Source organism: Nicotiana tabacum, chromosome 5, assembly GCF_000715075.1.
Source record: "Nicotiana tabacum cultivar K326 chromosome 5, ASM71507v2, whole genome shotgun sequence".
NCBI classification, from domain to species: Eukaryota; Viridiplantae; Streptophyta; class Magnoliopsida; order Solanales; family Solanaceae; genus Nicotiana; species Nicotiana tabacum.
The window spans coordinates 96,134,807-96,206,895 of record NC_134084.1 but is presented as its reverse complement, the minus strand read 5'-3'; the positions used below and the strand labels follow the sequence as shown (position 1 = coordinate 96,206,895).

General features: G+C 39.0%; 2 protein-coding genes and 1 long non-coding RNA gene across 4 annotated transcripts; 2 read left to right on the top strand and 1 right to left on the bottom strand.

Annotated features, from left to right (window-relative positions):
• The first annotated feature begins 15,522 nt into the window (after positions 1 to 15,522).
• On the top strand, positions 15,523 to 15,909 carry LOC142180867 (uncharacterized). The gene has a single exon (XM_075252967.1). The coding sequence runs from the start codon at positions 15,523 to 15,525 to the stop codon at positions 15,907 to 15,909; it is 387 nt and encodes a 128-aa protein (XP_075109068.1).
• Positions 15,910 to 29,224: 13,315 nt separating this feature from the next.
• LOC107830799 (uncharacterized) lies at positions 29,225 to 33,828 on the top strand. The gene is made up of 4 exons (XR_012709652.1): positions 29,225 to 29,504; positions 29,741 to 29,834; positions 32,426 to 32,529; positions 33,360 to 33,828. It is a non-coding gene; the product is annotated as an uncharacterized LOC107830799 (long non-coding RNA).
• A 364-nt stretch (positions 33,829 to 34,192) lies between these two features.
• Positions 34,193 to 37,414, bottom strand: LOC107830798 (UDP-URONIC ACID TRANSPORTER 1-like). Of its 2 annotated transcripts, XM_016658450.2 has the most exons (5): positions 36,958 to 37,369; positions 36,564 to 36,774; positions 35,281 to 35,384; positions 34,959 to 35,187; positions 34,193 to 34,450 (listed from the first exon to the last, which is right to left on the bottom strand). In XM_016658450.2, the coding sequence occupies exons 1-5, from the start codon at positions 37,014 to 37,016 to the stop codon at positions 34,304 to 34,306; spliced, it is 750 nt and encodes a 249-aa protein (XP_016513936.1). In that variant the 5' UTR covers positions 37,017 to 37,369; the 3' UTR covers positions 34,193 to 34,303. The 2 variants fall into 2 exon arrangements, with proteins under 2 accessions (XP_016513936.1, XP_016513935.1); XM_016658449.2 differs by having other exon boundaries at positions 36,564 to 37,414.
• Positions 37,415 to 72,089: the final 34,675 nt, after the last annotated feature.

The following is a 72,089-nucleotide window of genomic DNA, read 5'->3' as shown; positions in this document are numbered from 1 at the left end:
TGGTCGATCTTGTTCTTGGTCTGGGCTTCACGTTGAGCCAGCTGCCTCATGTGACTGTCATAAGAAGTTTTGCACATGACATTTGGGCCTGTTGCCAATTTAGGCCCCTTCAAACAACCAAGTATCTAACCCCTTTTCAACACTAGTCCGCTAGTTATTAAGTTCGATTTAAACATTTGCCTAGAATAAATTAGGATTGCTTTAATATTTCAATCAATTATTTAGACTCCTTTATTAGATTTGAGGCGTGCCATATTAAGCGAGCTGTAATCTATGGCCCTCAAAAGATTAGTTCAAACATCCTTTAAAAAATAGACTTGAGGTGTGCCATTTTCATTAAATAACCCATGACCCTCATTTAATTAATAATAACTCTTTTAGAATCGAGGTGTGCCATTATTAAATTTTCCATGATCCTCGCATACTTTGGTATTAATCTGAAATTTCGTAGAGGCTTTAGGTGCACGATTTAATTTGATTTCTTTATTTATTAAACTCGGGTGTATATTTCATGTGACCCAATTTTAATTTTCAACAACGTTAAATAAAATTTGTTGTGGATCGTGGGTGCATTTCATGTGGCATGGTTCAAAGCGTGTTTTAAATAACATTGAAGCTTCCTAAAATAATTAAAAGCGATTAAATAAGTTAAAATATACCGTAGGCTAAAACATGTATTAAAATAAGATAATAAGCCAATTATATTAGTTTAAGTGACCGTGCTAGAACCACGGAACCTGGGAATGCCTAATACCTTCTCCCGGGTTAACAAAATTCCTTACTTAGAATTTCTGGTTTGCAGACTTCAACAGGAAAATCGATTTTCCTCGATTTCGGATTTTAAAATAAACCGGTGACTTAGGACACCAATTCAAATATTCCAAGTGGTTACTCTAAAAATTAAATAAATAATCCCCTTTCGAATAATATCACTTTAATTGGAAAAACTCCCTTATATACCTTCGGGTGCGTAAAAAGGAGGTGTGACAAAACCAAACCAACCTTTAACTACTCGGCTGATCGTTTTGAGTACTATAGCCCCATTCACATATTTATTTATTATTCTATGCTCATTTGTTGATATGTGACTTGGTAGGGTGGTTGGTTTAGTTCCGGGAATGTTTTCAGAATGAATTGGGATACTTAGTCCCAAGGTTGGAAGCCTAAGTTGAAAGAGTTAACAAGATATTGACTTGTGTGTAAATGACTCCAGAATGGAGTTTTAACGGTTCTGATAGCTCTGTATGGTCCATTGGAATAGGTCAGTTGTGTCATTTATGATTTGTGTACAAAATTTGAGGTCCATCGGAGTTGGTTTGATAGGTTTCGGCATCGATTGTAAAAGTTGGAAATCCATTAGTTTCATTAGGCTTGAATTGGGGCATGATTTGTGTTTTTGATGTTGTTTGATGTGATTTGAGGCCTTGACTAAGTTCGTATGATGTTTTGAGATGTGTTGGTATTTTTGGATGGGGTCCCGAGGGGCTCGAGAGTATTCAGGTTGAAATCGAAATGAGTTTGGACTTGAGGAAATGTTAGAGTGCTTCAGGTCTGATGTGATTGCACCTCCGAAGAATTTGGTCTTAGGTGCACGACTGCAGAAGCGAGTTTGGCATCACAGATGCAATTTTAGCTGGGGATGAGGGGATGCGCAAGTGTGAGGTTTCGTCCGCATCTGCGGGATCGCAAATGGGGGAAGTGGAGCAGAGGTGCGGTTTAGGCGAGGGGCAGGAGTTTCCGCAAAAGCGGAGAGGAGGTTGCTGGTGCAACTCCGCAGAATTGAAGTCGGGGGGCCTTCATAGAAATCGTATAAGTGGAATTTTGGTCTCGCTTGCGGTACCACAGATGCGGTTAAGTGAACCCCAGGTGCGAAAGCACTAGTAGTGTATTAATTCGAAAGGTTCAGACATTTCTTCATTTTTGAACTTTGCAAGCTCGGGTAATGGCGATTTTTGAGGGGTGTTTCACTAGATTTCAAGAGGTAAGCCACTTTTGATCATTTTTATTCACTAATATTTATTACCCATATGAATTTCCCACCTACATTATGTATTTTTAAGGTGAAATTTGGGAAATTTTGGATTAGGGATTGGAGAGTAAGATTTGAGGATTTGAGTGTCGATTTATGGTCGGAATTGGGTGATTTTGGTATGGTTGGACTCGTTGTTGAATGGGTATTCGGATTTTATAATTTTTTTTGGATTCTGAGATATGGGCCCGAGGTTGACTTTTGTGTTGACTTTTTTACTTTTGTTAAAGAACCTAGCTTTATCATATGTAATTGATTTCTATAGCTTGTGTTGATTGTATTAAGTTGTTTGTGGCTAGATTCGAGTTGTTCGGAGGTCGATTCGTGAGGCAAGGTCTTGTTGGAGTAGAGATTTACGCGGTTTGAGGGAAGTAACACTTCTAAACTTGGTTATGAGGGTACGAATCCCTGCAATACATAGTAATTATGGTTAAACCTATTTCATCTTATTTTCAATTTAAAAATGCATAGTTATTTGTGGTTGTCGGTGTGCCTAGTACTGTGATAGGCTCCATCATGACATGTTGAGGTTTAAGTCATGACACAACCATCCCAAGAGTCACATAACTACAATTGAATATAGATAAGACAATAAATAGGGGAACGGGGCTAAAATATTATAACGACCCGATCGGTCATTTTGAGCAATTGCACTTTGTTTGGTAGTTTAATGGCATGAGTAGCTCTATATGATGTATTATGACTTATGTGAATCGTCGGTTTTAGTTTTCAAGTTATTCGAAATTTATTTGGAAGAATGAATTTCATGGTTTAAGCTTTAAGTTGAAAGAGTTGACCAAGTTTGATTTTTCAGTATTTGGCCTTGGATTAGCGTTTTGATGGTTCTGTTAGCTCTGTTGGGTGATTTTGGACTTAGGAGCGTGTCCAAATTGTGATTTGGAGACCTGTAGTTGAATTTGACTTGAAATGGCGAAAGTTGAATTTTTGAAAAGTTTGACCGGGAGTGGACTTTTTGATTTCGGATTCGGATTGTGGTTCAAAGAATTGGAATAGCTTTCTTATGTTTTTTGGGACTTGTGTGCAAAATTTAGGTTCATTCCGGGTTGGTTTGCTATATTTCGGCACGAGTTATGGAAGTTGAAAAGTTCAAAGTTCATCAAGTTTAAATTGAGGTACGATTCATCATTTCGATGTTGTTATGTGTGATTTGACACTTCGAGTAGGTCTATGTTATGTTATTGGACTTGTTTGTATATTTGGCCAGGGTCCTAAGTGGTCCAGGTGAGTTTCAGACGAAGTTCGGATCATTTCCATTCCATGTTGAATTGTTGAGGAGCTGCTGGTTCTGGTATGATCGCACATGCGGCTGGTTTTGTGCGGGTGCGATGGTCGCAGAAGTGACAAAGCAGTCGTAGAAGCAAAGTGAGAGCTGGGTGAGGACGCCCGCAGAAGCGGAGAATTTGGCGCAGGTGCGGATGAGCAGGTGTGTCTAATGGAAACACATGTGTGAGGGTCTTCGCAGAAGCGGCGTTTAATACCGCAGGTGCGGGGGGTAGTTGGGTTAGGCAATTTTCGCGGAAGCGAAGTTCTTACCATAGAAGCGGTGGTCGAAGATGCGGCGAATTGTCTGCAAATGCAGAAAATGCAGGGCAGAAGCTATAAAATCGAGGTTTTGGTTCTTTTATCATATTTTGAGATGTGGGACTCTGATTGAGACATTTTTGGAAAAGGTTTCATCACAAGGATTAGGGTGCGTATTCTACACTTGGTTTTGATCTTATTTCATGAATCTCTCTTCATTTTTGGCAATTGGTTGATAAATTTTAAAGAGAAATTTGGGGTTTTAGCCTAAAGTTTTATAAAGCGAATTTTTGAGTTTTGAACACCGATTTGGAGTCGGATTTGAGTGAAACTAGTATGGATGGACTCATAATTGAATTAGTTGTCAGATTTTATAATTTTTTCGGACTTCGAGGCGTGGGCCTGGGTGTGACTTTTGGCCGGTTTTGGGTTTTGATTAAGGATTCGACATTTATCATTTGGTATTGTTTCCTTGGGAATTATATAATGTATTTGAGTTGCTTTTGGTTAGTTTCGAGCCATTCGGAGGTCGGTGCGCGCGGGATGGTATTTTTAGAGCATCGCTTGGTTTGCTTGGTATTGGTATTGGCTTGTTCGAGGTAAGTAACACTTCTAAACTTGGTGCTGAGGATATGAAACCCCGAATTACATGTTATGTAATTGATGTTGAGATGACTCACATGCTAGGTGACAGGCGTATGGGCGTGCACTGTGTGAATTGTGACTCCGTTATTTTTATGGTATTGTGTAGTTACATGATGTTACATATAACCATGAAACTCCTACGTACTTGAGCTATTGAGCTGTGATACATGTTAGAAACCATGCATTTACTACATGCTTATCCTATTGGGACCCATTGAGGTCATTTTTGCTATTGAGCTAACTGCTTTCATTGCTTTACATACTCAGTCATACGCATTCATATGCATATCATATCTCAGTCTCTGTTATCATTTATTGACACATCATATCATCATTTTGGGCTAGTTTCATAGTTGTGTGAGCCCGAGAGACTGGAAAGATTGATAAATGAGTAAGGCCGAGGTCGTGATTATAAGTGACATTTATGGGATCGGGCTACACGCCGCAGTGATAATACTGATTTATGATAGTGCTTGGGCTAAAGGAATACCTCCGGAGCCTGCACACACCCTCGGTGAGCGCAATTGATTAGATATATATGTAGATCGAATTGCACACTGCAACGAGCCTTATGGCTATATATATATATGGATCGGGTTGTACGCCGCAACGAGCCTTATGGCTATATATATGTAGATCGGGTTGCACGCCGCAACGAGTATTGTACATTACTGAGTGATTAAGTGTGTTGAGTATTGAGCATGGTAAGAGAGAATGTGAGACAGTGAGATTGAGTACTCTGAGAGTGTGAGTACATGAGTTCATCACTGAGAGGCATTGCATTTGACATGCATACTTGAGATACATGCATAGAGATGCATTTTCTTCTACTACCCTGTTTTGATGGCATTCATGATTTTACCTATATCTTGACATATAGGCATAGAGATGTACTTTCCTCATGCTATCTGAAAATGAAATGTTTACCTGTTGAAAGTTTTTTGGAAAAAATTACAGCTTTCAAACTTACTCATATTTTTGGCAAATTTCGGAAAAAAACTTGGGTTTTCACTGATATACTTGAAAATCGGAACTATTTTAGGGAACCATGATTAAGTTGAACATTTCATCTCTGAGATACTTCTTTATTACTTGTTTTATGTTGTTATGAACTGTTCTTGGCTATAGGGTGTTGGACCCGACCATTGTTCCAGCTCGTCACTACTTTCAACCTAAGGTTAAGTTTGTTACTTATTGAGTACATGGGGTCGGTTGTACTCATACTACACTTCTGCACCTTGCGTGCAGATGTTAGCTACTGATGTCGCTGTGTTTGATGGGAGCAGGATTTGAATATGTACCTACATTTCCGTTGTAGCTGCCTCTTGTTCATGGTAGCCTTAGATTCATAAAACTCTATTTATGTAATTTTTGAACTGATGATGTATTTACTTCATACCAGCTTTGTAAATTCTATTCCTAGAAGCTCATGATTTATACTATCAGTTCTTGGGAAATGTATAAGTTTCACAACTTAAATATCTTATCATTCTCATTTGAAATTGGATAGTTGTTAACTGGCTTACCTAGCGGGTTGGGTTAGGTGCCATCACGACTAATTAGATTTTGAAAAACATTTTCCTTATGAACTCATTTTCCTCCAATTGGAGGAAAATATTTTTTTTATCAAGAGAAGGGAAAATATTTTTCAAAACTCCTTCTCAACCTTCCACACCCTATTCCCCGCCCTCACCAACCCACCCCACATCTCCACACCCACCCACCCAACCCCACCCCATCCCCTCTCTCCAAAAAAAGTTTTTTTTTTCAAATTTCAACTTTTTTTCCCTCAACACCCACCCTGCTACCCCCTCCCCCCCAAAGAAAAATAATTTTTTTATCTTTTTTTTGTAATTTCAAATTTCTGTTTTTTCATTTTTTTTTTGCACTACCCACCCCCACCCCCACCCCAAACCCCACCCCCACTGCCCCACCCCAACCTCGCAAAAAAAAGATCTTTTTTTACTTTTTTTTTATAATTTTAAAATTTTTGTTTTTTTTGTTTTTCTGGTGCCATCATTTGTAGGCATTCACTTTTAAGAAGATTTCTAAAATTTAGCATCTAAAAATTCTTTTTGAAAGTCAATTTTCAATATCACAAAATTAGTACTTAGAGAGTACGGGCCTTTTTTTTTTAATAAAACCATAAGGTTATTAATTAATTTCTATTATAAATAGAATGTTATTTATGGTGAATGTCCACATTTAGAGAAATTCTAGGGTTTATTACTTGGTGGCTAAGTCATCCTCTCCCTATAAATAAAGGGTTCTATTCTATTGTAAATTATCCCAAAATTCAATAAGAATTTCCTCTCTCTCTTTCTCTGCAATATTGTTCTTATTCTTTTATTGTTTTATTACACATTATCAACACGAAACTCCAACTAATTGAGCAAAGGCTTTGGATAGTAACCTGACGCCGATATGAAACATAGAAGTCAATTGAATTAGCTCCACAAACAGTAACTTTTAATAGCTTATTTGGAGGAAAAAGTTGTTGCGTTCAAGAAGCAAAAAGGAAGTATATTAGCTACATTGGTGATAAGTCAGAGGCATCCGTTTTTGTCACCGAGCTTTGGGATACATGCATGGTGCTCAATTTGTATATAATTTTGAGCATAATGATTGCCAATTGATCCATGAACTTTCTTCAGGAATAAATTCTAGATTTAAGGTAAGTATTTTTACCTTATTTTTTTTCTCTTTTAAAATCTTGAAATTCTATAATTTGATTTTAAATATAAGAAAAGACAATAAATTTGATTATAACTCTAATGGAGTTATGAAGAAATTATAACCACTCGAAGTGGTAAAATTTCTATGTCTTGCCATGATCAAAGTCATGTATGATCGTGAGTACAAGAAATGGAAACTCGACCCATTGAATTTGTTTCATTCTCATTCCCTTAAGAGAATGTGATAGCAGTATGTAATAAGTCTGAAAGAAGACAAAATTATTACTATGAATGTATCAATGGATGTGGACGTGGCAATATACGAAAGTATAATCGTCATCATTGTGATAATGAGAATAATAAGGATTCTCAAAATAATCTTTCACTTTGTGAAAGTAATATTTGTCATTGATTTGACATGAGATTTTATAAAGCACATATAGATGATTATGGTCCATTCATGATGTGAATGTGACAGCATCTGATTTATGAATATATATTCATTCTTCAAAGAATATGAACGCGTTAGTGGTAGCGAATATATCACACTCACCTCTAGAAGGAGGTTTGAGATGATATAAGAAAATTATGTCATTATTATGCCATGAATGGTCATTGGTCATGTACCTATTGTACGCCAAAATATTTTGGCAATGTGATTATTAAAGGACAACAATAATGCAAGAAACATATCTTGCATATAATTTTGACCATGACCATAATGGTATAACTTTCTCCTTGAAAGAGATATATGACCATATGGATGTCGATGAATATGTGGTAGTACAAAATTAATTGAGAGATCTGGAAGAGCTAATTACCACTATTTTGGAGAAATAAAATTGATTATCAATAAGATATTGTGTTGTAGTAAGTCTAAAAGAAACTTATTTAGTTTCTAAAGTATTCGCAAAAGCGGTTGGTCATAATGAGACTTATAAATAAAGGAAATGTTTAATATCTTTTATTACTACAACTTGTAGCGGGGTAATATGTGTGCGAAAAGTTACCCGCTTTATTATCCATTTTGTACTATACAAACAAAAAAGAATGCCATAATAAAGTAAAAGTTTATTGATATAAAAACCCATATCATAATAAACTTGGAGTTTATTGATAATTGCACACGTCATAGTGTAAATTTGAAGTTTATCAATATTGATAATTTATTCAGTTGGCATTTGGATTAGCCATATCAATTTAAGTATGATGTGCAAAAATAATAGAGAATTCATATGGGTAAATATTAAAGAACTAATTCTCTTACATTGCTTGTTCTTATTAATTAATAGACCAACTAAAATTGGGATTGTATCCCATGAATGCTAGAAATATCAAAGGTGAATATGGGCTCATTCACTTGTCATGTATACCACATAAGATACATCTACGAGATGGTTACATGTACAATTATTATTAACTCGCAACATGGTGTTTTGCGAGGTAACTTGCTCAATAGTGTAATTTCGAGCATAATTTCCAGATTTTTTATTCAAGAAGTTCATCTTGATAAGTTGGTTTACATCACAGTTAGTTTAGAAAAATAATTTATTGAGTGTCTCCACTTAATAGCTACACTATTGCTTATGAGAACAAAGTTATCTATATCAGTTTGATATATGTTATATATGAAAGTATATTACATTCTCCCCTCACAAGTGGTTCAGAGTCAGGAACCAAATAATTTCATCCTATTATTAGTAATGTGTGGTGTATATTTTGATTAACACTATAATGCACAAAGATAGGTTCCCAAAATTGAGGAAGCAAGTTAGTTTTTCTAACATGAGGGGGAGACATGATAAACAGTTGAGAAAAAGTTACGTGGATGAATTATCATGTGTACATCTAGATCCTCGAATAAAATAATATGAACTTGAAGTTCATAAAAGGATAATTCATTTGCAATATATTGCAAAGCATGCCGAACGCATTTGTTGACCCAAAGAAAGTTACTATATTCTCACTGAAAATGCTCATATTAAGTCCTAGAAGGACAAAGTCTATGATACGCTTAAAGCGTATAGACAAATCGGTTTCAAATAGAACTTCTTGATAAAGAAGATGAGCAAATGATCAAAGTGATCATAATAAGGAGGCAAGTGATCTAGAAGATCACATGACATAACACTTCATAAAATCTCATGAGAGATTCAGGTACCTGAATATATGAATAAAGAGATCTCTATGTTATGTCTTTATAAAAAATGTTGGAACCGATATAAAATGTTCGTCGACGACATCTATGATAATACTAAATATATATGAGGATCTTAAGTCTGAAGAAACAATTCGAATAGAATTGATTTCATATGAAATACATGTAGTTCAAAAACTTGAAAGTATAAAGTCAATAGTGTGTGCAATCACCTTTATCTATCTTATATGTCTAAGCATGACATAAAAACTTGATATGCATCTAAAGTTTATTTATATGGCATATTTGACTATACTTATATGATAATCCCTGAAGGATTCAAATTTCTTAAAACATATACAATTCTTGATCTTGATGTAAAGGTATTTATCGGGCGGGCTGGGACGGGCTGAATGGGGAAAACCCCAGCCCATTCGGTTAGCGGGAGGGTTGGTTAACGGGCTGGAAAAACCCGTACGGGTTCGGGCTTAGCGGGTTCGGGCGGGCCGGGCTCCAGTTTTTTTTTTTTTTTTTTAAATTAATTTTTTGTTCTTATCCAATGTTATTGATAGTTAACTATTTGCAAACTTTTAAGGGTTAGAATTAAACTTTGAAGTTTAAAGTTTAAAGTTTTAAATTTGAAATTTATATTTTAAAATTATAAAATTGAAAATTTGAAATTAGAAACTAAAAAGTAAGTGGCTACAAAAAATTATTTAATAAGACCAATAGGCAATATGTAAGGAACAAACTCCGAAGGCTTTTATTTATATTTTTAATACTTCAAATTAATTTGCAAGTTCTTTTTTGATTTTTTTATTTTTGAACTTGCAAATTAAAAGTTTACAATAATTATAAAAAATAAGAAATAGTACATCACATGCTTTGCATCATTTTTGTAAGTTCTTCCATGTCAACATGAGGTTCTTGGTTTCCGGCATTGGTTGAATCGGAACCATAAACCATTATATCTCCAATTTCTTGGTCCTCCTCTTCGTCTACCTCGTCACGCCCTTGATTTCGTCGTTCTGATCTTATCCAATTTCTGAAGCACACTAAAATTTCCAAAGCGCTGCTGCCCAATGAATGACGGGTATCTCCTATAAAGTTTGTAAATGTGTGTGTAGCTCAGAAATACAAGTATCAATATCAGGAGTTTCAGTTGGTTCAATATCCATATAAGTATATAAAGCTCTAATTAATTGGCGACACTTTATCATTTTGACAGTAGGGTTTAAAATAGCACCAATTAGATAAATATAGGGAATTGGGTAGAAATACTTTTTAAACTTATCTAGCATAGATTCAACAACAGTAGCATATCCTTCTTTCTGCTTCAAATTATGTAGTAAAAGAGAAATTTCAGCAATATGAACTAAATCATTTGAAATGGTAGGATAATAAGCTCCAGAAAACTCAAGTGTAGCCACATAAAAATTTTGTAAAAATTGTACAACATCATGAATGACTTCCCAAGTTTTAGATATTAACAAACGGTTAGGATCGGTACAATGAGAATTAGCAACTTAAGTTATAGGCATTCTATATTTATAACAACATCTCAAGAACAAATAAGTATAATTCCACCTCGTAACTATTTCTTCGGGAATGAGTCTTGGTTTTAGTCCATAGTGTACACATCTTTCCTTAAATGCATTTAATCTAGCACTTCTATTATTTTCTTGAATTACACTAATACCTCTTCTAACTAAAGTAATTTCATCTCTAAATAATTCAAGGCCACTCTTCACAATCAAGTTATAAATATGACATGCACATCTAACATGAAATATTTCAGGAAGTGGTGGGTGTAGATGCAATTTTAATATTGTAATAGCAACATTGTTGTTAGAAGCATTATCAAATGACATACACAAAACTTTTTCTGCAAGATTATAAAATATAGCAACTTCATGTATAGTATTACTTATAAATGCACCAGTATGACTTTGATCTTCATCATATTTAAAAGCAATAATACGTTTTTACATGCAAAAATTATCATCTATCCAATAGCATGTAACAGGCAAATAATCATTTCCATTCATAGCATGACCAATATCAGAAGTAAGAGAAACTTTACAAGGAAGACTTGAGAACAAATAACGTATATATGTATGATATTGTCCAAAAAGCCTAAAGATATCAGCTCTACAAGTACTTCTAGGAATACCTTTAAACATAGGGTTATAAATTCTTTGAATATAAGTAACAAGATACGGTGAAGAAGCAAAACTAAAAGGTAAACAACCTAAAATAATCATTTTAGCTAATTCTTCTCGTTCTTTCTTAATATCGTATTTCCCAAATAACCCCCCAGTACTCGGGTTAAGTTTTGTTGCCCAGATGACTCATCTACTCTCCAATCAAGAGGGTGTTTCTCTTCCATATGCCTACGAAGTTGACCCGTTTTTTCTCCTTTACCGGGCTCATATTTATAATGTTCACTACAAATTTTACATTTTACATAATTTTTTTTGATCTTCTAGTCTTTCAAAAACATCCAACACTTACTTCTTAATCGTCGATTCTTCTTAATAGGGAGTGGAGGACTACTTGTTTCACCCCTAACATTTTGAGTTTGACTAGCATTACCAGGTGTAAGTGGTAGTGTTTCAAGATTATCGGGTGATTGAATATCATCTAACATATCATCTAAATCATCATCTACACCAAAATTTTCTTGCATTTGCTCAAAATCTACATTTAAATTTTCAGGTGAACTTTCAGAAATATGTGTAAAGCTACTAGAAGAACCGACACCACCTCTTGTCTTTTGGAAGTTTTCTTACTACCACCTCTACTAGTGCACGTTTTTTTTGGCCGCTCTAAGTAAATCCATTATGTAAATTAAAGCAAGATATAAAAGTAAGAAATTTAAGTAAGAAATTAAATTAAGAAACTAAATTAATAATTCTAAATAATAAAATAAGTGTACACCAAATAAGAGAGAGATGGAACGAGTGTACCGAGATTCTGGATGCCGCACGAATTTTGAATTTTTGATATCAAAAATCAAACTTCAATTGATAGACCGAAACTTGATAGTTGATACTTTATAGTTGAATACTTGATACCACACTTCACCTGAATATGTGATATTTGATAATAATAATTTTGTAATGGCTAAACTAAATAATTGATGAAACTTGAAATAATAAATAATTGAGAATTTAAGAACTATAATATCAAGAGAGAATTGAGACTTGAGAGAGAATTAGAGTAGTAAGAGAGTGAATTGTGAGAAAAAATGAAGAAGAAGGGAGACTATTTATAGATTTTAAAAGGTTAAAAATGTAATTTTTCAATTATTAGGGGTGGGAGGGCTATATTTTTAATGGGGGAGGCCGAAATGGCCATTTTTGCAAAATCTTGTCGTTCCCCAATGGTCATTTCTCAATTTGACCGTTAGGAACGGTCCAATTTATTTAAAAAAAAAATTTCCAACGGTAACCGGACTGCAGCCCGTGTACAACCTGTTAAGGGATGTCGGGTTAAGCGGGTTCGGTGCACCGTTAAGCTGAACATGTTCATCCAAAACCCGGTCCCCTACCAACCCATCCCATCCCGCCCTATATGCTACAGTATTGGGTTGAACCGGGTTGACCCGGGCTAAAGCGGGTTGAAAATGGGTTAGCCCGGCCCGATTAACAGGTATATCTTGAAGTACCACATCCTCAATGCAATTTATGCACAAATGTATCTTGCTATAACTATAAGCATGATAATGTAATAGCGAGAATACCTCTATGGAGATATTGAAGAGCCATTCCATGATATTTATAAAGACATTATATATCTATCACGAATGATGATTTCAAGGTGCAAAATATTCAATCAAGTTAATATGGCCGATTTATTTATCAAATCTCTACCAACGATCTCTTGAAGATGTGCACAAGATTGGAATGTGAAGGCTCAAGGATGTGAATTGATGCCCTCATCAGGGGGAGTTAATGCGTGTTGCACTCTTTTTCCCTTATAAGGTTTTGTCCCACTGGGTTTTCCTTGTAAGGTTTTTAATGAGGCAACCAAAAGGCGTATTGTTAGATATGTGTACTCTTTTTCCTTCTCTAGAATATTTTCTCCACTGAGTTTTATTTTAGTTAAGGTTTTAACAAGTCACATTATCTGTTGAATAGACATTCAAGGGTGAGTGTTATAAATAAAATTTTATTTATGGTGAATATCCATATTTAGAGAGATTCTAGGGTTTATTACTTGGTGGCTAAGTGACCCTCTCACTATAAATAAAGGGTTTTATTCCATTGTAATAGGGTGTTTGGCTAAGCTTATAAGCTGGTCAAACTGGCTTATGAGCACTTTTTGGCTTATCTATGCGTTTGGTAAAATTAAAAGTGCTTATAAGGGATGTACACATTAAAAACCCTGGCTGCTCTCGACATACTTTTAGCGTGCTTTGCTATTGTGCGCCTAGTCAGAAATGAGAAGAAGAAGACCGAGGAAGGAGCCTGGGAAGGCTCAGGCAGGCCATCAACAGACAAGTGAAGCCATTAAACGAAGTGGAGGAGCAAAGGAAGTAATAATTTCTATGGAACAAATGGGAGCTGCAATGGAAACTTGGCCACCTCTAATAATTAGGGGGGAGGAGATCCGAACTCCGACGAGCACTGGGGTGGAAGGCACAGGGAAAATGAACTCGAATTCTGGGAGAGGTATTCAACTGATAACCAATGGAACAGTGACGCAGCAGGTAGGTGCAGATACGAGCCATGCAATAGTAAGTGATACTGAACAAGGGCTAAATTCAAAGGTAGATATAGCAACTGGTGCTCAAAGGTGTTTGAATTTAATGAAAACAATTGAGGGGAAGCTTAATTCTAGGGGAATAAAAAAGGGGCCAAATTTGGAGGTAAATTTGAAAAAACCAGAGGAAGAAGCACCATTGGTGAAGGGGGGGAGATGGGGAAGTTAATCCTACTGGAGTGAAGGAATGGAAAACTTTGTTTGCGGGTAATAAAATGGCGGCAAGGGGTATGAATCTGAGTTTTGTTGCTCCAATTGTTAAGGATAGGAAAAAGATTATTGAACTTAATAAGGAGGAAATAGAAAAGGAAAATGAGAAATGGAGACAAGCACTGATACTATATGTGGTGGGGAATACTCCATCCATTGGAGCCCTTGAGAGATTCATAGTTGCGCATTGGAATTTTGCTACAAAACCTAAAGTATTCTATCACAATGATGGAAACTTTGTAGTGAGGTTCAGTTGTATGGAAGATAAGGATGAGGTACTATTTATAGGGCCCTGTACAATCAACAATAAGCCAATAATAATCAAACCATGGACAGCTAGTTTGATTTCCAAGCTGAAGTTCTACAAACTATTCCATTATGGGTGAAATTTCCAAAGCTCCCCTTGAGCTGCTGGTGAATGGATTCACTAAGTAGAATTGGAAGTGGTTTAACGATTCCCCTATATGCTGATGAATGTACTACGAAAGTGGAACGAATTTCCTATGCTAGAATTTTGATTGAGATGGATGTTACTAAAGAGCTGCCAAATATGATCAAGGTGTTAGATCCAAATGGGAGGATTTTTAGCAAGGAGTTGAATACGATTGGGTTCCAGCATATTGCCCTAATTGTTTACATGTTGGACATACTTGTAGGCCAATATAAAAGCCCCTTCCAGTTGCAGTCCAAAAGACAAAGACTACAAGGCAAACATGGATAAAGAAAAATGAGGAAAATGTAGATAGACAGGAGGAAGTTATTAAAGGGGATAAACTTAAGTCAACAGATAAGAGAGCTCAGAGTGCACAGGAGTCTAAACCAATAGAATCTGCAGCTGATCAGTGGCAAATTGCAAGGAAGAAATCTGCCATAAAAGGAGTACAGAATGTAATTGAGCAAGGGGTGGATGTATCAAATGGTTTCAGCCCTCTCAGTGAACAAAATTTTCAACATCTAGGGCGTATTAGAAGTGATGAGGAGATGTGTGGGCAAAGTAGCTATAGTAAGGATCCTGGGGATTTAATCACTCCTTTTATTCCAATATGAATTTGGTAACTTGGAATGTGAGGGGTCTGAACAAACCCTATAAACAAAAGGAGTTCAGGTTGTTCATGAAGAATAATAATGTAGTAATCATAGCAGTCCTGGAGCATAGAGTAAAGGAGCAGAATGCTGTCAAAACGATTGGAAAAATAGCAAGGAGTTGGGATTGGCATCATAAATATAGCTATAGTAACAGAGGTCGAATATGGATAATTTGGGATCCTAACTATATTATTTATACTATGGAGAGTATGTCAGATCAATATAAACATGGGGTAGTTACTGCTCAGAGACTAAACTTGAGGTTTAGTTTTACTGCCATAAATGGGTTGCATACCATTGAAGACATGAAGAAGATGTGGGAGGATCTAAGAAAGTTGAATCAGAAGCAAATGGAGGCTTGGCTAATTATGGGTGATTTCAATACCATGTCACACATTGAAGATAGATAAGGTGGCGCACTAGTACATGAGATGGAAATTAAAGATTTCAATGACTATATGGAGGATACTAACATGAATGAAATGAGATATATTGGGAGATGGTTTACATGGACAAACAGCCATGTATTTAGCAAAATTGATAGGGCCATAGTAAATTCAGAATGGATGCTCAGATTTCCACAAAAGGAGGTTATTGTCATGGATCCAAATCTTTCGGATCACTCTCATTTATGTATATCTTTGGATGAGGTGACATTTAAAGGACCAAAAACCTTTAGATTCCTCAATTGTATTGCTGAACATAGCAATTTCCTGAAGGTTGTCAAAGATGCATGGGAAATTCCTATGGGAGGAAGCTGGATGAATAGGATATGGATGAGACTGAAAAGATTGAAAGAGGAGCTGAAACAGATCTAACACAAAGGAATATAAAGGGGTGAATATGAGGATCAAGACCTTGAGACAACAATTAACAGAGATTCAAGCACAAATGAGATGTCATGATCACAACCAACTATATTTTTGAACAGGAAAGGGATATCAAAAAACAGTTGGAAAATGAGATTCTATTGAGGAAAGCATTCTCAGGCAGAAATCACGAGTACAATGGTTGAAATTGGGGGACTCAAACAGTGCTTTTTTCTTTGCTAATATGAAGAATAGGGTGAATCAAAATAAGATAAGACATTTGATAAGTGAAGATGGTGTTTTGCTGCAAACTCAAGATGTTATTAATGAGGAGATTACTACATTCTATAGCAAATTATTGGGCATTGCAGCAGCTCAATTACCTGTTATAAATCCTAATATTATGAAGGAAGGCAATAGGTTGGATAGACAACAACAACTCTGCCTTGTTGCACCAGTCACAAAAGAAGAAGTAGTCCAAGATTTGAAGGATATAAATGACTTGAAGGCACCGGGGGTATGATGGCTACAATGCTGTATTTTTCAAAAAAGCTTGGTCAGTTGTAGGAGAAGACATTATTAAGGCTGTTTTGGAGTTCTTCTCAACGGGAAGTATGCATGAACCGATAAATTGTACTACTATTACTCTCATTCCTAAAGTGAAGAACCCTTCAAAAGTATCGAAGTTTAGACCTATCTCATGTTGTACTATACTCTACAAGTTGATATCTGTCACGACCCTAACCCCGAACCTAGTCGTGATGGTGGCTCTTTTGAAGACAAGGCTAGTCAGTTCAACCCTATTCGCCTTTTAAAATAGTTAATCAACACAAATATAGTCTAAACATGGTTTACATATTACTGAATACCAGAAACATAGATAACAATACGGAAATCCAGCCCGACACGACCCTAACCATGGTGTCACAAGTCACGAGCATCTACTAGGGTATAATACAACTAAAGGTATGAGGTGTACAAATACAGACTAATGAAATAAAGAGAGAAAAGAAGTGCTACGAACGCCGGCAGCTACCTTGCTGAACTCTGATGACTCTGCCTCCGATCAGCCAAAACCTGCTACCGGGTGTATAAATACCTGAATCTGCACACAAGGTGCAGGGAGTAAAGTGAGTACTCCAACTCAGTGAATAACAAATATAAATAAAGACTGAAGGCAAGAAATCACGAAAAGCATATCAAGATACTGTATAGAAGCAGTTCAAAAACCAGTAAGAAATCAGTGAAGCTGTAAATCTCTTAAAACATCGTAGCCCAATTTAACTTCTTTGAAAATGGCTTTTTCAACGGTTACATAAATGAATGCAAAATAGTTAGTGCAGAGAAGCACAGAAATTCACCCCTCGGGCACAATACCATAGTTTAACAGGTAAAATGACAAGCAAATATGAAAGATAAACAAATTAAGGTTCGTCCCTCGGGCACAATGTCAACAACTCCGCCCCTCGGGAAATATCTCAGAACAATACCAGCCCCTCGGGCTATCACATAGAATAATATCAGCCCCTCGGGCTATCTCTCACATCACAATGGGTACCCGCGCTCACTGGGGGTTTACAGACTCCGGGAGGGGCCCCTTACGGCCCAAGCGCAATATCAAGCCATCTCGTGGCATCAAATCTAGACCCTCGGCCTCATATCAGTCAAGCCACCTCGTGGCATATATATCTCAAGCCCTAGGCCTCATAAACAATATCAACAAGCCACCTCGTGGCGTACATATCTCAGGCCCTCGACCTCAAATCAGTATCAGTGTTTCCTCACAACTAGGCCCTCGTCCTTATTCAGTCAAACATACTCACAAGCCCCTCGGGCATTAGTAAAATAGTATTTCTCAGCCCAAAACATCATTTAAAATATCATTTAAGTCTCAAAACGGAGTAAAAATGGCTGAGTAGTAAAACAGTGGAAAATAACATGAGTGAGTTCAATTAATAAGTCAAAGCAGTGAGGAAATAGTAATAAATATCCCCGAAGGGTTCAAATAGTTGTCACGAAGCCCAAATATGGCAATCAGCCTAAATCATGATGATAACAAATAAGTTTCAGTCAAATACGTGGTAAAATCATCAATCGGGACGGACCAAGTCACAATCCCCAATAGTACACGACCCCACACTCGTCGTCAAACGTGTGTCTCACCTCAATATAGCACTACGATGTGCAATCCGGGGTTTCTAACCCTCAGAACATCATTTAAAATCATTATTCACCTCTATCCGGTCCGAACTCTAGCCCGCGATTCCTTTGCCTCTCAAATCGGCCTCCGGATGCTCCAAATCTAGCCGAAATCAGTACAAAATCATCAAAATGTGCTAAGGGAACAAATCCCACTCAAAAATAATCAAATTACCACAAAATTCCCGAAATTGGTCTAATCCGACCCCGGGCTCACATCTCAGAATTTGACAAAATTCACAAAACTAAAATCCTTATACTCTCACGAGTCTAACCATACAAAAATTATCTAATTCCGATACCATTTGGTCCTTCAAATTATCATTTTATATTTTTGGAAGATTCCACAAGTTTTCTTCCTAAATTCCATCCCAAATCACGAATTAAATGATGAATTCAATGATAGATTCATGTATTCTAGCCAAATCTGAGTTAGAATCACTTACCCAGATTAATTTGTTGAAAAACCTTCGAAAAATAGCCAAAATCCAAGCTCTCTAGGTCAAAATATCAAATAAAACACAAAAGATCGTATTTATAGAGTACCCTACAGATTTTCACCTCCACGGACCGCACAAATCGACCGCGGTCCGCACAAAACCAGTGCGGTCCACACAAAAATGACCGCGGCCGAACATGCTTTCCTCTACAGTGACATGCTTTAGTATTTTGGCCATAACTTTTGCTACAGATGTCCAAATTGAGATATCTTTACCTTTATGGAACCTAGACATGAAGAGCTACAACTTTCGTTTTTGAATCATCTCAAAATTCTTTTATAAATCAAAAGATATGAGCTTCTGAAATAGGACCAGTGAAATGTTCCCCACCGCGGCCGCACTGCATTTTGTGCGGTCCACACAGCACCTACCGCGGCCGCACTTCATTTTGTGCGGTCTGCACAGCACATACCATGGCCGCACTTCTTTTTGTGCGGACCGCGCAGGTGGGTTCCGAGGCCTGCAACCCTTCTAGACCTGCTACAGCTATGATTTTCGGCCTAAATCATCCCGGAACCTACCCGGAACTTCAAACCAATTGTACCAACACACCCCATGACATTGTTCAAACTTGTTAAAAACTTCGGAACGCTCACAACAACATCAAATCACCAATTTAACATAGGATTCAGGTCTAAGAACTCCAAGAACTCTTAAATTATGCTTTCGAACAAAAAGTCTATCAAATCTCGTCCACACATCCCAAATGATACAACGAAGCTACCGCAACTCTTGGAATTCCATTCCGACCTCTATATCAAAATCTCACCCATCAACCGGGAAAACGCCGAAATCTCAATTTCGCCAATTCAAGCCTAAGTCTTCTCTACAACTCCAAAACCCATTTCGATCGCGCTCTTAAGTCACAAATCACCTAACGGAGCTAACCAAATAATAAAAATTTCGATCCGAGATCATATACAAACAAGTCAAATCTTGGTCAAACCTTTCAAATTTCAAGCTTCAACTGAGAACTGTTTTCTTCCAAATTCGTTCCGACTACTCTGAAAACCAAAACCAATGATTTACATAAATCATAACACATCACACGGGGCAAGTCATGCCCGAAAACTGGCGATCAAAGTGCAAAAGCTCAAAACGGCTGGTCGGGTCGTTACATACTCCCCCACTTAAACATACATTCTTCCTCAAAAGTGACCCGAGTTGTTCCAAAAGCCAACCAACCGCTGAATAATTTTACCATGCACATACCCGGGGGTGATCCCATGTCACCCTATCTCATATAGGTCCGATAACACATTGTAACTGAAATTTCACAACCCAATCTAGCCCATAAACCATAGAACCACATTTCCACTTCTAAAATCCTCAATACGATCAGAATCTCAATTTATACTGTGAATAAGCCCGAACCAGCTGTAACCAACCATACCTGCAACCTCGGATGCCATTTCATGATAAACCAAATAACTCAAACGCTTGTATCGATAACTTATATTCACAGCAGCTGCCCACAACAACCGAATACCGGTAGAAAACCTCTTATCAACTAAAATCTCATTCCAACACTTTCATATACTGCCAATGATAAGTGAAACACACAGTAAGCCACAACCATTTCTCAGATCAACCATTCCTGAAGCCACTTCTCCTTTGGCAAATACCATAGCAAATTTCTGAGCCGAAGCTCGATATTATCCCTCCGATATGATGAAATCGAACCCCTTCATATTCATTAATGATCCCAGCGGTCTCCTCTAATCCAATACACTACTCTGGTGACATGACACATCAATGCAAGCCTAAGCCACAACTTGCACAATACGTGCACCAATAAGCAATAGTCCGTACATACTCAAATCATGAAAATGACCCAAATGAAAGAGCTGTACCTCAAGCTCACCAGTACCACCACAACACAAGGCTGAGAACCCGTCTCGCATCATGGGAACAGAACACACGAATCTAACCTGCTAGGTCATACCTCCACATAACTTCACTGCAATGCATGATCCTTTCCAACACTGCTCCACATGAACCACCTCAAGTAACTATGCTCGAAATCGACAACCACGCTCAATTTGATGTCTGGAATCAAAGAAATTCATCATACCCATGGTAGAGCAAATAACCTACACCACACAAACCCAAAAGGACATAACCCATACACCATTTTCCGAGTAACACCCAATTACTCTTCCCGCTCGACTTACACTATGATACCCCAATAGAACCTCACCATACGTGCCTATAACCAACAAATCATGACACCTCGCAACACAGAAAGGTAACTCATAGATCTCCCCAGATTACTAGTAAGCTCAATAACAGTTGAATCAACACATCCCTCAACAATATAATTCGGAGCCAACCAAGCCGGCTCAAATTAGAACACGCATCCACATTGGCCTGCCAACGAACTCCTTATCACAAAAATCCTGGAGCTGCTCTTCAACTCCTTTAACTCTGTCGGTGCCATATGATATGGTGCCCGGCATCAAATTAATACCAAAATTAACAACCTTGCCTGGAAAAATGCCAGGCCACAAGAAACACATCCGAAAAGTCCCTCACCACCGGAACTGAATCGATAGTAGGAGCTTCTGCTTTGACATTCATCATGAAAGCCCACATAAGAAAGACAATTCTTCCTAGCCTTCCGCTGGGTCTTTGAAATATAAAACCACTCCACTAGGACATAATCCGTCGAACCTCGCCACTCAATCCGTGGCATTTCCGGCATAGCCACCAGTGCCGCCTTAGAGTAATAGTCCAAAATGACACAACATGGAGACAACTAGTCTGAACCCAATATCCCATCCAAAATCTAACATGCCAAGCATAAAAGATCCGCTCGGGTCTCCAAACCGTAGTCACTAAATAGTGCCGATACATACGACTCACAACCACAACATAGCCTGAATGTGAAAACTTCCCTGTCTCCAAATCCATATGGCACATGAATCAACATACCTGATCCCAATTCCGCCATTCGAATGCATACCGCACCTCAAATACCCAATCATTCCACGAAAGATACTCTAAAATTCCTCGGTTCCACCAAGCAAACTCGAACACCAACCATCGATCTAACAAGAAAGTGCCGCAATTCTACTGAAGTACCATCAACTTAATCACATTGCCTTTTCTGAAACATATACCCTCGTCAAATCACTCCCATTTAGCAATACCATTTCCTTAATCATCTGGAGATTATCCCCCTAATCATCTGAAGCTCATTTCTCTAATCATCTGAAACTGCCCGTACTGCCTAAGAATTTTATGACTTTCTGTTCAAAACTGAACCGTAACCTTACACATGCAAATCTCAATCCTCCACAACACACCGCAAATACTATACCATCCTAGTATAACATGAGAACTTCATCTCCCTTCCGAGCCACAAACATCTACGTAATCCACTAGTTAAGAACTTTCCATTGAGCCCAACCTGGAAGAAAATCACTATACATCCCCTGCTCCTCACGCCGGCAGAAATATACATCTCTAACCACGGTAGAAATCGACAAGAATTCTCTGACTCCCCTTTGCACAACAAGTCTGTCAGGACTGAATCTTCCTAACTCAACCAGCCTACGCAAGCCACTAAAACCCAAGGGAATTGCCACGAAATACTCGTAAAAACTCATTACCTCGAACACCCTCAAGGAACTAATCATATCCTAACCATACTGATCCGGTCTACTACCAAGCTACCCTATCTATCCGAGTTCCCTTCTGATTTACCTTCAGCTTGATATCCCTCCTTGCTATATCATCACAATTGCTCAACCCAGACTTACCACACGAGACCCAAACATAAAACCACACTGTCTAAGACTCATAAGCTGCTGAATACTCTCCTAGATATTCCCAAAAGCACCACATTCGAAATACTTTACTATGAAGAACTTCTTGCGAATCTAAATCCGTTACCTCCTGATACTGATATATAGAATCCCACAATTAATATAGAAAACACCACAAGTCTTGACATCTTCTAATGAAAACTCAGTCTCTAACAACATATACAACTTTAAAATACCCCATTGTTACATGTAAAATCTTGAACACGTTAGAACCACTCCCACGAGTTATTCACTCTAGTCAAACTGCAATTAGTCTGATCAAACATACCGAACAACCTGTTCCTCATTAGCACTCCGACACTGCAGAATGTAACCTCATTCTAGTACAACCAAGTAACTTCATGCTCTATGCACCGAGCATCCTTTACCAACAACAACTCAAGACATTCCGTGATTCTCATACCCTATGAAGCATAATATAACCTCTGTCAAAATTTTCCTTTACTCGAGCAATCCTCGGTCTCAATTTCTGCAAGCCATGTATGATTCACCAGCATGCCTCAAACTGGAACCAACATAGCAGGTAACCGTGCAATTGCCTAATCAAAAACAGACTCCCCCACTTGGCTCGAAGACATAGATCAACACACACTCAATAACGCATAACAATTATACTCTATTGATGCCATGATACCATAGTGAGATTAAACTCAAATCTTTTATAAGCTTGTGAAAACACAGATCATCTAAAATTTTAACTCTTCTGCAAATCTCACATTCCACTCCCGCAACAGTTACACTCAATCTCTAAGTAACTCAAACTCAATTGTAACACATATCTTTCACTAATAACAGAGATCTCCCAATAAACGACATAAGGATCACACAAACTTCAGAATAATCTGCTGGAGATAACCCACTTGCTTCGCCTCAAACTGGTATCTCTCTATACTCTCCCATAATCATAACTATTATACAATCACTTAATCTTCCTAGGTCTAAACCCATATCACGACATAAAATCTACTTCACTTCCCAACTAGACAATAGGAAAAGATCATTCAACATACCCACACTCGAGGCTACACATTAAATCAAGATGAAAATCAAGCACTAAATAGTTCTTCTATCATCAACAAGACCCTTCTTATCTCGTTCGAATCATATGGACACATCTCGCAATCACTTCACACTTATCACGTAGTCAACCAATCATCACTTCCCTTAATAGGGACACTACCGAACATACAAGTTTGAAAATACGTGCTCACACAATTAGCACCTCGGTGCTCAAGCTAAAGGCAAAAATCCGGCCTCAAGTCCTCTAGGGAATCACAAGCCATCGATGCACATCTGATACTGAGCGCTCATACGCGCACACGAATGCGTGGAAGGAATTCAAAGAGTTATATTTCAAGATGAATCAAAGGACGGACGATAAGAATTCAAGAATGTGAAGTTTTCTTAAAGATTCTACAGCCTCTCGAGGATAAATACAGATGTCTCCATACCGATCCGCGAGACTCTACTAAACCTGCTCATGACTCGTGAGACCTATGTAACCTAGGCTCTAATACCAACTTGTCACGACCCTAACCCCGAACCTGGTCGTGATGACGCCTCTCGTAAAGACAAGGCCAGCCAGTTCAACCCTATTCACCTTTTAAAATAGTTAAACAACACAAATATAGTCTAAACATGGTTTACATAATACTGAATAGCGGAAACATAGATAACAATACGGAAATCCAGCCCGACACGGCCCTAACCGGGGTGTCACAAGTCACGAGCATCTACTAGGGTATAATACAACTAAAGGTCTGAAGTGTACAAATACATACTAATGAAATGAAGAGAGAAAAGCAGTGCTACGAACGCCAGCAACTGCCTTGCTAAACTCCGAAGACACTGACTCCGATCAACCAAAACCCGCTACCGGGTGTATAAATACCTGAATCTGCACACAAGGTGCAGAGAGTAAAGTGAGTACTCCAACTCAGTGAGTAACAAATATAAATAAAGACTGAAGGAAAGAAATCACGAAAAACATATCAAGATGCTATATAGAAGCAGTTCAAAAACCAGTAAGAAAGTAGTGAAGCTGTAAATCTCTTAAAACATCTTAGCCCAGTTTAAACTTCTTTGAAAATGGCTTTTTCAATGGTTACGCAAATGAATGCAAAATAGTTAGTGCAGAGAAGCACAAAAATTTGCCCCTCGGGCACAAATACCATAGTTTAACAGGTAAAATGATAAGTAAATATGAAAGATAAACAAATTAAGGTTCACCCCTCGGGCATTATCTTAGAACAATACTAGCCCCTCGGGCTATCACATAGAACAATATCAGCCCATCGGGCTATCTCTCATATCACAATAGGTACCCGCGCTCACTGGGGGTGTACAGACTCCGAGAGGGGCCCCTTACGGCCCCAACGCAATATCAAGCCATCTCGTGGCATCAAATCTAGGCCATCGGCCTCATATCAGTCAAGCCACCTCGTGGCGTATATATCTCAGGCCCTCGGCCTCATAAATAATACAACAAGCCACCTCGTGGTGTACATATCTCAGGCCCTCAACCTCAAATCAGTATCAGTATTTCCTCACAACTAGGCCCTCGTCCTTACTCAGTCAAAAATATTCACAAGCCCTCGGGCATTAGTAAAATAGTATTTCTCAGCCAAAACATCATTTAAAATATCATTTAAGTCTCAAAACAGAGTAAAAATGGCTGAGTAGTAAAATAGTGGAAAATAACATGACTGAGTTCAATTAATAAGTCAAAGCCGTGAGGAAATAGTAATAAAAATCCCCGAAGGGTTCAAATAGTTGGCACGAAGCCCAAATATGGCAATCAGCCCAAATCATGATGATAACAAATAAGTTTCAGTCAAATACGTGGTAAAATCATCAATCGGGATGGACCAAGTCACAATCCCCAATAGTACACGACCCCACGCTCGTCGTCAAGTGTGTGCCTCACCTCAATATAGCACTAAGATGTGCAATCCGAGATTTCAAAACCTTAGAACATCATTTAAAATCATTACTCACCTCTATCCGATCCGAACTCTAGCCCATGATGCCTTTGCCTCTCGAATCGGCTTCCGGATTCTTCAAATCTAGCCAAAATCAGTACAAAACCATCAAAATGTGCTAAGGGAACAAATCCTACTCAAAAATAATCAAATTACCACAAAAATCCCGAAATTGGTCACACCCGACCCCCGGGACCACATCTCGGAATTTGACAAAATTCACAAAACTAAAATCCTTATACTCTCACGAGCCTAACCATACAAAAATTATCCAATTCTGATACCATTTGGTCCTTCAAATCATCATTTTATATTTTTGAAAGATTCCACAACTTTTCTTCCCAAATTCCATCCCAAATCATGAATTAAACGATGAATTCAATGATAGATTCATGTATTCTAGCCAAATCTGAGTTAGAATCACTTACCCCGATGAATTTCTTGAAAAACCTTCGAAAAATCGCCAAAATCCGAACTCTCTAGGTCAAAATATAAAATAAAACCCAAAAAATCGTATTTAAAGAGTACTCCATAGATTTCTACCTCCGCAGACCACACAAAATTGACCGCGGTCCGCACAAAAACGACCGCGGCCGAACATGCTTTCCTCTGCAGTGATAGGTTTTAGTATTTTTGCCATAACGTTCGCTAAAGATGTCCAAATTCCGATATCTTTACCTTTCTGGAATTTAGACATGAAGGGCTACAATGTTTGTTTTTGAATCGTCTTAAAATTCCTTGTAGATCAAAATATATGAGCTTCCGAAGTAGGACCAATGAAATGTTCCCCACTGCGGCCGCACTGCATTTTGTGCGGTCCGCACATCACCTACCGCGGCCGCACTTCATTTTGTACGGTCCGCACAACACATACCATGGCCGTACTTCTTTTTGTGCGGACCGCGCGGGTGGGTTCCGAGGCCTGCAACCCTTCTGGACCTGCTACAGCTATGATTTTGGGCCTAAAACATCCCGGAACCTACCCGGAACATACCCAGAACTCCCGGAACTTCAAACCAATTGTACCAACACACCCCATGACATTGTGCAAACTTGTTAAAAACTTCAGAATGCTTGCAACAACATCAAATCACCAATTTAACATAGGGTTCAAGCCTAAGAACTCCAAGAACTCTTAAATTATGCTTTCGATCAAAAAGCCTATCAAATCTCATCCGAAGGACCTGAAATTTTGCGTGCACATCCCAAATGATACAACGAAGCTACTGCAACTCTCGGAATTCCATTCCGACCTCTATATCAAAATCTCACCTATCAACCAGAAAAATGCCGAATCTCAATTTCGCCAATTCAAGCCTAAATCTTCTCTTCAACTCCAAAACTCATTCCGATCATGCTCCTAAGTCACAAATCACCTAACGGAGCTAACCAAATCATAAAAATTCTAATCCGAGATCATATACAAATAAGTTAAATCTTGGTCAAAGCTTTCAAATTTCAAGCTTCAACTGAAAACTATTTTCTTCCAATTTCGTTCCGATTACTCTGAAAACCAAAACCAACGATTTACATAAGTCACAACACATCACATGGGGAAAGTCATGCCAGAAAACTGGTGATCAAAGTGCAAAAGCTCAAAACAACCGGTCGGATCATTACAATATCGAAGATCTTAACACATAGATTGCAGCAGGTCATGGATATGCTTGTGGACTCCAATCAGTCAGCTTTCGTACCAGAGAGAGTGATCACAGATAATACTATTATGAGTCCCGAATTAGTTAAAGGGTATGGAAGAAAAAGAATTTCGCCAAGATGTATGTTGAAAATTGATATGAGGAAAGCGTATGATTCGGTGGAATGGCCTTTTATGGAGCAAATCCTTAATAGCTTAAATTTTTCGGCAGTGTTTGTGAAATGGATAATGACCTATATCAGCACAGTATCCTACTTAGTAATTATCAATGGTATACCTGCTATCCCTTTCAAAGCAAGGAAATGACTCAGGCAAGAGGATCCCCTTTCCCCTTTTCTTTTTGTGTTGGTCATGAAATATTTGAATAGGAGAATGAAGACTTTAAGAAGACAACCAGATTTTAATTTCCATCCAAAATGTGAGAAACTGAATGTTACCCATTTAGGATTTTATGATGATTTGTTGTCCTTTTGTAGAGGAGATCCTATATCGGTTAGAATGATTTATGAATGCTTCCAGGAATTTTCTAAATCTTCTGGGATGGCAGCAAATACTGAGAAGAGCTCCATTTATTTTGGAGGTGTATGCAGAGAGGATCAAGAAGACATAATGCAGAGTTTGGGGTTCACAAAAGGGGAGCTGCCTTCAGATACCTGGGAATCCCTCTGAGTGATAAAAAGACCAGTGTGGTACAGTTTAAACCACTGATGGACAGAATGTTAAGAAAAATACATCGTGGACTGCAAAATTCTTATCTTATGCTGGACGTGTCCAATTGATAAAATCTGTACTATTTTCCATTCAAATTTTCTGGTCGCAGGTTTTTGTATTACCTAAGAAAGTGGTGCAATTGATTGAATCATTATGTAGAAGGTTCTTATGGACTGGTGGAGTTGAAATGTCAAAGAAAACCTTAATAGCGTGGGATCGACTATGCTATCCTAAATCTCCTGGGGGTCTAGGATTACTGGACATATATGCTTGGAACAGGGCAATCATATGTAAGCATTTATGAATGTATGTGAGAAAAAGGATAGACTTTGGATTAAATGGGTTCATGCTTACTATATCAAACATGGTAGAGTATGGGATGCAAGGGTGGATAGAGCTTCATGGGTGGTCAGGACAATTTTGAATGCGAAAGAAGTGTTTGAACAAGCTGGATGCAATGAAATACAGGTAACTCAAATGATTACATTCTCCACAAAAGGGATGTATTGCAAAATTAGGGGAGAATTTCAAAAAGTTATCTGGAAGAGACTAATATGCAATAACTTAGGGGCACCAAGATGAGTGTTCATATTATACATTGCTATTCATGAAAGATTGCTTACAAAGGATAGGCTCGCAAAGTGGAAGCATGTGGATGATTTGAAATGTCCTCTGTGCAACAATGAAGATGAATCCATAAATCACCTATTCTTTCAATGTTGTTACTCTGCAACTGTCTGGGATAGGATATTGGGATGGCAAGGTATTAACAGGAAATCTATGGGATGGCATGATGAAATGAGATGGGCTATGAGATATGGGCAGGGCAAGTCTGATACTACTGCTATGTATAGACTGACTTTGGTTGGATGTTTGTATTGCATTTGGCAGGAGAGGAACATGAGGCTGTTTCAACACAAGAGGCGAACTAGTGAGATATTGAAAAGACATATTATCCAAGAAATCCATTATAGAGGGTCGAGGTTTCCTAGCTTAAAGAGGAAGATGGAGAATTTGAACTTTTATCCTTAGTAGTGAATGATAGAAGGTTAGAGCAATAGAGAAGATGTGTAGTTGGCTGGATTGGGGCTATGTCCAAGACAACACGTTTGTGTATTTTTTTTCTTGTATTGAGTTGTATATGCTTACTTGGTAAATAAAGAGTTTAGTTACAAAAAAAAAGTGCTTATAAGTTAAGTGCTTATAAGCCAAAAGTCATAAGTTGGTCTCCCCCGACTTGTCAAATTTCAGCTTATAAGCACTTTAGGCTTGACCAAAATATTTACTATTCTATCCATACTTTTATCCAAACACATAACTGCTTATTTTTAAATCAGTTTCAGCACCTAATGCTTATCGCCTACTCTAAATTCATTCTACTTTTCTAGGCAATACGCTTTTTTTTTCTTTTTCTTTTATTGTTCCATAACAATTTCTAAATATTAACGGGAAAATAGTGTGTGTTTCCTATTTGGATGGAAGGAATATTAATTTCCAAAAACATAAATGAAATCTCCGAATACTGATAGAACAAACTCAAAAGTGAAATCACGTTCACGGCTAATCACAGTCGCTATTTAGGAAATACAGTTTTTGGGGTTTCAACAATTGTCATTCTACTGTTCTTTTGGTTGGATTTGATTCAGAAAATTGGGAAGTTTTAAGAGGAACGGAAAAGGCAAGAGATGATTCTGCTCAGGGAACAGCTGGTGACCTAATTTTAACGGTTTGTGTTAAACCCTTTTCACCATTCTTATTTTGCTTATACCAGTGAAATCCCCTTGAAAGATTACAACTTTCTCATTTCTTGATCGTGAAATGACCAAATTTTCACTGTTTGCGTTGAACCCTTTCCCCTTTCTTCTCCAATTTGTTTGTATCAACAAAATTCCCATGAAAGATTTCAACTTTTTGCTTTCTTATATGTGAAATGACCAAAACAGAAAATTTTGTTTGCTGCAGCTTTCTGGTGTATTATGTTATATCCAGCCTGAGAATTTGCAAGTATTGACAAGATAAGCATATAGTACCAGATGGCATTGTGTTCTATATACAAGTATGGTTCGAAAGCTCAGGGGTTGGCATTTCTTGCATTTGGGTCAATTTCCTTTTTGCTGTTTGTTTATGCTGCTATTGTGTCCAAGTTACTTCCGCCATTTGATAACCCCATCCTTGCAGCCATCCAAAATGACCGGTGAATTTCTATTCTTTGGTTATTTATCTTTTCATTTTTACTGTTAAAAGTGACCTATTTTGTCTTACATATCCCCTTTTAGATACCCTGGATACTGAACAAATTAGATATAATTATGTCCGAATTTAGGGACTGGAACAAACCTTGAGATTACAACATTATTTGTAGATGGAAAACTGAACTGAGGGAAGGAGATTAGAGATAGTGATTTGGGACATTAAATGACATTGTTTGATTACTTTATAAATGTTCTTCTATTATTGTTCACCATATTTTAGGATTTGTTACATGGTTGGTCTGTGGTAACAGTTGTTCATTGGTCTTCTTCATTTCGGAAGAGCTTTTGTGAGTTCTGATTATTGCATCGACCAGTATTATAGAGTGTACGTTACTGCACTTGACATATTTATGTTCCAAGTACCATGATATTGATGCCATGGATTATTATTACCCACCAAAAGACGGGGGGGGGGGGGGTAGAGAGGGGGAGGAGAAGAGGCTTGTGAAGGCCTTAACTCCACCCTCCCAACACACACAACACCAACAAAAAAAAATGAACTCTAGTAGGTGTGCAGTGTATCAAAAAAAAAGGCCCAATTTACTTTGTTGTGGTATGATTCAGCTGAATCTGGCAATGGAAGCTCCATGTCATCGTAGATAGAAAAAGATAATGAATATGACCAATATTTTCAGAGATGTTAAGAATATTCCTCTAGGAAACCACAGCAATCTCCTTCACGTTAGAGCAACTTATTCATTGAAAAAATGGGTGTTGGAAAAATTTGAATGGAGTCAGTGGGTGTGCAGTGTATCAAAAAAAAAGGCCCAATTTAATTTGTTGTGGTATGATTCAGCTGAAGCTGACAATGGAAGCTCCATGTCATCGTAGATAGAAAAAGATAATGAATATGACCAATATTTTCAGAGATGTTAAGAATATTCCTCTAGGAAACCACAGCAATCTCCTTCACGTTAGAGCAACTTATTCATTGAGAAAATGGGTGTTGGAAAAATTTGAATGGAGTCCGAGGACCAAGGAGCTTCTGGTTTCTTCATGAGCACATTTAGATTATTCATTTTTCAAAGCTGAACACCGAGTGCGTTTGAACGGCATGATTCAAGTAGCACTCGGTGCATGATCACCTGTTTGCTTTAAGCAGTCGCTATCAAGGGATATGTTTCACTTTTCCAATTCGGAACCTTAAATAAAAGGAAAACACGAGCATGGTGGTAAATGGCCCCCCCACACTTGACTGTGAGAAATTGTTAGTTGCAGAAAAACTTTGCATACACACACATCTTAATAAAAATTTTGCATTTAGTATATAATTAATGAGTCTGACATGTTGACAATGAAAACGTTTGGTGGGAGAACTAGTTTGAATCCTATTTTCATTATAACTATTCTACAAGAATTCCTTCTCCAGGAAACCTTGCGTTCACATTTGGGAATTTTTTGCTGTATATCAATTTTCTTGTCCTATTTTTAGACAATGAAAAGATACATTAAGTTGTGTCATAGGAAAAGTTTTCTTTCCAACTCTGCGTTCAGTTTCATCAAAGATTTTAAAAGAAGGTTACTGTGAAAGTGCTACCTTTTGTCGAAATGCATTGTGCTTGCCTTATGATTTAGTTTTAATTAAATCTTTTAATTTTAATTTTATGCAATGTAGTAGTTCTATTGGTTTAAAGTTTGCAAATCAAACTGCCAGTGGTTTCAGTAAAAACTTTAAATGTTCTTTTACGTGGATCTCTTCCCAACCAGCTACATGTGCTTTACCTCTGCATGCTGAAAAATCAATTTGGAAATTAAATGCTTTTTTTTATCCTACCTTTTACAATGTTACATTAGACAATTGCAAGGCTTTGATTTGAAAGTATCAGACTGGTGATTCCCTTTCTAGACAATTAGTCGACATTTGTTGTTAAGGTGTTACCTGGCTTGCAGCATAAACGTACTGGCATGATAAATTGTTAATAGTTGATTTCAGTTATAATTAAATACTTTAGTTATACAAGAGACTTCAGTTACTTAATTCTGCTTCCTCAGTAGTAATGGTTATGACATGAGTGTGAATGACTGGAACTATTATTGGGAAATGAGGATTCTACAAGATGTGATTCGATTTTGTGATGGTTGTTAACCTAATGTAACCATTATGCTAAAATCAAATCATTACTAAATTTGTACTTAATAAGGCTTTGTAGCAGGAATATCTCATGTTTCAATTGTTTACATGTAAATATGCTTCTTCCCTTTTGATGGGAAATGCAATGGATTCTTCAGATCCTTCAATTTTGTTTGTAACGAAAATATTATGCTGAGGTATACATGATCTTTGAATTATTCCCCAAAATATCTTGCTTTCTGTTGGTATAGGTAGATGACCTTTTTTTAGCTATAAGTAGATGATTTACACCTTTGAGTTGAGATTTTCTTTTTTCTGTTACAGATACTATTGCTTTCTGGTTCCTTTAACACTTCCCATCCTTGTTGTCAAAATATATTTCCATTGGCTCAGTATGAAGATCTTTAAGCATGCGTAGCTCAGACGAGGTATGAAAGCTAGTCATTTATGTAATTTCATGATGATTGTTATGAATTGGTTAGGCTTCAGACTTTGGTCCAAGTTCACTTGAAACCATTTGACATGAGTAGAGTGAAACAATGACATAGTAATTTAGTATGAGAATTTTTCTGGTTGGCAATTAGTCAATTACCCAATATAGTTAGTGACAGATGAGTTACCTTCTCTACTAAAGTGTAGTTATGTTGGGCCCTTTTGTGCTAGTGGCTTTCCCAGAAATTCAGAAGTTAAGAGGACAAAATGAGTATAATGACTTTCTTTCAAATAAATAACTTGCATGCATTTAACAATTGCTTCTGTCCAAGTTTTCTGATGAAGCAAGATTTCTAAAATAAAGTTTTTTGAGGAAGACATTTGTGCTACTAAATCATCCAAGAAACCCATCCTTCTATTATTTTCCAGTTCCATGGGAGCTACTGATAATCTGGACGGCTGTTAAACTTGACTAAGTTGATTTTCCTTATTCAATAGTGTAGCTCAAGTTGAGATTTATTTCGTACTTGAATTTCACGTCAACTTTTTGAAATAAACAAACCTTAAGTATGAAAATTTTGAGTTGTTGGAAGAAAGTATAACTGAAACTATCTACTGAAATAGTGTGGGGTTCCATTAGAAATACAACTAAATGAAAAAGGCAAAAATAAGCTTTTTTGGGGGGAAAAAATCTCTTTTGTTATTTTACTCTAGAATTAAGATCTCAACTAATCGAATATTTTTGTTTTTTTGAAATGTTCATGATGAAAGTCAAAATAGTGGACGTATATTTATTTTCATTATTGATACTTTTGCCTTCTTACAGGAAAGAAGGTACCGACTGTCATCATCAAAACCCTTCAAGAAAGCTCAGTAATTTAACATGACAGAATCTCACTCTGTGAAAGAGGTTCATGAGATTTTTCCCTTCTAACTATATACATCATAGATTTTTGAAAATGCTGTAGCCTAGCATACTTTTGACCGCGATATGTGAAACTCAAAGCAACTTAGGATCTTGCTTCTGTTCAATACCAGTTTGAATAGCTGGTAAGTCATGTAATTGAGAGAAACACGGAGTTACTGTAGTTTTTCTTCCTGAGTTACTGAGCTCAAAATTTTCATGCATCTCTTAATTTAGTTGACATTTACTACAAAATTTACTTGTATCTGCTATTGACCTCCATTCAGCTGCGTTTGTCTATTCACAACTCTCTGTAGATGTCAGTTTATTATGGTTATTGTGTTGGAACTCAGAGTACATGTTGTGAAGCTGCTAATATTAGGTGACATTTTCGATAATGGTGGTGTTCATGTTAGTTTGTACTACTTGGACTAATTTATCGAGTACTTGCTATCTCTACGAGCATTGGTACAGGATAACTCTGTTCGTCAAAACTTACAATTTGACAATCAATCATAATATTCAACTACGTTAGTTGACTCCTTTAATCCTTGGATTACGTACTATCCTGAAACTATTTTCTCTACACGTTCAGCCTCGGTTCCAATCAGAAAGGTTTGACATTTCCATGCTGCAATAAAAACTACATATTGTCAAACCTTTATATAACCTCCTCTTTTGTTCCAGATTTTTTTGGTTGTTATAGCGAAGTCTTGTTATAGACAATATATATTATAACATAGCATGAAAATTGGTTTCATAAAAAGCTTGGCTTTTATAGTGAATAGTTGTTAAATAGTGATGAATGATGATGTTATAGAAGCATGGTACTTCATTAAAGAAGAAAAAGGGGGCCTGATTTCAACTCATTTGTGTCTTCTTTTGGATTCTCCATAAGCAACAACTCCCATCACTGTCATTGTATAGCCCGCGATTCCAATAAAAGTTACTGGATTTTGGAATATTAGTATGGAGATAACAACAGCCACTGCTCCTTTTGCATTGCCTAGGACCTATAGCAGGCCACAGATAATTGAACATGTTAAACATCAGGTGAAAGCAATGGCGTTGCAGATTAGCATGAAAAAAGACGGTACAACTTTAGAACCATTACTGAAAAATATTGTAGGTGCTTGGACAATATTTGGTTGAAGTTTGAAGAAAATTTAAGTTTAAGTTGATAAAGGGTATTTAGAAGTCGTGTGCAAACAACGAATTTAGAAAATTAACCTTCTTGGCCTGAGACTAGGCGTGATCTTTCTTCTGAAGTCTAAAGACATATGGCAAGTTAGAGTGCAAAGATATATGCTAATGACAAAATGGTCTATAGCAGCCAATGCTACAGGTTCTCTACTCCTGGGCTCCAATTCGAGACTTCTTATTAAGGGTGAAAGGATTTCAACCATTCCACCATACCCCTTGGTTATCATTGTGCTTCTTTCTTTTGCCACATTAAACTATACCAATTAGAGGAGAAAAAAAGTGGGGAGGGGGAGGAGGAAAGAGAGATATAACGCGAACCTGGAGTGTCAAAGCACTGGTATGTTTAGTCACCAAAAAATTCAACAAGTTGGCACCATATGCCATTGCAGAATTAACCAAAATAAGTAGGCCAAGGAACCTATGTTCAGTCGCGAGTGTCATAGTGACATCTATAACGTTGGGCTCCATAACGAGTGTGGCAGGCAATAAGACTAGAACAGCAATGGGTGACATGTAGAGCAGGAGATTCATTGAGTTCAGTTTTTCCCTGAAAAACAACAGCAGATTATAGGAGAAATTACCACAATGTATCGTATGGAACAACAGAATGAGTAAGATATAAATAGATAAAAGTAGTTACCCTTCAGAAGAAAGAAGGACCCCTTGAAGAACAGACTTAAAGGCTCTAGCAGCAGTTGCACCTATGCACATTAGAAATCCATAAAGGTGGAAGCTTGGCTCGCCCTGCCACCGATTAATTAAGATTCTTATTAGCCAGTAAAGAAAGAAAGCTCCTCAAATTCTCATGACAATAGGGATTCTGATGTTGCCAAGTTCTTCAATCATAGAAATCTGAAAACTTTTCAACTTGGTTACAAAACTGATTTCAACAACAATAGGCAAAGATTTGGTAGGCTTAATAAACCTCAAACATAACACAACAAAAAGACCATGTAAATAGATTAGTATAATTACTAGTATCACTTTCTTAGAGAATAAAATCTTAAACTAAATTATGAGACATTAAGAATCTCTGAATTGCTGAAAGTAAATTTATTATCTAGTGGTGAACTCTGTATATATGTCATCAAAACACATTCCACTCATGAAATGGTATGCAAACTCAATTTCTTTGATTATCTCAAACTCAAACGTCTTCAAGCATGAAACTTCTATTTAGAGACAAAAATTGGTCTTTATGACAATTGAAACAGAATATGAAAGTAACACAAATTCTATTAAAAAGAAAAGCTTCTGCAAAATATAGAAATGATAAGAATTGTCCACTGAGGCAGATGGAGCCTTGTTCAATTGGTCCAACTATGACTAGCATAAATACATGTGGAATATTACCAATATTCCAACAAAGTTAAATTCTGGACCACAGTGCAACGAACTTAATGGTTGAACTCATCAAATTTAAATGTTGGTCCACCTCTAATTGTCGAGGTGGTATAATGTATCAAATGAGCATCATAAATTCTCAAATCTGATCTCAACAATTAATCTAGACAACAAAAAATCCGACTTTTGATATTTGTGACAAATGATTTTTTTTTTTTAAAAAAAAGGAAGAAGCAAAGATCGACTTTAATGTGGAAGAAATTTACCCAAATAGCCGTTCATATTCATTGTTTATTTTTCTAGCCATATACATAGTTTATACATTGATTATATATAATTATACACATATAATACATAAGTTATATTATAACTCCACGGGCTATTTTTAGTTTAAGCGGTTGGGTGTGCGGCTATTTGGGTTAACTATTCATTAAATAACCCAAAAAAGTCAGAATATTAGGAATTTTTTTTTCATAGCACAAGCCATAGTACAACCAGATCACTTGAAGATAATTAAAACTAACAAGCAATCAACTACTTATTCAAGAAAAATAGTAAGTTAGAAAGTTGTAAACATACCCCACTTGCAATTATAACTCCAGTAACAACAGGAACAAGGCAACCATAAGTGATCCAAGCTTCTTGTTTCCGGGTCATCAAATAAGCAAACAATGCAGTGAAAAATGGGGTTGTGGCACCAACAGCCTGGTTAAAAGAAACAGGCAGATACCTTAAAGAAATATTGCCACCCACAACAGACCCACAAAAGACAATGCTGAGAGTAGCAATCCTGAAAAATTGGGATCTTGATTTAATCCTCTGAAAAGGTGCAATCTTGAGGAAAACAATGGATACATAGCTAAGAACAGCACAAGCTGTCATGTGACACATGGTTAGGAAAATTGGGAATTTAAATCCATAGTTTGATAACAATAATTTGTTAAGGAGAAGGACTCCTATGTTTGAGGAATACCAAAAGGTTATAAGTGTGGCAATGAAAAAAGCCTGTTTCTCTGATTGTGCTGACAACATGATTGGTTCTTGATTTTGAATGTACCCTCTTGTCGATACTACTAGTCCTTTTTTTTTTTTTTTTTATTAACCCGGCTAGAAAAATCTCATCAAGATAGATTGAATCGACGACCCTATTCTCAACAGTTTTCAAGATTTATTTCTTGAAAATTTGGAGGGTGATTTTTTTATTTTGCTTTGATGAGTGTGTGTGTGTTTGGGAACTTTTGTGGGGAATGTATGAAAGTGGAAGAAAGAGAGCAATGTTAATTTGTGCCTCTTCTTCCTTTTCTTCCCCACACGTCCCAACCAACACTTAAGAGATTATTATGGCAGAGTACTTCTTATGTAATGTATTGCGGTATATATAGAGCTCTAAAAAGAAGCGTCTACCAACCAAATCCTTTTTTGAAGTAGAGTTTTAGTTTTGTTAGGCATTGCATTTATTATTTTTAAATATATTAGGATAAGACAAGTCTTAGCAAAATAAAAACTTTTTCTATTTGGACACTGAGAAGTCGGATGACTCTTCAATAATTCAGGGTGATCCAATCTCTTCGACGCTTTTTTAGTTGTATATTTTTTCCATTATTTGAAGGTAAATAAAAGATAGTCTAATTTTAAATTTTAATACATTTAGGTTTTGTATGAAGAAGGGAATTCACATATTTTGTGTGGTAAACTTGATACTATTGAACAGAATATTCGCCACATGTTCGTTGGATCGCGCAATAATAAAATAGGCAGAAACATTTTTAACAATAAAAGTGTTGAAAAGACTATAGTATTCGACCATTGATCCATTACGATTTCTTAATTATATTATAATTTTGGCGTAATGACTTCCTTCCAAAACTTGTAAGGTTTTTGAAAGTCGATACACAAACTTTGGACTTTCTTATTTGAACACTCAAACTCGTGAAACCCTTAACTAATAAACACATTTGACCATTGACCCTACGCGCGTGTATTACACATTCACAGACGTGTCCATCCAGTCAGCAAATGACCAATGAAATTGTTACACGTCAAGGGCGCGAATAAATTTATTAATTTCTACTTTTTCTTCTATTTTCCTTAGTTTCTTCTTCACCATAGCTGTGCAACTTTTACCTGATGGGGATGACGGAGCAAAACGACGTCACCAAACCCAGCCACCATAGCTGTGCAACTTTTATCTGAAACATTGGTTGCAGCAATTGAATGGATGGTAGAGGAAAATAAGGCTTCATTTTGCAAAGATGAACTTCCCTTAGAAGGAACGGGACACAATAATGGATTTCATTTTGCAAAGATTTGTTTCACATCACTATGAAGTGTGGAGACAAGATTATAAGGGAAATCTATCTAGCACTGCAAGTCGGGCCTAATGAGTTCCCGGTCCTATTCTAAGTGACGGATATATCATCGATATAGAATTTTTTTTTGGGAGGCCGTGAGATCATATGGCAGGAGAAGTTCCTTCCACTCTGAACCAGTATGTGAAATTTGAGTGGGATTATCAGGAGGTCATGGTTCATGGAGAACTTAGTCATCCCATCTATTCTGAACACTTGATCCCTATTATTGAAGAGATTGAAAAGTTTGATGGAGCTACTTTTCATGGAACCGGCGGAATAAGGCAGAGTCAATAAACCCAGACACCATTTTCTTCTTCTTTTTTGGTTTTCCTTATAGTTTTTGTTTATTTTTTTAATTTTACAATCTTTTTAATGAATAATAATAAATACACGCGCCAATTGAATGTGACTTGTACGCATTATGGCCACGTAAGATAAGCTATGCCACATAAGCATAGTCAATGGTCAAAGGTGTTTACTAGTTGTAGGTTTCACGAGTTTGAGTGTTTAAATGGGAAAGACGAAAGTTTGTGTATCGGCTTTCAAAAGCCCTACAAGTTTAAGCGATCACGAAGCCATTTCGCCATATAATTTTGTTATCTTAGACTTTCATGTATAAACTTTGCTCAAACCTGTTGATATTTAATGTGATGCTTATATTTTTGTAACGAATGAAAGCAATAAGTGATATCCTAACTAAAGATCTAAAGGCTATTAAATCGTGAGCCAAGCTAACGATCACCTATTACATTATGGAAAATATTTAATGTTATAAAAGTTTTGATTACTATACGATGTAAACTTCATAACAAATTATTTACCTTAAAAACGGATAACAATTGAATTTATATGTGATTTTAAGGATATACGGATTAATTCAATATAAATGATAAATTGCATTATATTAAACAGATAAAAGACATAATAAGTTGTCAAACCACACAAGAGGTGTGATTCCGGACTCAGTAACAGCCTTGGTGATATGCCTGCCTTCGATCATGGACTCACAATAACGAAGCATTGCTGAACAAAAGTAAGAACTTTGAATAATAGAGAAAATGAGAGTATACTGCCTTGATGTGCGTGCTACAATTTCCCCTAATGAATAATCAGACTCCCCTTTATATAGTAAGGGAGTTTTACCCTAAGCACAATTATATAAAAGGTAAAATCTTCCGTTTTACTAATCACTGATCTTCTGCTGGTACAAGTCGAGATTCACGCCATGAATCCAATTGGGCACGAATATCACGGCCCTTTGTTAGTCGCGCTCGATTGTCTAACAACGTTCTCCGAAGTTTAGGTATTTGAATCGGGCTTGGGAGCGTGGACCCGATTCGTCTGAGGGCAAGTGTTTTGCCCGGACCTTGATTCTCGAGGCTCCTTGCCTTGATTCCGTTTTCTTACGGTCACATCTCTGCTCCGTTTACTTCATCGATAATCAGGGCGTCTGAAGGGCTCGATTTTATCCTTACACAGATAGTCCCCTTGTTTCTCAGAGAGTAAGTTTATAGAAACCACGAGAAACGACATATGTGCTTCAATTCCTTCTCCAATACGCTATGACATAAACGATGGAGAATCTGAAACGTCCTCTCAGTTGTGTAATTATGACTTCAAACACGTGTCATTCCTCGGCTGGTCGCGAAACGACACAATCCTTCTGTAAATACTTCCTTCCTTCATTCATTTTGCTCAATCACCGAAGATGTCCTCCCCGAGGTCCGAAAGTACTGCAACGGGGCAGGCAAGGACATAGTGGTCCCCAAATCGGAGGAGGCCATTACTACCTACGTTGAGGGATACCTAAGTGTTTACACTTATCCCTTCACGTTGGGTCCGTTAGACCCGGTCATTCTGGAATTCTGTAAGAGGTATGAAGTATGTCTCGGTCAGATCCACCCATCGCTGTGGAGGATTGTAATCCTCCTTCTATACTTCATAAACAAAATCGACTCATGTTGTCTCACCATCGATCATTTACTCCGCCTGTATAGTCCCCGAATCTTCCGAGGGGACTGATAAAGCTCGTATGCCGGGCTATCAAAGCCTCATTCTCAAGCATCGATGAGGACTAGGATCGAGGCTGGCAGGGATGCTTTTTCTGGGTGAGGACTGTAGACTTGATTCCTACCGAGTTTAGATCATTCCCCGAGAAATAGCATGCATCATGTAAGCACAACCTTCTTTTAAATGTCAATTTTACATTCATCTCCCTTTTCCTCACTAGTGATTATGATGGTGCAGCTGCTGCTCGAGTCCCAAGCATTATCCCTCGGCTCAATGAGTGGATTGAGGGCATTTTCTCACAGATGCCTTATTCCAAGCGCTCATGGCACAAACTCTTGAAGAGCCGTTGGAAGGCTCGTTCTCATGGTATGATCTCTTTTCCGAATAAGTAACATTAGGCTCCCCTTTTAGCATCACATTCTTATTTCCTTTCTTTTCTTTTTGCAATCTTGCCTAAGACCATTGAGCTTGGGCCTTCGGTAGAGGATGGGGACCGGTCCATTGATCCCTATGCTTCGGGGTAGCTCGGGGTTACAGCAGAAGAGAAGAAGAAGAAAAGGAAGGCTCCGACATCTCTGAGCTCGGAGAAGAAGAAAACAAAGAGAAGGTTGGCTCGAAAGACAAATGAGCGCTCTAGCTCTCAAGCACCTAACTCAGACTCACTCTTCTGGCTCAGGGATGAGGCTGAGGAGGATGATCTTTTTGTGGCCCATGAACCAACCTCACGCGATAGTGGGCGGCAGCCAAGGCAGAAAAAATAGAGGTTGATAGGCCGATGTAGAGATGAGGGATGATTCCTCTTACGAAGCTGGCTCTGCTCTATCGGTGTCATAGATATTTCAGGGTCTCCTTCATTCACCGACTCTACGTTCAACAAATCCCGGACGGTGAAGGAGCGATCAAACAAAGGGGCCCACAGTACAGACAATCCCCTTCGTTCTTTTTTTAAAGGTGTGGACTCGATCGCTCTGGAAGACTTCTCCGGGTTGGGTGACTTGGAGGTGCCGAGAAAAGATCTATCTTCGAAGGCCGGTGGGCAGAACTCAAGCCCAAAATTAAGAAACTAGTTTCCCGCCCTGAATATAGATCCCGGCCGTAAGAGGTCGATAATCATTACCATCCCGGAGGATGCCCGGGTTCTTTCTGCTACTATAGGAGTAGCGAGTTACATCCAATGCCTGGTAACCGAAGACTGTGAGCACGTGATTTTTGCCCTATATATGAATAATTCCCAAAATTCCAACAAAATAATTTTTCTTTATTTTTACAATTCTTGTGAATTTTGTGTTAATTATTGGCATCTTATTTGTGCATGTTAATTCATATAAAACACAAAGAGTATGCATTTGCATTTAGGTTTTAATTTTTATATTTAGTATCAATTAAGGGACAATTTGTTTAGAACAAAGCATGAAAATCACAAAAAATAGTTCACTTTTGCATTTTTAATGATTTTTATTGTGAATTTGTCACGAAATAGTTTTTGAACAATTTTAGGAATTAATTAGTCTTTGTTTTAAAAAAATCAGGATTTCATGTTAGTTTTACATCTTTATAAAAATTATAAAAATTGTAAAAGTAAGAAAAGAAAATAAGAGTAGAAAAAGTGGTCTTATTTAAGACCCAAAATTTGGGCCAATGCATTGAAATTTCTCAGGCCCAAACGTCTCAAAATCATTGCAAATTTAGTCCAGCCCAGGTCCCTACCAGTCTGCCCCTACCTTCTAAACGAAACGGTGTCGTTTCGGGGTCCCTGAATCAGGACCGCTGGATCTCATCAATCCAATGGTCCGGAACTAACGAGGTTCTTAATATAAAAGGGTCCGAACCTTTCCCCCCTACCCCCATTTGCCTCGTCTTCCTCACCCCACCCCTTCTCCTCAAACCCTAGCCCGCGCCGCCATCAAACCCCTCGCCGGCGGTGAACACAAACTACGTCGTTCACTCCGAGGTTAACACCACAGATCCCCCTCACTCTCCTCTTTCCATTGCACCCACTGGTGTACCTCGAACAAGGCCGGAACTCGTCGAATCTTGGTTTGAAGTTTTCCGGCCAAATGACAAGTTCATCCAAATCAGTCCAAAATCACACCCCACAACCCTCGGCCCTTCCTCAACACTAATCCATGGCTATTTTCTTTCAAATCAACGTGAAGCGGACCGAATCTTAGATCTAAGAATTTCGGGCCAAACCCTAAAACCAAATCCTTTTGATTTCGAACCGTAGTATCCTTAACCATGTGTTCTCTTGTAAGAACACATGGTTAGGGATGTTACGCATCAAAAATCTGAAAGGATTCAGATGTTTCTGACTGGCCGGAGTTCCCTCATGCCTTTGTGAGTTTTTACTGCTTCCTTTTGCTCGCACGTTTGAAGTGTTATTTGCAATTGTTGTTTCGTTAATTGTTCTGTTAATTTTATGATTTAATTGTATTAGTTTAAGTTCTGTTAATTACTGTTGATTCTGAGTTTGATATTTGGTTGAATGATTGTAAGTTCATGGTTTAAAAATTAGTTTAAAGTTCACTTAATATTAATCATGGTAGCTTAAGCTCAGTTTAATTTCGTTTAGCCTGTTTGAGTTGGTATAATTGAACAGAATTGGTTTTGGTCAGTCTGATTAGTTATTTTCTGAATGCTGATTAATTAATTTCAGTTAGTTTTAGATTGGGTTAGGGTATTGGGTATAACTATTAAGGATGAGGTTAGGTTCAGTGATTTTAAGAGGCTTTCAGGGGTAATCTGGGTATGGAAAAGGGTAGTTCTGATGAGAATAGTAATATCAAGATATAGGGAAGGGCAGTATAGGTATTGTATGGGTAGAGGAATACCCTAGGGCCTTCTAGAATGGGGTACAAGTGTAGATTTTAATAATTGTAAGGCATTTACTTGTTTAGCAAGTTAAGAATAGAGGGACCAAACTGAAAATAGGGAGTGACTGATTGGAAAATCAGAACCTGATCTATTCTCTTTGGGGTTGCCTATAAAAGGGCATGAAATGCCTTGGAAAAGGGGGTTCTTCTCTCTTCTTCTGCCTTCAGCCCTAAATTTCAATTTGAGCTTTCATTCCTGCTTTTAATTTCAGTTAGCATTTCAATTCTAAGATTATTCAGAAAACAAAAACATCAAAAATGGAGAAATCCGAAACAACTTCACAGTTTCATCACTAGTCTTGGATTTCAATTTTAGGTTTTGGGTTTAGCCCTCTTACATAGGTGCTTAGGTGCAGCTGTGAGGGTCAGGGGTATATTTGAAGCATGTAAAACTGATCTGTGGAGTCTGCTTATATTTCTGGTTTTCAAAGCAATCTGCCTGTATTTCTGTGGTGTAACATTGCTGAGTTTGTTGCTGTTGCCGTTGAAAGTAGCTGATTCCTCTCCTTTTCTTTATTTTCATTTCAATCTCCAGGTACTTGTTCTGTAACTCTTAAATTTATGGAATTGAAGTAAACATGCTGTCTGAAGTTGATCTCTGATTTTTTTTTTGTTTGTTTAACTTAGTATGTATAAAACATTTAACTTACTCATGTCATTTGGGTACTGTACTAATCTTGGTTTGAATGAATTGGACTGATAAACTGTCAAGTATAGGTTTGTTCATTTCGATTAGTAAGTGGACATTTGGGGTATTTGGATTCATGTATGTAATCAAGGTTGTGGACTGCTTGGATTGTGCATTTCATGTTTATACAATTATAGTTTTCAATTTGTTTAAGTTCCACAGTATGCTGAAGTTAAATCTGCAAAGTTGTAGTTGATTTGGAGTTCAATACGAATGGCTGCTCTTAAGTTTGGTCTAGCATGAATTGTACCTTTAACAGCTTCATACTGGGCCAGTTTTGGGCCTGACGTACTAGCATGTAGCCCAGATTTTTGGTTAGATGATAAATCGAATTAGGGCCTAGGTGCATCAAGGCTTAAAAGTTAGTTAAATCAAAAAGTGCCCAAGGATTCGATCCCAGGGCTGTACGAATGCAAGTTAAATTTTGGGCCTGCTTTATACCTAACGCCTAGCATTCTAAGGGTCTGTGCCTGCAGCATGTGCAATGGCAGGAGTTAGGCCTTATGGGCTCAGAGCCCATTTGCTCGGCATTTCTGCCCGGATGTTCAAATTCAAATTCAACAAATTGTAGGCGTAACCAATTAGGATCCTTAAGTGATTAATAGCATAATTATCTCACCGTTTAGATTTGGAAAGGTTGTTTAGTGAATTTCACCACCTTCCCCAAAATAACAATACGTTAGAATCTTTAAGCGCGGCTAACTTAAAGTACCTTCTTAAACTCGGGTGCGCATTGATGCGACCCAAATCCAAATCTCGACAAAGTCAAAATGTGTTGACAATCACGGGTGCATTGATTGTGACGTGGTTCGAAACATGTTTTCATGACGTCGTAATTCCTAAAAATAAATAATGATAGAAAAGAGGTTCACAAATTGAGACGAGCCTCACCACACAAATAAATAAATGTGGGGCCCTCAATAAATAATTACCGAAATCATTAGAATTTGGAATGGCCTTTTAGCAAACTTCATGGTTTTTCCCCAAATAATACTACGTTAGCTTCTTTAGGTACGATTTAATTAAATTGCTTTCAAATTCGGGTGCGCATTGATGCGACCCAAATCCAAATCTCGATGAAGTCAAAATGTGTCACAACCACGGGCGCATTGATTGCGACGGGGTTCAAAACGCGTTTTCACGACATCGTAATTCTTAAAAAAAATAATTATAATAAAAGCGGTGTAAAATTAATAAAAGGCACATGAGCTAGAACGTATTAAAATCAGATAAAATCAAATACAACATTTAAGCGACCGTGCTAGAACCACAGAACTCGGGAATGCCTAACACCTTCTCCCGGGTTAACAGAATTCCTTACTCGGATTTCTGGTATGCGGACTGTTAACAGAGTCATAAATTTCCTCGGCTCGGGATTCAACTGGTGACTTGGGACACCATTAATCTCTCAAGTGGCGACTCTGAATAATTAATAATTAAATCCCGTTCCGATTGTCCTTTAAATGGAAAAACTCCTTTACGCCCTTGCGGGTGTAGGTAGAAAAAGGAGGTGTGACAGCTCTGGCGACTCTGCTGGGGATCGAACCCAGAATCTCTGGTTCATGGTTCAGAATTCGAGCTTAGATAAACTATTGTATTTAATTGTATATGATTTTCCTACATATTTTATGCTGAATGTGCTAAATGTTACCGCTTTGATATTATCTGAACTGTATATAAACTGCGCCGACACCCTTCTCTCTTCACCTCCGGGGATGTGCTTACTGGTTGATACTCCCTATTCTGTTAGTGTCATACCTTGAAATAAGAAAGAGGCCGGACAAGTTACGAAGCCGGATGGCCTTTTGGTTCCCGGTAAGTTGCCCCCTCCTCGACTCGAGTTGTCCGCTCGGGTACACAGTCTAGAACACTGACCCAGGTTTTGAACATAGAATAACATGACTTCATGCCGGATCCCTAGTAGGAACGCTTATCTGCATCACATTGCATTTGACTTAGGGGACTCAACACAGGGGTTGAGTCCGTCTAGGACTAGCAACCTTAAAATGAAAAGACCATCCTGATGCATCCTACTTGCTTTGTACATATATTTTTTTCAAACCTGCATGTTGACCGGTTTCTGAATCTCGGGAATGTTGGAAAATTGAGGGGAAAAAAAAAAGAAAAGAGAAAAAAAAAGAAATATCAGTTAGGAAGTTAATTGATTATTTTAGAAATAAAAATCAATGACCAATTACTGGCAAAACTCTGCCGAAATTTTGAAAAATGGAAAATGTTTTATTTTGTTTTACTAAAAAAAAAAGCAAAGAAATTAGAAAAAAAAAGAGTCTTTTATTTTTAAAATTGGTTGTTGATAAAGAATAGGATAAGAAAAGTTTTTGCTCTAGTTTGAAAAAACATAAGCTGTTTCATTGTTTGTTGAAAAAGGGAAAGAAAAAAAAGAGTCTTTTATTTTAGTTTGGAAAAAATAGGTCGTTTTATTATCTGTGGAAAATGAAAAAAGAGCCTGTTATTTTTAGTTTGGAAAATAGGTTGTTTTATTATTTGTTGAAAAGAAAAAAGAAAAAAAAAAGAGTTTTGTTTCTAAAAATAGTTTTTATTCGCTTATGAAATGCCAAAAATAAAAATGGAAAAGAGTCATGTTTTAAAATAGTTCGGCTAATTTGCCCGAACTACGTACGGTTTGATTCTCACAGGGCGTGAGATACGTAGGCAACCCTCATCGGGTCCAACTTTCCCTTTTTGCAAAAATAACCAGAACGTATCAAAATTTTAAGTTTGTCATGAATAAATCAGATAATGTCGTTTTTGTCAAAATTAGCAAATGTTCTCAAACGGGGCGCCGGAAGGCTGATTCTGCGTAAATAGCCACCTTTGGTCCTGTGTTTTCGTTTTTTATATATATATATTTTTATCTCGAAATGAAAAAAGCTAAGTAGAGTCGTCTTGTCATAAATAGCCTTAAAATCTTTTCCCAAAGCACTGAAAGACCTTGTTTGAAAGTCGAGTTCCTCGCTTGACAATAAATAGGTAATTTTGAGTCGCAAATATAGACAGTTTATTTTTTGTGTCAAACAAAAGTTTTCTTTTGCTTAAAACGTTTTAATAAATGTGCAGGATGAGCACAATGGTGAATGAGCCCTTTTCAATAATGACCAAAATCCCTTTTGAGCTGCAATTATGGTGGAATGACTTAGGCAAAGAGGGGCAAGACGAAGTGAGAAAATATTTGAAATACCTTCCGGATTTATTAAACATTCAGCCTCGGGGGGATATTATCAGGGCATTGGTCGCCCATTGGGATTCGGCACATAATGTATTTCATTTTTCAGACTTTGAACTCACCCCAACATTGGAAGAAATAGCGGGGTACATTGGAAGTGATCAAGCTCCATTGAGATTCAAATACTTGATTGCTCCTAAGGCCATTACCATACACCGATTCTTGGATTCCTTGAAAATACCCCGAACAGTTCACCATCCAGATTTTGCAAAGGGTTTCTGCAGTTTCCGCTTCATGTATGATAGATATGGCCATGTGGGCGGGTTCAACAATCCAGACTTTAAGCTTTGCAGCAGGAATAGCCGACAAAAATGGGAGGAACACAGACGAGTGGCATTTATGATAGCTTTTTTGGGCCTCGTAATATTCCCAAAGAAAGATGGTAATGTTGATTTGAAAGTAGCGGGCATCGGCAGTACTTTGCAAACCATGGGGAAAAGCACTTTAGCACCTATGATTGTGGCTGATATCTTCAGAGCTCTCACTGCGTGCAAAGCTGGGGGCAAATTCTTTGAGGGATGTAACTTGTTGTTACAAATGTGGATGACTGAGCATTTGTGCCCTCGCTCTCAGTTGTTGAGTTATGATTCGATTGAGAAAACTTGTATAGGTGAATTTTACACAAGAATCAAAGGGGCTAGTCTACCTGAAGGAGTCGCGGCCTGGGCATTACTATTTCGGAACCTCAACGCCGGCCAGATACAGTGGGTGTTTGGATGGTTGCCTGTCGAAGAGGTCATATATATGCCGGCAGCCCGCCCGCATTTTCTGTTAATGGAACTCAAAAGCATCCAGCCCTATGCGCCATATCGGGTTCTGAGGCAACTCGGTAGATATCAAGTAGTACCGAGAGATGAAGATTTGAGTACCCAAGTGGTCGAAATCAGTCCTGACGGTCGATTCCCCGAGGAAGAAGTTCGCCAAATTTGGAGCGAGTGTCAACATTTGATGGCAAACACTTGCGTATCAGATAGGGTCAAAGGGGAAGTTGCCCCAGGGTATCAGGAGTGGTTCAAAGGTGACGTGGCATGTGGGAGACCAGCTAAAAGACCTCACCTCGAAGATTTCGCCAAGTTATCCCAAGAGCAGTGGGACTGGTTATCAAAGGAAGAAAGCTATCGAGTTGAGATTGGTAAACTAAAGCAGCAAGTTGAGAGTCTGAAATTCGAGAACAGTGTACAGGTTGCCGCGGATCAGGGGGAAAAGAATAGACTGGCTCGAGAAAATGATGCACTTAGGACCCAAATCCGACAGTTGAAGATAACCCTCGATAAACAACCGAGGAGCCGATCCGATGAACAATTGGTAAAAAGATTGGAAAACGAAGTCAGGGAATAGCGGGATAAGTTAGGAAAATCTGAGAATGTCATGGCAGAACTTAAAGCACAGTGGGTACAAGAACAGAGGAGCGTCGCCAATACTTGAATCAGTTGAAAAGGGACCATGAGAAAATTGTTGCCAGTTTAAAGAGAAAAGTGGTTGCCCTTGAGGGTAAAGCGGTTAGGCAGGCTAGAGATTTTGAAATTGAAAATGGACATTGTTACAACTTGCTGGCCCAAATGGAGGTAGAAGTGCAGCAGTTACAAGACCAACACCTGCAAGACTCTCGAGTTTTAAAGATGTGCAGCGATCAGATAAGACGCTTGCTTATAGAAAAGAAGCAAACAAGAGACAGGATTAGAGCCATTGCTCATGCTATTACCAGGAGATGTCGGGTTTGTGAAGACATGACCCGTACTACTTTTGTCTCAGCAGTGATGATCTATGTGAAGCGAACCATGAATGAGCTAGAGCAGCTTGAAAGGGATTTGGATCCTAGACCCGCGGCGAGGCCGAACGACGCCCCGCGGACACCTAAGTTTGAAGCACTAGAATATGCATAGTCCGTGTCTGTAATTTCATACCATTTTGAGTCAGTCTTTCGTATGTCTGTTATCTGCCCAAGTCAAGTATGTCTGCAGTTTTAGAGTCTATATTTGTTTTTAAAATTGCGTCTATTAAGTTTCGTTTGTAATAGTTTGTTTTAGTGATAAAAATTGAAAATTTCGAAAAGTTCTTACTTCCCCTTTTTTATTTTCGCATTTATTCGCACGAACTACGCTTGGTCTGATTCGTGCGGGGTCACGATACGTAGGCAATCTCCATAGGATTCGACCATAATCGCAAGAAAAATAGAAGGAAGAAAAGGAAAATAGAAGGAAAACCGAGAAAGAGAGAAAGAGAGAAAAGAGCGGAAAAACAGAGAGAGGAAGAAGAAGCACAAGAGAGGGATAAGGTGAAGAAATTCGAAAGAAAGGTAAAAAGAAACAAGGAATGAAATGCGGGGATGACGCATGCAATCGAGCAAACGCATAATAGAAATGAATAACTGTATAAGAGCATTCATGCCAACGTGCGATTGTTAAATCTGTTAAGACCTAATCGCTAACAAAGTGGTTGTCTAAATGTGTGAGTCCAGGCAGGTGGTTAGTTGATTGGCAATTCTGGCAACTCACCCGTACAACACCCGGTCGAAAGATCAAGTAAAAATGACAGGGCAGGATTCGGAAATCAGCATCGTAGACCCTTCGAATGAGGTTAAGGTAACAGATGTGGGTGCTATGAAAGAAGAGATGAGGAAATTAAAAACACAAATGGCTTAAATGCATCGGGCATGGTCTCAAGGACATCCGGCGCCACTATATCCAGCTAACCCATCTTACATCCCACCCTGGCTCAAGCTCAGGAGCCTACCACTCCCCATGCATCTTCAGCTTTCCCTTATCAAGCCCAGGGTTATGGCACCACTTCATACGCTCCCCCAGCTCCACCTCCTAAACAGAACCCTCCACCACCCATAGTTCCCGTCTTTGTGGCACCTCCCCCAGCCCCACTACATAGATCGTCCAGTGAGCCGCTATTCCAAGCTCACGACACCCAATATTACCCTCCCGAACCCACTTTCAAAGCGCCTGAGCCATATACCTATTCTCCCCATTTTGAAATCCCGGGAGAGGTTGAGAAACCGGTTAAGAATACAGAACAGGAGGAAGTGATTCGTAAAGTCAAAAGCCTGGAGCAATCCTTCAGGAACATGCATGGTTTAGGTAACCAAGTCAGCGTCGCATACAAAGATTTGTGCCCTTTTCCTGATGTACAGTTGCCTGCGGGGTTTAAAATGCCGAAGTTTGACTTGTATGAGGGGCACGGTGACCCAGTAGCCCATCTGCGTGGCTTTTGTAGCAAAATGAGAGGTGATGGGGGAAAGGATGAATTGTTGATAGCATATTTTGGTCAAAGCCTGAGCGGGTCAATGCTAGAATGGTATACGAGGCAAGACCCCGGCCGATGGTATACATGGGATGATTTGGCACAAACATTCATTGGTCATTTTCAATATAACCTCGAGATAGTCCCCGATGGTCTGTCATTGTTGAAACTGGAAAAGAAGCCTGGGGAAAGTTTTAGAGAGTTTGGTTTCCGTTGGAGGGAACAGGCTGCAAGGGTTGATCCTCCCATGAGGGAGAGCGAGATGGTAGATTACTTCTTGCAAACATTGGAACCTACCTATTTTGGTCATCTAGTGACATCTGTCGGAAAGTCGTTTAATGAAGTGGTAAAGATGGGAGCCATGATTGAAGAAGGATTGAAATCTAACAAGATCTTGAGCTACTCGGCGTTGAAAGCAACCACCCAGGACATCCAAAGCGGTACTGGTGGTGTGCTTGGGAAGAAGAAGAAAGAAGAAGTTGCTGCAGTTGAAGCTAGTGCTTGGTCCAGGCCCAATAACCCTACACTCTACTACAACCAACCCAGACCCCACCACCCAAACTACCAATATAATCCATATGGCCCACCGCAACACTATTATCCACCACCAGAATCACACTTTTCTATTCACCACGCCCAGACCTACACTCAGCCCCCGATGCACTCGCAATGGCGTGCACCGAACCCCCAAAACACACATCCACCCTCACAAAATACCTATCCACCGCCCAGGGCCAACAGACCAGGAACCAACTTCCGCCCGAACCAAGCTTTTAGGAGTAAGAAGGCCCCAAACAGAAAAATATTTACGCCACTGGGAGAATCTTACACTGCTCTTTTCCATAGATTGAAACAGTTGGGAATGCTGACCCCAGTTGAATCCAAAGCAACAAACCCTGTTCCCAAAAACCTGGACCACTCTGTTAGCTGCGAGTATTGCTCCAGGATGCAGGGGCATGATACTGAAAAATGTTGGAAATTGAAAAATGCGATACAAGAACTCATTGATAATCGCCGCATCGAAGTACAGGCTCCAGAGGCCCCAAACATCAACCAAAATCCGTTACCAACGCATTATGAGGCCAATATGATCGAACTGATACATAAGGGGACAGAGCTTAAGAAACCGTCGCAGGTGGTTATGGTGATTCGTTCTACGGAAGCCAAAGAAGAGACAGTGAGTGCAAGGCCAGCGGTTTAGTTAAAAGCAATAAAAGACAAGCCAGTGGTGGTAATGGGAAAGGGACCATTTACGGTCGCAAAAAAGCCGGAGCCAGTCAAGTTAATGGCACCAGGGTCATCATCTGCACCCGTGGTGGTTGTGAAAGGAGCTTACGTAGAACCGGTTGTCATAAAACCGGTAGTCCAGTTACCCGTGATTAATAGCAAAGCCGTACTGTGGAGGTATGACAAGGTAGTGGTGACATACAAAGGAAAGGAAATTGAGGAAGAGAGTTGTGAAGCACAAGGACTAACCCGGTCGGGATGTTGTTTCGCTCCCAAAGAGTTGAGAAAGGCTAGGGGCGATAAAGATAATCCAGTGCCAGTCAAAAAAGCTGTGACGGAAGAAGAGGCAGAAGAGTTTATGAAAAAGATGAAAGTACAAGATTATTCCATTGTTGAACAACTGAGAAAAACACCGGCCCAAATCTCGTTGTTATCATTATTGATTCACTCTGATGAGCATTGCCGAGCTTCGATGAAGATATTGAATGAGGCTCATGTGCCTAACAAAATCTCAGTGAACCATCTAGAAACAATTGCCAACAAGCTCTTTGAAGCGAACAGGGTAGCATTTTCTGATGATGAATTGCCTGTGGAAGGCACAGAACACAACAAGGCTCTCTATTTGACGGTCAAATGTGAAGGTTCAATGGTTACTCGGGCACTGATCGACAACGGGTCGAGCGCTAATATTTGCACGTTGTCCACATTGAACAAGTTAAAGATCGATGAGGATAGAGTCCGAAAGAATAGCGTTTGTGTTCGAGGATTCGACGGAGGGGGAACAAACACAGTAGGGGATATTGTACTCGAATTGACTATTGGCCCGGTCAAATTCACTATGGAATTTCAGGTGCTGAATGCTGCAGTATCCTATAATCTTTTGTTGGGTCGACCATGGATTCACGCGGCCAAAGCCGTGCCTTCCACGCTGCACCAAATGGTCAAATTCGAGTGGGACAGACAAGAAATTGTGTTACATGGGGAAGATCCCACATGCGCCATGAATGATGCCATTATGCCCTTTATAGAAACTGAAAATGATAAAGGACCATGGGTTTATCAGGTCTTCGACACAGTTCCGGTAAGCAGAGTGCCCGAAGGTAAAAGCATGCCATGTCCTAGGGTAGTAGCTGCGACTGTCATGGTAGTATCGGAAATGCTGAATAACGGGTTCGTGCCAGGGAAAGGTCTGGGGGCTGAACTCCAGGGCATTATTCAACCTGTGTCCTTGCCCAAAAATCTGGACACCTTCGGATTAGGTTTCAAACCAACAACGGCAGATGTTAGAAGGGTCCGTAAATCAAAAAAGAAAGCTTGGGTTCTTCCTAAACCTATTCCACGTTTGTCCAGGTCCTTCGCCAGGCCGGGTAGTAAGAAACAGTCTTTGGCAAAGATGTCAGGTTCGTTAATTGGGGCAGAGGGGAATTTGGATAAGATGTTCGAGAGAGTATTTGCTGAAGTAAACATGGTTGAGGTCGTGGAAGGGTCAAGCGGAGCAGACATACAGTACATCGGACCACATGCTAACATCAACAATTGGGAAGCTACTCCTCTTTCAGTTCGGAGGGAGTCGTGGCAGTGGGTTTTGTTTTCCTTTTTGTCACCTAGATTATTCCAGGGTTTGTAATCCAGTTGCTATGTTCCGTCCATTTGGATGAGTTAAAACCTTGTTGTCTTTACATTTAATGAAATGCAATTTTCTTCGTCCCTAATTCTCTTTCCATTTTCTTTTCTTTTTCTTTCTTTGTACAGTTCTTTTTATGCTGATATCAATGATATGACATGCATGAGGAACCTTCGGCCCAGTTTTAAAAGCCAATCTAGCTCAGAAGTAGTAATACAAGAGATCGAGTGTGATGATGGGGTGGATTGTAACAATGATGAAGCTTATGAGGAAATTAGTAAAGAATTAAGTCATTTTGAAGAAAAACCCAAACCTAACCTAAATGACACAGAAACAGTTAATTTAGGGGACCAGGACAATGTGCGGGAAACTAAAATAAGTGTTCATCTGGAGCCACAACTTAAGGAGGAGATAATTAAAGTATTACATGAGTACAAAGATGTTTTCGCATGGTCATATGATGATATGCCAGGTCTAAGCACCGATTTGGTGGTTCATAAATTACCCACTGATCCGGCACTCCTTCCTATCAAGCAGAAGTTGAGAAAGTTCAAAACGGACATAAGTGTGAAGATCAAAGAAGAGATTACGAAGCAGTTTGAGGCGAAGGTCATTCAGGTTACACGGTACCCCACTTGGTTAGCTAATGTCGTGCCGGTGCCAAAGAAAGATGGCAAGACCAGGGTATGCGTCGATTATCGAGACCTTAACAAAGCAAGCCCAAAAGATAATTTCCCATTGCCCAACATCCATATACTGATCGACAATTGTGCCAAACATGATATTGGCTCTTTTGTGGATTGTTATGCGGGTTATCATCAGATTCTAATGGACAAGGAGGATGCAGAAAAGACGGCATTCATCACGCCGTGGGAAACATATTGTTATCGGGTCATGCTGTTTGGTTTGAAAAATGCTGGGGCAACTTATATGAGGGCCATGACAACCATCTTCCATGATATGATACATAAGGAAATCGAGGTATACGTGGATGATGTGATCGTGAAGTCTAGACAGCAATCCAACCATGTCAGAGATTTGAGAAGTTCTTTCAAAGGCTTCGCAGGTACAATCTTAAGCTCAATCCTGCAAAGTGTGCTTTCGGGGTGCCATCCGGGAAGTTGTTGGGGTTTATAGTCAGCCGGCGGGGTATTGAATTAGACCCGTCAAAGATCAAAGCTATTCAGGAGTTGCCACCTCCAAGAAACAAAACCGAGGTGATGAGTTTGTTGGGAAGATTGAACTATATCAGTAGGTTCATTGCTCAGCTCACGGCGACATGTGAACCGATTTTCAAGTTGTTGAAGAAAGATGCCGCGGTCAATTGGACTGATGAATGTCAAGAGGCTTTTGATAAGATAAAGGGGTATTTGTCAAACCCACATGTGTTGGTTCCGCCAGAACCAGGGAGGCCTTTGATTTTATATCTGACAGTTGTGGATAGTTCATTCGGCTGTGTACTGGGGCAGCATGATGTTATGGGCAGAAAGGAGCAGGCTATCTACTATCTCAGCAAGAAGTTCACATATTACGAGGTTAAGTATACTCATCTAGAAAGGACATGTTGCGCCCTAACTTGGGTGGCACAGAAGTTGAAACATTATTTGTCATCTTACACTACTTACCTTATATCTCGCTTGGATCCGTTGAAGTATATTTTTCAAAAACCCATGCCCACAGGAAGGCTCGCAAAGTGGCAGATCTTGCTTACCGAGTTCGACATTATCTATGTGACCTGGACTGCCATGAAAGCACAGGCATTAGTCGATTATTTGGTTGAGAACCCCGTCGATGAAGATTATGAGCCTTTGAAAACCTATTTCCCTGATGAAGAGGTGATGCACATTGATGAATTGGAACAAGCAGAGAAGTCGGGATGGAAATTTTTCTTTGATGGGGCTGCAAATATGAAAGGCGTGGGAATAGGAGCAGTACTTATTTCGGAAACAGGTCAGCATTACCCTGTTACAGCTCAGCTTCATTTCTACTGTACAAACAACATGGTAGAATATGAGGCGTGTATATTGGGATTGAGATTAGCTGTGGATATGGGTGTACGGGAAGTCTTGGTCATGGGTGACTCGGACTTACTGGTACACCAGATTCAAGGGGAATGGGAAACACGAGACTTGAAGCTTATACCGTATCGGCAGTGTCTGCATGAGCTTTGCCAGCGTTTTCAGGCCATAGAATTCAGGAACATTCCAAGGATTCATAATGAGGTTGCTGACGCTTTGGCGACTTTGGCGTCAATATTGCACCATCCAGATAAGGCTTATGTTGATCCATTGCAGATTCAGGTCCGTGATCAGCATGCTTACTGTAATGTGATGGAAGAGGAAATCGATAGAGAGCCGTGGTTCCATGATATCAAAGAGTACATTAGAGCGGGAGTATATCCAATGCAAGCCACCAGTGATCAGAAAAGAACGATTCGGCGATTGGCAAGCGGGTTTTTCCTTATGGAGGAGTGCTGTACAAAAGAACTCCAGATCTCGGGTTGTTGAGATGTATAGATGCAAGGCAAGCCACAACTATTATGACTGAGGTACATTCCGGAGTTTGTGGACCGCATATGAGTGGGTATGTTCTAGCAAAAAAGATTCTCCGAGCGGGTTATTATTGGCTCACGATGGAGCGGGATTGTATCAATTTTATGCGTAAGTGTCATCAATGCCAAGTACATGGAGATTTGATTCATTCTCCACCATCAGAATTACATACGATGTCCGCACCATAGCCTTTTGTTGCGTAGGGCATGGATGTTATTGGGCCAATTGATCCAGCAGCATCAAATGGGCACAGGTTTATTTTGGTAGCTATAGATTATTTCACCAAGTGGGTGGAAGCTAAGACATTCAAGTCTGTAGCTAAGAAGGCGGTAGTTGACTTCGTGCATTCAAATATCATCTGTCGGTTTGGGATTCCAAAGGTAATCATCACAGATAATGGGGCTAATCTTAATAGTCATTTGATGAAGGAGACATGCGAGCAGTTTAAGATTACTCATAGGCATTCTACTCAGTACCGTCCCAAGGCAAATGGTGCAGTTGAAGCAGCCAATAAGAATATAAAGAAAATACTCTGGAAGATGGTTGAGGGATCTAGACAGTGGCACGAGAAATTGCCTTTTGCATTGTTAGGATATCGCACCACCGTTCGTACCTCGGTGGGGGCGACTCCTTACTTACTGGTATATGGTACCGAGGCAGTAATACCCGAAGAAATGGAAATCCCATCCCTGCGAATCATTGCCGAGGCTGAGATCGATGATGATGAATGGGTGAAAAGCCGTCTTGAGCAGTTGAGTTTGATTGACAAGAAGAGATTGGCATCAGTGTGTCATGGCCAACTGTACCAACGAAGAATGGCAAGATCATACAACAAGAAAGTGCGTCCAAGGAAATTCGAAGTCGGGCAATTAGTCCTGAGGCGGATTTTGCCTCATTGGGCTAAAGCAAAAGGAAAGTTTGCCCCAAACTGCCAGGGACCATTTGTAATAACCAGAGTGTTGTCTAACGGAGCATTGTATTTGACAGATGTGGAAGGAAAATGTATAGAAATGGCCATCAATTCTGATGCGGTCAAGAGATACTATGTATGATTTCTTTATTTTCTGAATGTATCTGTTTGTATCTGGCATATCTTAAAGATTGAAATGATGAAGGCATTTTGTCCTGCTATCCAAACACTCTTATCCTTTGTTATCCCCTTTGAGCCTTACTTATTTTTCATATTCCTCTTTCGGAATCAACGGCACTATCAGGGAACACATGCGCCGAACATAAAAGAAAGAAGAGAAAAACAAAAGGAAAAGAAAGGATAGAAAAACAAAGGAAAAGAAAAGAAAGAAAAGAAAAAAAAAAAGAAAAGGAAAAGAAAGAAAAGCAAAAGAAAAGAAAGAAGAGAAAAACAAAGGAAGAGGAAAAGAAAGAAAAGGAAAAGGAAAAAGAAAGAGAAAGGAAAGAAAAAAAAAGAAAAAGAAAAACACAACAACAAAAGTTAATACAGTGAACTACCTTTGACTTGATCCCGAAAGGGTACGTAGGCAGCCTTACTCCAAGGTTTAGTCATACCAAAATAGAAATCCAAAAATTCCCAAGCAAGAAACTGGGGCAGAAGGTGTGATTTTTGTGAAAATTGGATTCCGAAAGTTGTAATTTAAACCCATTCGAATTGTTTTGAGCCTTTTATACCATTCTTTCTAACCCAATCCAAAAGCCTACATTACGGTCCAAAGAAAGACCTTTTGATCAATTTCTAAGAAATGCCAGGTAGAGCAGGTGACGGTAATTCGTATCAGGGGTGAGACTCTGGTTCAAGCAAGAAAAAACGAAAGTAAAATGAGAGAGTCTTATTGGTGAAAACCTTAATGGGCACCGTAAGGCGACGGGAGCTGAGAGAAAATAAATGAGAGAGTCTTATTGGTGAAAACCCTCGCGGGCACCTTGAGGCAAAAGTGAGTTGGAAAATGTTTGAATGGCAAAAGGTATGTGGGTGGAAAATGTTTCGAGGTACCGTAGTAAAGCAAAGTTAAGATCTGGGTAATCCAAACAAGTGATGGAAGTTTTGGGCAACAAAGTATGGCGATTGAAAGCCGGTTATTTGGACAGATTGGGCCGATCAATTCAAAATGCATGTCATGACCATTGGTACCAGCTGTCTCGCTCAGATAAGTTTCTTTTCCTTCTCTTTTTGAAATAACCACCTGGTTTTGGATTCTTCTTATCCTTGACTCAAACATCATCGCATTTCATTTTCTTTTGAGGATTTTATCCAGTTGAGATGTTTTAGTACTAGTCTTGGTCAATGAAAGCAGAAAGGACTTCAAAGCTCACTATCGGTTTCTAGAATTGTAAAGCACAACGTGGTCAGAGCATGTCAAAAATAACTTGATGTCAAGTGGAACACAGGGGATTAACAGAAGTCTCATCGGTAAAATGATTGGAGGATGTCGTGGGAAAGGCGAAAGCTTAAACAAAAGGTCAGAAATGAAATAACAGCAATGGGTGTAAAACATTTAGGTCGCCGGATGTTGGGAAATTTAAAAGTTGGTCAGAAAGTCAAGCGGTTCAGGGACAGTGCGTGGAAGGCAATCAACACAAGGCAAGGCAGCGGAAGGATTTTTCAGCAAGAAGGCCATCAACTAACCACCATTTTAAACTGACAAAATTTTCTTTGATTGTAACAGGGGCAGAAAGTTAGCCGTTGAAAAGGAATTCTCCAAGAAGGAAAACAAGCAGTAATCAGGTTTGATCGCAAAGTGCGGTTTGATTAAATACAAGATAATCTTGAAGTGCATAAGGGGAATGAAATTTGATTGCAAAGTTGGCATGATTAGAATAAGTGCAAGTTGTCAGGACCTTTCTAGATAATAGGACGTAGTTCATATACCTGAAAGTCAGGAGTCCACCTGAAAATAAAGACATATCATTCAGATTTTTAAGCAGTTAGGGGCCCGCCTGAAGAACGGAGGTGATACAATTCAAGTTTTTAGCTTCCCTTCAATCTCTTTGTTCATCTAGTAATCAGGAGTCCGCCTGAAGAATAGAGACATACAATTTAATTTTAGTAATCAGGAGTCCGTCTGAAGAATAGAGACATACAATTTAATTTTGGTAATCAGGAATCCTCCTGGAGAATAGAGACATACAATTTAATTTTAGCAATCAGGAGCCCGCCTGGATAATGGAGGAGTAGTTTCAATTTTAGGTTCAAAAGTCAGGAGCCCGCCTGAAAAATGGAGGTGTTAAATATTTTAGCAGTCGAAATTAGGAGCCCGCCTGGAGAAAAGAGGTGATATAATTCAATTTTAGTTTTCAATCAATCTCTTTGTTTATTTTGAAGACAGGAGCCCGCCTGAAGAATAGAGGCATGCGATTCAAGTTTCGGAGGTCAGGGAATCCGCCTGGAGAATAGAGTCAGGAGCCCGCCTGTATAACAGAGGAATACATACAGTTCAAGTTTCAAAAGTCAGGAGCCCGCCTGTATAACAGAGGAATACATACAGTTCAAGTTTCAGAAGTCAGGAGCCCGCATGTATAACAGACTCCTGTATAACAGAGGAATACATACAGTTCAAGTTTCAGAAGTTAGGAGCCCGCCTGTATAACAGAGGAATACATACAGTTCAAGTTTCGGAAGTTGGGAGTCCGCCTAAGGGAATGGCAATATGGATTTTTATCGAGAAAGCACAAGACAATGAGGCAACAAGGAAACACAAGACAACAAGGCAACAAGGAAGTACAAGAGCAAGTTTGAAGAATTTAGATAGGATTTTTGGTAATTCATAGAGAATAGTTGGTTTAGTTTCTTTTATCTTTGACATGATGTAATAAGGGAGATCAGCAAGCAGTAACAACAGTAGTAACAGCAGCAAGCGCAGTGCAATCACAGTTCCTGGTAGTCCCAGCTACCAGACACTCCCGAACTACACTGACCTGATTCCTGTTTAGCCCAGGATATGTAGGCAACCTCCGAAGCAGGATGCCGTCAAACTTTTCAAAAATGCTTCGCACGGAATTTTCAAACGGGCAAAAATCGCTCGTATTTGCTCACTTGTCTTTGCCCGAAAACCTTTCGCGTTTCCGAGCAAAGAGGGGCAGCTGTGGGCACGTGATTTTTGCCCTATATATGAATAATTCCCAAAATTCCAACAAAATAATTTTTCTTTATTTTTACAATTCTTGTGAATTTTGTGTTAATTATTGGCATCTTATTTGTGCATGTTAATTCATATAAAACACAAAGAGTATGTATTTGCATTTAGGTTTTAATTTTTATATTTAGTATCAATTAAGGGATAATTTGTTTAGAACAAAGCATGAAAATCACAAAAAATAGTTCACTTTTGCATTTTTAATTATTTTTATTGTGAATTTGTCACGAAATAGTTTTTGAACAATTTTAGGAATTAATTAGTCTTTGTTTTAAAACAATCAGGATTTCATGTTAGTTTTACATCTTTATAAAAATTATAAATAAAAATTATAAAAATTGTAAAAGTAAGAAAAGAAAATAAAAAGAAAATAAGAGTAGAAAAAGTGGTCTTATTTAAGACCCAAAATTTGGGCCAATGCATTGAAATTTCTCAGGCCCAAACTCCTCAAAATCATTGCAAATTTAGTCCAGCCCAAGTCCCTACCCGGTCTGCCCCTACCTTCTAAATGAAACGGTGTCGTTTCGGGGTCCCTGAATCAGGACCGCTGGATCTCATCAATCAAACGGTCCGGAACTAACGAGGTTCTTAATATAAAAGGGTTCGAACCTTCCCCCTACCCCCATTTGCCTCGTCTTCCTCACCCCACCCCTTCTCCTCAAACCCTAGCCCGCGCCGCCATCAAACCCCTCGCCGGCGGTGAACACAAACTACGCCGTTCACTCCGAGTTTAACACCACAGATCCCCCTCACTCTCCTCTTTCCATTGCACCCACTGGTGTACCTCGAACAAGGCCGGAACTCGTCGAATCTTGGTTTGAAGTTTTCCGGCCAAATGACAAGTTCATCCAAATCAGTCCAAAATCACACCCCATAACCCCCGGCCCTTCCTCAACACTAATCCATGGCTATTTTCTTTCAAATCACCGTGAAGCGGCCTGAATCTTAGATCTAAGAATTTCGGGCCAAACCCTAAAACCAAATCCTTTTGATTTCGAACCGTAGTATCCTTAACCATGTGTTCTCTTGTAAGAACACATGGTTAGGGATGTTACGCGTCAAAAATCTGAAAGGATTCAAATGTTTCTGACTGGCCGGAGTTCCCTCATGCCTTTGTGAGTTTTTATTGCTTCCTTTTGCTCGCACGTTTGAAGTGTTATTTGCAGTTGTTGTTTCTTTAATTGTTCTGTTAATTTTATGATTTAATTGTATTAGTTTAAGTTCTGTTAATTACTGTTGTTTCTGAGTTTGATATTTGGTTGAATGATTGTAAGTTCATGGTTTAAGAATTAGTTTAAAGTTCACTTAATATTAATCATGGTAGCTTAAACTCAGTTTAATTTCGTTTAGCCTGTTGAGTTGGTATAATTGAACAGAATTGGTTTTGGTCAGTCTGATTAGTTATTTTCTGAATGCTGATTAATTAATTTCAGTTAGTTTTAGATTGGGTTAGGGTATTGGGTATAGCTGTTAAGGATGAGGTTAGGTTCAGTGATTTTAAGAGGCTTTCAGGGGTAATCTGGGTATGGAAAAGGGTAGTTCTGATGAGAATAGTAATATCAAGATATAGGGAAGGGCAGTATAGGTATTGTATGGGTAGAGGAATACCCTAGGGCCTTCTAGAATGGGGTACAAGTGTAGATTTTAATAATTGTAAGGCATTTATTTGTTTAGCAAGTTAAGAATAGAGGGACCAAACTGAAAATAGGGAGGGACTGATTGGAAAATCAGAACCTGATCTATTCTCTTTGGGGTTGCCTATAAAAGGGCATGAAATGCCTTGGAAAAGGGGGTTCTTCTCTCTTCTTCTGCCTTCAGCCCTAAGTTTCAATTCGAGCTTTCATTCCTGCTTTTAATTTCAGTTAGCATTTCAATTCTAAGATTATTCAGAAAACAAAAACATCAAAAATGGAGAAATCTGAAACAACTTCACAGTTTCATCACTAGTCTTGGATTTCAATTTTGGGTTTTGGGTTTAGCCCTCTTACAGAGGTGCTTAGGTGCAGCGGTGAGGGCCAGGGGTATATTTGAAGCATGTAAAACTGATCTGTGGAGTCTGCTTACATTTCTGGTTTTCAAAGCAATCTGCCTGTATTTCTATGGTGTAACATTGCTGAGTTTGTTGCTGTTGCTGTTGAAAGTAGCTGATTCCTCTCCTTTTCTTTATTTTCATTTCAATCTCCAGGTACTTGTTTTGTAACTCTCAAGTTTATGGAATTGAAGTAAACATGCTATCTGAAGTTGATCTCTGCATTTTTTTTTTATTTTTTTTGTTTAACTTAGTATGTATAAAACATTTAACTTACTCATGTCATTTGGGTACTGTACTAATCTTGGTTTGTATGAATTGGACTGATAAACTGTCAAGTATAGGTTTGTTCATTTCGATTAGTAAGTGGACATTTGGGGTATTTGGATTCATGTATGTAATCAAGGTTGTGGATTGCTTGGATTGTGCATTTCATGTTTATACAATTATAGTTTTCAATTTGTTTAAGTTCCACAGTATGCTGAAGTTAAATCTGCAAAGTTGTAGTTGATTTGGAGTTCAATACGAATGGCTGCTCTTAAGTTTGGTCTAGCATGAATTGTACCTTTAACAGCTTCATATTGGGCCAGTTTTGGGCCTGGCGTACTAGCAGGTAGCCCAGATTTTTTGTTAGATGATAAATCGAATTAGGGCCTAGGTGCATCAAGGCTTAAAAGTTAGTTAAATCAAAAAGTGCCCAAGGATTCGATCCCTGGGCTGTACGAATGCAAGTTAAATTTTGGGTCTGCTTTATACCTAACGCCTAGCGTTCTAAGGGCATGTGCCTGCAGTATGTGCAATGGCAGGAGTTGGGCCTTATGGGCTCAGAGCCCATTTGCTCGGCATTTCTGCCCGGATGTTCAAATTCAAATTCAACAAATTGTAGGCGTAACCAATTAGGATCCTTAAGTTATTAATAGCATAATTATCTCACCGTTTAAATTTGGAAAGGTTGTTTAGTGAATTTCACCACCTTCCCCAAAATAACAATACGTTAGAATCTTTAAGCGCGACTTACTTAAAGTACCTTCTTAAACTCGGGTGCGCATTGATGCGACCCAAATCCAAATCTCGACAAAGTCAAAATGTGTTGATAATCACGGGTGCATTGATTGTGACGTGGTTTGAAACATGTTTTCATGACGTCGTAATTCCTAAAAATAAATAATGATAGAAAAGAGGTTCACAAATTGAGACGAACCTCACCACACAAATAAATAAATGTGGGGCCCTCAATAAATAATTACCGAAATCATTAGAATTTGGAATGGCCATTTAGAAAACTTCATGGTTTTTCCCAAAATAATACTACGTTAGCTTCTTTAGGCACGATTTAATTAAATTGCTTTCTTAAATTCGGGTGCGCATTGATGCGACCCAAATCCAAATATCGATGAAGTCGAAATGTGTCACAACCACGGGCGCATTGATTGCGACGGGGTTCAAAACACGTTTTCACGACATCGTAATTCTTAAAAAAAATAATTATAATAAAAGCGGTGTAAAATTAATAAAAGGCACATGAGCTAGCACGTAGAAAATCAGATAAAATCAAATACAACAGTTAAGCGACCGTGCTAGAACCACGGAACCCGGGAATGCCTAACACCTTCTCCCGGGTTAACAGAATTCCTTACTCGGATTTCTGGTATGCGGACTGTTAACAGAGTCATAAATTTCCTCGGCTTGGGATTCAACTGGTGACTTGGGACACCATTAATCTCTCAAGTGGCGACTCTGAATAATTAATAATTAAATCCCGTTCTGATTGTCCTTTAAATGGAAAAACTCATTTACGCCCTTGCGGGTGTAGGTAGAAAAAGGAGGTGTGACAAAGACGACAAGAAAAAAATGAACGAGGTGGGCGTGTTGTGCCTTTTCAATGAAGCCTAGTAGGCGTTGAATCAGGTAAGGCATTATTACTCTCTTTCACCTTCTGACTTAGTTCTTGCTATTTCTCACGTCTTCTTCTTTTTATCTTTTTGCTGGCCGTGGTACTCCACAATGAGAGCTTTCTTCGATACCGGGCTGAGGTTAACCAGCTCGAGGCTAAGGCCAGGGAGCTTGCTGAGAAAAGAGACATGTATCAGTTTCTCAGCGAGCAACACGAAAGGGCCATCAAGACTCTCCAGGCTGAGTTGGATACGTCTCAAAAGGAGCATGCCAACTTGTTTGAACAAGTAAAGATTTTTGAGGTTAGCGATGATAACTTAGCCATGATAACTAACAACCAAACCTCGTAGGCCCAGCAGAAGATTGACCGGATTGACCAACTCTAGGCTGAAATGAATGAGGTCCAGGCCATGACCGATGTCTTGAAGAGAAAAATGGATTGGCTAGCTTCGGAGATGGAGACTGCCCAGAAGCAGTTGGCATCGGCAGAGGTCCAACTTCGAATGGTAAAAGAGAGAGCCGAAGCACGGACTTGACAAATCAAGGACCTCCAAGCTCAACTGGGCTCGGTTGTTGCTGAACGACATGCCTTTGGCGAGGAGCTCGAAATAACGAGGTTAGAATCGAAAACAACCAGGGCTAATGCTGAAGAGATGGGGGCCCAGTACAGGGCCGATGTCTAGGTAGCCGAGGCCCGCCTGAAAGTCACCATTGAATACTGATAACTAGGGAATATGATGCATTTTACACTCCTTCTTGCTTAAGTTTTGATTAGAAATGTGTACAAAATAGTCCCAAAGACTCACAAGTTGTGCTTTATTGCAGGTTTGATCAACAAGGTGACAAGGTGTTAAAAACCAGCTCAAAAAGGAGTGAAACTTGCACAAGTACCAAGACAAGACAAAGCTCAGTCAAAACAGTGCCAGTGCGGCTGCACACCATTCTATGCGGTCCACTAAAGTGAAGTTCAGAGAGGTTGCTTTTTAGGCCATAAGGCAATCCGGCCGCAAAGGGGTTTTTGCGGTCCGCATTGGGTTCACCGCGGCCGCACTCGATTTTATGCGGTTCGAAGAGCCAAGGTTCAGAGAGGTAGCATTTTGGAGGATGAAGCCCAATGCGGTCCACGGTCCATTTCATGCGGACCGCACTAGAAGCCACCGCTGCCGCACTCGATTTTGTGCGGTCCACATTGCCCAAGTTCAGAGAGCAGATTATTGAAGCTTAGAGCCTTAGTACGGCTGCACTCGATTTTGTGCGGTTTGCACTAGCCCCGCAGGGGTATTTTTGTCCAGAATTTTCAGCTTAGTATAAATAGCTTTTTTCCCATTTTTAGGTCATCAGATAGTTTTGTACTCAGAGCTGCGCCCATGACTTAGTTTCTTTTACCTATTTTGAGTAATTTTAGCTTAATTTCAACATTGAATCTTCAAGTTTAATTTAGCAATTAATTATTATGAGTTTTTCTTCATCTATTGCCTTGTTTTCTTCTCTAATTATGAGTAGCTAGACCCATAAGCTAGGGTTGTGGCTCAACCCTAGTGTAGGTAATTGATGAGTCTTGTGTTTTAGGGCTTGATTGACTATGAATGTTTGATATTTGGACTAATTTCATATTTAACTGTTGAATTAGTGATTGCAAACACTAGTTATTGTTTAGTTGACTTTGGCTCTTCTTGAGAAAGAGAGCCTAAGTCTCTGAAATTGGTCCAACAAGGAATTGGGACGTACTCAAGAGATTGATAGCCCCAATTAAAGGGTTAAACCTAGAGATAGTAATACCCAACTTGAACCTCAATTGCTTGCACAAATTTGCATACCCAATTGGACTTGAGAAAGTAAATTAGGGCAAAATCACTTAAACCACCGAGAGATGTAGAGTGAGTAGAATCGTGCAATGGTTATATCATACTCCCCAAATATGACAATCTAGCCTTAGACTCAAAAATCCGTTAATTAACCACCTAGGAGAAAGTCACTACCCTAGTGCTTTTTATCTATTTGAGCAACTCGCAATAGTTTAACCATAGCTTTATTTAGCTTAATTTGGCATCACAATATTATAAAATTAGACTCATAATCAAACCAAAAATGTGTAGAAGTGCAGTTGGGAACAAATACGCAACTCTCATTTAGATAGATACTCAACTCCAATATCTAGCTCCCTGTGGAAATCGATCCCGACCTTAATCGGGTAAAAGCTGCTTCGACCTCTCTCGCTATTCAATAGTAGTACAGGGTTGGCCTCGATCACTTTTTGGTGCCATTTCCGGGGAGCTAACGTTTTTGGATATCTATCTAAATAGTTTTGTGTATTGTTCTTCTTTCCTTCTCCTTTACTAATTTGTGTGTGTCGCAACTTTAGGTACAAAATGGCAGCAAACTTAAACAATACACCTCTTGGAGATCTTCCGCCGGGGGAGGAAGTAGATGACAATGTTGAAGATGAGGTCCCTATTGTGCCTCAAGGACAAAGGAGAGGCCGCCAGGCCAATGATAATATTCCAAACCCTCCCCCGCCACCTCCAAGAGTGGCTCCTCCAGTGCTTCCAAACCAAGGCTATGCAAGTGCAATTGTCCTGCCCCAGATTCGGGCGGGCAATTTTCAAATTACCAATGTGATGCTGACATTACTGGAGCAACGTGGGTATTTCACGGGCGCTACCAATCAAACTGCTTACAAACATCTTAAGGGGTTTGTGGATACCTGTTAGGGAGAAATCAAACTAATGTATCCGAGGATGCACTTCGGTTGAGACACTTCCCATTCTCACTTAGAGGGAAGGCATTGGATTAGCTTGAGTGACTTCCCAACCATTCCATCACTACTTGGGATGAGTTGGCGGACAAGTTCATTGCAAAATTTTTCTCACCGGGGCATATGGCAGCATTGAGAGATGAGATCTTAGCTTTCAAGCAGGAGCCCACTGAACCTTTGCATGAGATGTGGGAGCTATAGAACAGTGGTAAAGGAATGCCCCAAAAATGATATAACTGAGGTGATGATCCAACAGACTTTTTACCGGGGCATTAACACAATAAACCAATGCATAGTGAACAAACTTGTTGGGGGAAACTTCATGAAGCTATCTTATGATGAGGCTTGTGACATTCTGGACGAGACGGCTGAAACTTCTTCTGCTTGACAAAGTAGATCCAATGTCCCCCAGGGTGACCCCACGGTCACTCATTTGCACAAGGAGTTACATGATCACAGATAGGCTATAGCTGAGTTGACAACTACTATGAACCAACTAGCAAAGGCACAGTTGCAACAAGTTCAAAATCCTCTCCAAGTGAATGCTATGGAGGGTGTCAACATGCTAGTCAACAAAAAAAGACAAAGAGGTCAACAGAACCAAGGGAATTCGGAGCAATTTGATAATAATTGTGGTGGATTTCAAGATGATGGTTATGATGGACAGAATGAAGAGGTGCAATACATGAATAATAATCAAGGCCAAAGGGGCAATTCTTCCAACCAACAATAATGGAGACCCCAAGGTAATTGGGGTAATCAACAACAAGGCAATGGTAATTGGGGGAACAACAACCAAAACTCCAACTGGGGCAATCATAACAATAATCAGAACAATCAAAGTAATTGGAATGGGAACAACAACAATTGGGGTGGTAACAATAATCAAGGTGGTTGGAATAATGGAAACCAAGGAAACCGGGGGCAAGGCTTTCAAAGGCCACCAATGTACCAACAATCAAACAATCCGCCCCCATTTCCATACCAAGGTCCTAGTTCTTCCAACAATGACATGGGGAGAATTGAAATGATGTTTGAACAAATGATAAAAAAGAGTGCGGATTCCGATGCTCAGTTGTCTTCCCACAACACTTCCATTAGAAACTTGGAGGTTTAGTTAGGCTAAATCTCTCAGTCCTTGAACACTCGCCCTAAGGGTGCTCTACCAAGTGATACGGTAGTAAACCCAAAGGGTGGGAACAATCATGTTATGGCGGTAACTATAAGGAGTGGACGAGGCAGTGATGCGAATGCCTCCAAACAAAAGCAAATTTTGAGTGATGAAGTTGAGTTTCAAAAGGATGAAGTTCCTTTGGTGGTTGAAAATGTGATTGATAACAATGTGAACAAAGAAGTGAGGATTGATATTCAAGGTGCCGAGGTGGAAACTCAAAATGACGTGAACCCATCTAGGGAACACGTAATAGACATGCCGGAGCCGGTTGTGCCTAAATCCAAGGCACCTTTGCCAAGGCCACCTCCGTCTTATCCTCAAAGGCTCGCGAAGTAAAAAAGTGAGAATCAATTTGAAAAGTTCATTGACATGATGAAGAGCTTATCCAATAAATGTGCCTTTGGTGGAGGCTCTTGAACAAATGCCGGGCTATGCTAAATTCATGAAGAACTTGGTGACAAAGAAACAGTCCATGGATTGTGAAACTATAAAGATGACTCACCAAGTTAGTGATATAGTGCATTCAATGGCCCCGAAGCTTGAAGATCCCGGTGCTTTCACCATTCCTTGCACCATTGGGAGTGCGGATTTTGCTAAGGCTCTATGTGATTTGGGGGCTAGTATCAATTTGAAGCCCTAATCAGTTTTCAAAACTTTGGGTATTGGATAACCGAGGCCGACTTCCATGAGATTGCAAATGGTGGATAGAACAATGAAGAAACCATTGGGTATTATTGATGATGTCCTTGTCCGGGTGGACAAATTTATCTTGCCAACTGATTTTGTGATCTTGGATTGTGAGGTGGATTATGAAGTTCTAATCATATTAGGGAGATCTTTCCTTGCTACGGGGAAGGCCTTAGTTGATGTGGAAGCAGGGGAACTCACCTTCCGGGTGGGTGATGAAAAGGTGGTCTTTCATGTGTGCAAGTCAATGAAGCAGCCCAACAGTACCGAGGTGTGCTCTTTTGTGAACCTTGTCACAGCAGTGATAGTTGATGATACCAGTGCAATGATCAATGTGGAGGACCCTCTTGAGGCCGTATTGTTGAATATTAATGTCAATGAGGATGCAAGCCGGGTGGAGTGTGTGAATGTTTTACATGGAATGGGCTCGTACTCTTATGAGCCTAGCAAACTCTCTTTGGATTTCGAGAATAGGAAGACTCCACCAACAAAGCCTTCAATTGAGGAACCTTTGGTGTTGGAGTTGAAGCCGTTGCCTCCACACCTCAGGTATGAGTTCTTAGGCCCAAGTTCTACTTTGCTAGTTATTCTTTCCTCTTGTCTTACTAACATGTAGGTTGATGCCACATTGGCGGTGCTTCAAAAGCGAAAAAAGGCAATTGGATGGACTTTAGCTGATATTCGGGGTATAAGGCCTCACATTCTGTATGCACAAGATTATTCTAGAAGATGATGCAAAGCCCTCCTTGGAGCATCAAAGGAGGTTGAACGAAGCAATGCAAGAAAGTTGTGAAAAAGGAGGTGATCAAGTGGTTGGATGCTGGGGTTGTGTACCTCATCTCTGATAGCTCTTGGAATTTGCCGGTGCAATGTGTACCGAAGAAGGGTGTCATGATCGTGGTTGCAAATTCACAAAATGAGTTGATTCCTACCAGAACCATCACTGATTGGAGGGTATGCATGGACTACCGCAAGTTGAATAAAGTGACCCGTAAGGATCACTTTCCATTGTCTTTTCTTGATCAGATGTTAGACTGACTTGCTAGGCGTGCCTTCTACTGTTTCTTGGATGGTTATTCTGGATACAATCAAATCTTGATTGCTCCGAAAGATCAGGAGAAAACCATATTCACTTGTCCATATGGAACCTTTTCCTTCTCTCGGATACATTTTGGGTTGTGTAATGCACTGGCTATATTTCAGCGGTGTATGATGGCCATTTTCACCGATATGGTGGAAGATATTTTGGAGGTGTGCATGGATGACTTTAGTGTTGTGGGTGATTCATTTTATGAGTGTTTGAAAAATCTTGATAGAGTTTTGGCCCATTGTGAAGAAACTAATCTTTTTCTCAATTAGGAGAAATGCCACTTTGTGGTGGAAGAGGGCATAGTTCTTGGGCATAAAATTTCAAAGCATGGTATTGAGGGAGACAAAGCAAAAATAGATATGATGTCATGGCTCCCTCCCCCTACCTCTGTCAAGGGAGTTAGAAGTTTTCTTGGGCATGTGGGGTTCTACCAGGGATTCATTAAACACTTTTCGAAGGTAGTGAATCCCCTATGCAAGTTATTGGAAAAAGATGCCAAGTTCGTGTTTGATGATAAATGTATGCAAGCCTTTGAACTTCTCAAGCATAAATTAACCACCACTCCTATCATTACTGCACCTAATTGGAGCTTACCCTTTGAGCTCATGTGTGATGCGAGTGATGTTGCGGTTGAAGCGGTTTTGGGTCAAAGAGTGAACAAAATGTTCCATCCGGTGTACTATGCAAGCAAGACAATGAATGACGCTCAAGTGAACTACACGGTGACCGAGAAAGAATTTTTGGCTATTGTGTTCGCGCGACTGTATCTCATGGGTGCCAAGGTCATAATTCATACCGATCATCCTGCACTCCGGTACTTGATGATGAAGAAGGATTCCAAAGCTAGACTGATGTGATAGGTCTTGTTACTTCAAGAGTTTGATTTGGAGATTGTGGACCGGAAGGGTAGTGAAAACCAAGTGGCGAACCACTTGTCCCGCTTGGAGGAGGAGAGGAGGCCTCGTGATGGCCTAGAGATCAATGATTCATTTCCCGACGAATAACTCCTTTCGGTGTCAGTGAATGGTATGCCATGGTTTGCGGACGTTGCTAATTTCCTTGTGACTGGTATAATCCCGTGTGAGCTCTCTTCCAACCAAAGGAAGAAGATCAAATGGGATAGTTTGGATTTCTATTGGGATGAGCCGTACTTGTTCAAGATTTGCATGGATGGTGTGATCCGAAGGTGTGTCCTGGAGGAGGAACAATTGAGTATCTTAGAGGCTTGCCATTCCTCACCCTATGGTGGTCATCACGATAGGGTGAGGACCACTTCGAAAGTTCTTAGTTGTGGGTTTTATTGGCCAACGCTGTTCAAAGATGCAGGTGATTTTGTCCAGAGATGCGACGAATGCCAAAGAGTGGGTGGAATTTCGAAGAAAGATGAGATGCCTCTCAATACCATTCTTGAACTGGATATCTTTGATGTATGGGGCATTGATTTCATGGGCCCATTTGTTAGCTCTTGTGGGAACACTTACATTCTTGTGGCGGTTGACTATGTTTCAAAGTGGGTTGAAGCCGTGGCTTTGCCCAACAATGAAGCCCGAAGTGTTGTTGCATTCCTCAAGAAAAGCATTTTCATAAGGTTTGGCACTCCTCATGCGATTATAAGTGATAGGGGTCTCATTTTTATAATTTGTCAAAATATTAGCCCGTCGTAGTTCGATCAAGGTCGAACTTTTCTTTTTGGAAAAGGCCTTTGGCCTAAAGGGTGTTATTTCGAACTTGTTGAAATACTGACCCGTCGTCGTTCGATCAAGGTCGAACTTTTCTTTGTGGCGAAGGCCCTTGGCCTTACAGAGTGTTATTTTGAACTTGTCGAAATATAAACCCGTCGTCGTTCGATTAAGGTCGAACTCTTCTTTTTAGCGAAGGCCCTTGGCCTTAAAAGGTGTTATTTCGAACTTGTCGAAATATTAACTGGTCGTCGTTCGATCAAGGTCGAACTCTTCTTTTTGGCGATGGCATCTAATCACCCATTTTACCGGAGCATCTAGTCACTTAAACTCCAAGATTTATTTTCTTATTTAGTCACCGATCAAGCATTCGAGGTATGAATAGTTGAGAATAAATCATCAACGCTAGTCATATGTATGTAAGTAAATTATCGAGTTTAATTGACATAGTCATTGTATATTAATATAGCACTACATCTTATAGAACTAAGTCGGGCCAGTATATTTGTTATATATATATATATATATGTGTGTGTGTGTGTGTGTGTGTGTATGTATGAATATATACATATATATACATACACAATTAAATATATATTATATAGTATCTATAATTAAATAATTTCTTTTTAAATTTTACACTTAAATTACAGACTGACTTCGATCGGTATTTAAATTAAATAATTTTTTTAATTTAACATTAAATTACTGACCGACTTCGGTTGGAATGATCGTGGTCAAACAGGTCAAAGGCCACTTAAACTTATTGATCGAAATTTCTGACTGAAGTCGGTCAGAAATGTTTAATTTAGATCTAGCCCAAATGGGTTTTTCTTTATTTCCCTCTTTTCTCTATCTCTCCTCCATCTCTTTT

Excerpts from the sequence above, each read along its gene's own strand:
- LOC142180867 (XM_075252967.1), top strand. The coding sequence starts at position 15,523 with ATGGAAATTAAAGATTTCAATGACTATATGGAGGATACTAACATGAAT.
- LOC107830798 (XM_016658449.2), bottom strand. The coding sequence starts at position 37,016 with ATGTTGTCAGCACAATCAGAGAAACAGGCTTTTTTCATTGCCACACTT. Across the intron at positions 35,385-36,563 it reads GAGTTATAATTGCAAGTGGG|GGCGAGCCAAGCTTCCACCT; the intron begins GTATGTTTACAA and ends AATCGGTGGCAG. Across the intron at positions 35,188-35,280 it reads GTCCTTCTTTCTTCTGAAGG|GGAAAAACTGAACTCAATGA; the intron begins GTAACTACTTTT and ends GTTGTTTTTCAG.